We start from the raw sequence: 72,089 nt of genomic DNA, 5'->3' as shown, positions 1-72,089 counted from the left end.
TGGAAGGTAATGATGGAATTGCTTAGGTGAAATAAGCACCATGGTTTGATAACTATTATAAATTTCAAAGCTCCTGATACGTCCTTGAATTACCTTTAAAGATCAACTTCCATGGTGCAATGCATTGCAATTGATGAAGAGCATTTTGACATTTAGATGACAATTCCACAAAGGTCCTTTGTGGGAGCGTGATGAAAATATTGCCATTCCACTTTAACGCTCTTATTGCTTTAAGTCATTGTGGAATTCCAACACCCTCTCTCCCCCTCCTCAAAATGAAACATACTCAAGGAGTGGAGCTTCTGCCTTTAAAATGAATTACTTTTTTTTTGCATGAGTGCCACCAAGCCATTTTGGAGCAGAAATCCAGACGGGTTTTCCTTGAAGTAGCAGCAACTTTTTTTGGTCAAGAATATAAAGGCACTTAATGTTGCAGTGAGAAAAATAGGAAAGTGATCTTGGTCACAAAAATTGGTTTGCGAATCGCACACCTGCCAGGTTCAGGAAAACTTATTACCCTATAACCATCAGGCTCCTGAACAGGCATGGATAACTTCAATCAACACTACTCTGAGTTGGTTCTATGACCTACACACTCACATTCAAAGATCCGACAACTCATGTTCTTAGCACTTTTTTTATTTGCACAGTTTGTTTTTTTTTGAACATTGGTTGATTGTTAGTCTTTGCTAATGCAAACATTTTTGTCTATTGTATTTTTTCACTGTAAATACCTCTAAGAAAATGAATCCTAAGGTAGAATGTGGTAATATATACATATTTTGATAATAAATATACACTGAACGGCTTTAATTTCTCATGAACTATTTCATTTGAAGAGAGATAGAGCAGTAGGAACAGTACATGAACTATGGAACGGAATCGCCAAGGCTGTAAATTTTGCAAATGCATGAGTTATTAGAGCATTGTGCAAAAACCTAATCGAGGCTCTGCAAACTTGCAGAGCTTTAATTGCACTGAGGCACAAGTCGGTGTGCATCTCTTGAAAGGAGAATTCGCTTGAAGCTATTGGGTGCAGAGACATTCATTTTCAATCAATCCTTTCTTGTGGGTATGCGATGTTTGTAACTGACGTGCATTTCTGAAATGCATCATGTGTAGTTGCTATTCTTCATAGAAGTGTATGCCATTTTTAGTTCTAGTTCTACAGTTGTTAAATTAAATTAAAGCCTGACTCACTATCATTAATGATCTACCCACAAAGGCATTTCAACGCCTCAGTGTAACGTACTATTCATTCCTAAATTCAGATTGCAACACTAATTGGGACAAAATTTAAATTACCACAGGATAAACTGATTTAGATCTGTGCTTATGTTTAAAGGAAAAAGACCAAGTACTCTGAACTGACAACTGAAGCTGCCCAGAATGGCTGGAAGACCAAGATTTTCCCTGTAGAAGTGAGATGCAGTAGATTCGTTGCTACATCTACGACCAGGCTATTGAAGAAGATGGGGGTGAGGGGTCACTCCCTCCAACAAGCAATCAAGTCCTTATCAAATTCAGCAGAAGAAAGTAGCAATTGGATTTGGATTAAAAGGAAAGACAACAACTGGGCTGCAAAATGAAGACAGGAGGGTATAGAACTGAGGGGGGTGTATCTGGAATGCCAAGTAGCACCATTGAGCCCTCTGGAGACGTCGTGGGCTTATCAACGAAACATCAAAGAAGGAGGGTGCCCACCTAATGACCCCGATGATGTACCTACCCTCCCTCCTTGTCACCACTCCAAACCCACTGCCAACATCAAGAGTGCCAACTTACCATAGGGATTGAAACATCAAGTCCTAGTAGCTCTACTTTACTAAATGAGAGAAGGGATCATTGAAATATACAAAATACTTACAAGTCTTAAGACTCCTGCAGTATTAACATCCTGCTTGGGTTGGGTAACTAGAATTGTGGAGCTCCTCTCAATGACGACTCAGCCATTCAAAACGAATCAAGATATTTCTTTGTAAATTTATTGTCCAAAAGGTTGTCTGTGCTTAAATGGCAAGTGTATTTTAGATTGAGAGATTTTTGGATATTAATGGATATGAGATCAGTGCATCAAAACAATGCTTAGGTAAAATATCATCAATTATTTTTATTAAAACCCTATCCAAGACAAGGGGCCAAATTCTTACATAATGTATGTCCATAGTTTCCTGCCGACGTTTCTCGGATCATCTGGATCACCACTGTATTTCAAAATGTTTCGGGATTATATGAACAATGCCTTCCTTTGCCTATTTCCACATGCAACTGTGAATGAATACTCTTGGATAAAAGTTACCATTGTTAAACAATTGCTGTTAATTACAATTTGTTATTTACAGTTGCAAAACCTCTAGGGTTTGGAAAGCATTTATCAATCAAAGATGACCTTTTAATATCTCTTATAACTTTTCGATGTTACTAGTAAGACCAGCATTTTAATGCCTGACTTTTCTCTCCTTGGAAACGATGATGAGCCACCATTTGAATCCCTACACTTCTTCTAGTAAGGTACTCCCACAGTGCTGCTGTACAGGAAATCCCGGGATGCCTCTAAAGTTTTCCCACTATCAAAATTGTGTGAGACTTTGAGCTGAAGATGTTCCCCATACACCTGTTGACTGAGGTCATGGGTTTGAGAAGTGATTTTGGAGTAGTCTAGTAAGTAATGGCATTGCATATTTTAGTAGGTACACCACAAGCACAGTATGCATAATGAGGAGGAATGAAGTTTGAATTAGTGAATGGATTGCTAATAAACTGAGCTACCCTTTCCTATGTTTGTCTTGTTGGCACTGCACTCATCCAGGCGAATGGTTTGCTCCACTACATTATTACCATGCCTTGCAGACAGTGGAAAAGCTTTAGAGTTGGGAGCCAAAACAAGGAACAGCAGACTTTCATGAGGGTAACCCCAGTTTATTGACAATGGCAGATTAATGTCATGAGACAGCAGGAGCAAATTTTACTTGCTGCTAATTAACTCAGGGCCAAATGTTCAGATTTCACCTCATTATCAGAGGATCTACAAACTGAAGAGAACATTCTGTAATCACCAGTAAGCATTGATAATGCTGGTTGGGGCGGGTGAGGGGAGGGTGGTGTAAGTGAACTACTTCCTGAAGTTTAACGTGCAGTTATTTTAAGATTCTGGGAAAAACACTGAACATGCCACAGCCTTCATTCATTTATGTGAAGTTGTGGTTGTGGTAAAAGCTATCTGGGTCACTTCAAATTGTGTATATATTTAAGTGAATTGCTATAATAATTAAGTCCAGACTGAAGGTTCTAGACCAGGAGACTGCAAAACACAGGCATGATCAGATTCAAGTATTCAAGCTGGTGATGTCATTGTAGCTATTGAAATTATATTGAATCACCTGCTGTTAACTTTGATCTTCAAAGTATAAAAATCTGATGTACTTTGAAGTTGGGAGATGACTAAGAGAATGCCTTCTTGTCATGATGAACAAAGTCTTATCACCAGCTTCGATGCCTCTCTGGTGATCCAGATCACAGTCAGAAGTCATACGGCTTACTCTTTGCTCCCTTTCCTGATGGATCCATTCCCACGGGCAGTGGCAGAAAGGATGAATGAAAGACTATCATGGAGGCAATAAGGTAAATGTATAGTCTGGGACATGAACAGTGTTTGTGGCCACCTACTGCCCTAATTGAGTTCTATTGCATCCCCACACTATTTTACCCCTACCTTCTCAGCTGGTGTACAAACTATAACCCAACTCATGAAGAGGGATCGCCACCCATTCAGAAGATTCACTTAGGCAATATTACTATTTATCTTAAAAATAGCTCATGAACAAAGACCATGGAATTGTTTTTGAATTGTTAGAGATAGAGTCAGAAATATAACATAGATACAGGTCCTTTGGCTCAATAAGTACACGCTGATCTGTTGCCCACTCAGCTACTCGAGTTTCCTGCATTCACCACATATTGTTCAAATTTCTCCCCTTCATACACCTATGCAGATGCCTCCTGAATGATGCAATTGTATTTGCCTCAACCACTCTCTCGGGCAGCTCAATCTATATATTCACCACCCACTGCTTGAAACAGTTGTCCCTCAGGTCCCTTTTAAATTGTTTCACTCTCTCTCTGTATCTATCTCCCCTAGTTTTGGACTCCCCACCCTAGAGGGAAAAAATTACCATCTACCTTATCTATACCTCTCAATTTTTAAATACTCTTAAAAAGGTCACCCCTCATACCCCTACATTCCAAGAAATAAAGAGCAGCCTGGTTAACCACCACCTATAAATCAGGTCCTTTAGTCCTGGCAACATTGTCCTTTTGTTTTTCCCTGGATTTTTTCCAGTTTAGCCGTATCTTTCCTATAACAGGACAACCAAAACTGACAATACAACAAGTACACTCTCACTAACAAATCATACAAGTGCAACATAACATCCCAACTCCTATACTCAGTAGCCTGACTGATGAAGGCCCGTGTGCTAAATGTCTTTTGCCACTGTGGCACTACTTTTAACAAACTTTGCACTTGGTACTTCTAGGTCCCTGATTTGTTACAATTCTTAGAGCCCTACCATTTATATACAAGTCTTGCACTGGTTTGGCTTTCCAAGAATCTGTCACCTCACACTCAACTGCATTGGAAGCCATTTGTCACACATCAGCCCACTCTGCTAAATGATCTCTCCCCCTCCCCCACCTCCCATAATCTACCCAATATGAATCTACATTAACTTTCTTCACTATCATCACCCATTTCTAAAGATCAGAAATATTTAAACTGCATGAAGGCACCTTTGACACTACCAAGGTTGTTATAACTGTTCCTGGGACAGGGTCTCGGGATAGTCCCCCCCCCCCCCCACCCCCACACTTGAGACTTTGCTAGGAAGCAGGGTCTGTCCTTCTTTAGGAATAGGGGTGGTAAAGCATTGTTATTGGAAAATACAGAAGGCAGCTAATAAAAATCAAGCTCAATTAACTCTTTTGCAGTGTTTCTAATGTCAGGAATGTGTGTGCACTGATCTTTACAGGGATTTGCAGAGTTTAAGGCTATTTCTTGCACCCAAGTATTTGTGTGTTAACTCTATTAACATACTGAAGTGACAGCTGATATCTTATACACCATTCTGCTTAATTCTGTTAAGATTATTTCGATAGGCTCAGGGATTCCACACTATTTTAAATATTTAAGTGGACGAATGATTAACACTAATTGTGGGGTCCTGGTTTTGAGAATGTTACGTCTCGCGGCGTCGCTTGACCAAACCACCTATGTTCTCTTGGAACTCTTACGAATAAACTTTGGTCACTGTCTCTACATCGGGCCTGTCCTTTCTCCGCACTTGGGTTCCGACATTGCCAGCACACATCTTGACAGAAGGAGTAAGGAAACCAAAGGAAGGTGATGGGCAGGTGGAGAGAACAGAAGGAGTGAGAGGGTAACCAGAATGTAGAATGGAAAAAGAGATAAGGAGAGAAGGGAAGGAGAGGGGGAGGTGGGGGCGAGAAATTACCAGACGTCAGAGAAATCAATATTCATGCCATCAGGTTGGAGGCTATCCAAATTGAATATGTAGTGTTACTCCTCAAACCTGAGTTTGGCCTCATCATAGCAGTTGAAGAGGCAATGGACTGGCATGTCAGAATGGGAATGGGAAGTCAAATTGAACTAGGAGATCCTGCCTTTTGTAGCGGACGGAGTGAAGGCACTTGGAAATGCTCAGTGCTCATTATTCATAGTGCAGTGATCTATTAGAAACATTGACATACATTCAAACTGTGCATTTCATCTCATTGTTAGTGGAAAGAGGTTGTAATACATACCTTCTTTCAGGAACTGGGCATCAATGGTAAGGCCAGAATTTTCTTCCCCCTTCCTTGGAAGGTGATTGTGAAATGTCTTCTTGTGAAGGCACTCCACCCTACCACTGAGCAATTCATTCTGTGGTCTGGGCCCAGTGATGAAATAGTGGGACTATCTTTCCAAGTGAGATGATGCATAACTTGAAGGAAGATCTGCAGCTGATGTTACCTACCTTGTTCGCTTTCTTCACAACTTTCTAGTGGGGTCTCTGTATCCAATCTGCCACCCTATCAGCCTCCACTTTAAATAAACCCCATTACTAGGCCTCCACAGCCATGTATGGCAATGAATTCCAAAGATTCACCACCATCTAGCTAACGGCATCCTCCTCATCTCTGTTCTAAAGTGACACCCTTCTCTTCTGAAGCAGTGCCCTGTGGTCCTGGACTCCCCTACTATAGAAAGCATCCTCTCTGTGACTGTTAAATTGTAACTCCAATTTCAATTGCTAAAATCACCTTATCTCAATTGAAAAGCTGTAGTTGATTGTTTATTGTTATCTTTGCGTTGAAGTACAAAACGTCATGTCAGTAGAGTAAGATTCACTTGGGCTCTCTCTCCTGAAGGTTTGCTGTGTGAATAAAGACTTTCATATTTCCTGCTTACAGCTTCTCTGTTTTGTTCAGTCACACCATGTCCTCCCTGCAACCAGCTGATTTTCCTTGGAGTGCTCTGGTTTCATTGCAGATTATTTGATCACTGTAAAATACACCTGAGCTATAGAACCTGGGGAAGGGAAGTCAATTAAATGCTTAAACTTTGTTTATTGAACTGTAGGAAGCAATGTGGGCATTGGGAGAAATATTGCAGAAACTTTCCTCAGAAGGACATATTCACTTATTTATTTTATTTATGTATTGAGATACAGTGTGGAACAGGCCCTTCTGGCTCATTGAGCCATGCTGCCCAGGAACCCCAGCTTTAACCCTCACCTCATCACATGACAATTCACAATGACCAATTTGCCTACCAACCGTTCGTCTTTAGACTGTGGGAGGTAACCAGGGCACCTAAAGGAAGCCCCCGCTGTCACAGGGAAAATGCACAATCTCCTTACAAATCCTGCAAAGTATATTGTTAGTTCACTGGTCCAAACAAAAAACTGGAAACAGAGATTGGAGCCAGTAAATGAGGCTTTGGTGCCTGCTCTGCTGCAAAATTCCAATTTAGCAATATGTTAGTACAAAAGAACAACAGCACCACTGAACAACAACAAATTCCAGATCATTTGAAATGTAAAACAACCCATGATCTGACGTCAACTCCCTTTTCTAATTACTGGTCAGGGCAGAATGAAAATTGAACCTGCTGTTTATGGAGAGCATTTCCATGATGATTTGACAAGTATGACCTTTACTTTACAGGAAGTGGTTTCTGACATGGTCTGTATTTTAAATGGCTGTTACCAGAAGCAGAGACCAGCTCACTGGTTATGGTTAGCAGAATTATGCTTCTAGCTACACTCCCCAGAGCAGTTGTTGCTTCAGTGAGTTTCAGCATCTCCATTTGTGATTTTCTGGAAATGATTAATCAGATTATTATGAATATGGCTTTGTAAATGTCGCATTAGCTTTCGCCAATGCTTATTGTACGTTTGATCTACAGTCTTGAGATGACTCATCCAATGAATTTAAGTAAATTCAGCATTATGATTAACTGTGCATTTTGTTTTATTGCAGTGAAATAGAGCATTACTGTGCTTGGATGTTAACATTGAATATTATGTTCTGACAGAAACTTCTTTCTGTGTGGTTTATGTTATAAGAAAATGAAAAAGGAGGGCAACACGGTATTGTGGCAGTTAGTGTAATGCTTTACTGTGCCAACGACCTGGGTTCAATTCCCGCTGCTGTCTGTAAGGAGTTTGCAAGTTCTCTGCGTGAACATGTAGGTCTTCTCTAGATCCTCAATTTCTTCCTACATTCCAAAGGAGTAAAATTTAGTAGGTTAATGGGCATAACTGGGTGGTGCAGGCTCATTACCATGTTGTATCGCTAAATTTAAAAAACTGAAAAATCTAAGTCATCTAGGCTAGGAAATTTGAGGTTGTTAGGGATTCAGGAGTTATGGAATTTTGAAAATAGCAGATATTAAGTCAAACAAGAACCAGTCTTCAGTTCTTAATGTAAATTGCAAGCAGTAATCAGGTTGAAGGTAAAAGGATGGGTTTGCAAATGGCACTGTCTGCAGAGCACATAATGTTGGCGTGCAGTGTAAAACAGAGGGCATATTAATTGGTCTACATCAAAAAAGGCAACAATGGCCAACTTATTTTGCACCATAGCAACAGTTCAAGGAAGCTTGCACACCATACTGATATCATTTCACACATTAAATATGGTCAAAGGTCAAAGTAAAATTTATTATCGGGGTACATACATGTCACCACATACAACCGTGAGATTTTTTTTCCTCAACAAAAATCACAAGGTGCTCTAAACAATTAATGAGTGTCGTTAAACAAAAATTAACCAATTCATGTGCTCTTAAGAACCACGAGTCCTATGCTCTCAGCTCCCCACACAAGCCCAAAGAGCTCTTTACACCTCCTCTTTCTTCTATGGTCCTCTGCTGTCTCCTATCAGATTCCTTCTTTAGCCCTTTGACTCTCCCACCTATATGCTCATAGCTTCTTCCTTCATTCTCTCTCACCTGGTCCCATCTGTGATCTGTCAGCTTGTATTCTGTCCCATCCCACAACTTGCTTTTTTTGGCTTCTGCATCCCTCCTTTCCAGTCATGATGAAGAGTCTCAGCCTGAAAGGTTAACTGTTTATCCCCTTCCATCGACATTGCTTGATTTGCTGAATTCCTGCTGAATTTCATGTGTACTGCACTGAACCCATATTTAGTTTCCATCAAACACTGGTGCAGAGTTAGGCAATCTGGCCCATCAACTCTGCTCTGCTATTCCATCGTGGCTGATTTATTATCCCTCTCAACCCCATTCCCCTGCCTTCTCCCCATAACATTTGATGCCCTGCTAATTAAGGACCAGTCAACCTCCACTTTAAATATACCGAATGACTTGTCCTCCACGGCCAACAGTAACAATGAATTCCACAGATTCACCACCCACTGCCTAAAGAAATTCATCATCTCTGTTCGGCATGGATGTCCTTCTATTCTGGACTGTTTACAACAGAGATGAGGAGGAATTTCTTTAGCCAGAGAGTCCTGAGTCTGTGGAAGGTTGTGGTGCAGCTGGTGAAGCTGGTGAAGATTCTCCCACTATTCGAAACGCTCTCTTCATGTCCACTCTATCTAAGACTTTCAATATTTGATAAGTTTCAATAAGATCCCTACACGGTAATTTATTTGCCACTTCTTTGCCCATTCTCACAATCTGTCCAAGTCCTTCTGCTTCCTGCGTCTCCGCCTATCTTTCTGTCATTTGCAAACCTGGCCACAAAGCCATCAATACCACTGTCCAGATCATTGATGGAGGTACTAATCAGTTCTGTTACTACTAAGCATTGGGGAAACAAGTTCTTCTCTTGGAACAGGAATAATTGAAATTCTCAATTTTGGACTGTTGTAGAGGCTGAGTTATTGAACTTTTAGGTATCAGACAGAAACATGGAGATGAAGCCAAGAAGGAGTGTGGAGAGACTGTATAGGCTGGGTTTTGTTTTCCTTTGAGTGGAAGCAGTGACATGATAAATATAGGCATAGAAAGTTTAAAAACTGTCCATTATGATGGTGTCTAAAACAAAGGGCCATCGAGTTAAGCTGAGAAGTAAAGCATTTAAAGGGTATCTGAGGGGGAATTTGGTAAATAATTTTATATTAATGTATTTGTGCTAAGGACAGTGGAAGAAGTAGTGCAGGGGTAAACAATAACAAAATACAGAATAAATAGTTACAATTATAGAGGTAGTGCAAGCAGACAGTAAGGTGTAAGGTCATAACAAGGTAGACTGCAAGATCAAGAGTCACTCCTATTGTAATAGGAACTATTCAAGTCTTATAAACAGCAGGATAGCTGTCCTTGGGTTTCAAGGTACATGTTTACAGGTGTTGTATCTCTGTCTCAGAAAGAGATGATGTCCAGGGTGGGTGCCATCTTTGATTATGTTACCTGCTTTACTGAGGCAGTGAAAAACGTAGATAGAGTCCTTGTAGGGGAGGCTGGTTTTGTGACATGCTGAGCTGTACCAATTCTTTTTAGTTTCCTGCAGTCATGGGCAAAGCAGTTGCCACAAGAAGCCATAATGCATTTGAATATGATGCTGTCAATAGTGCTTCAGTTAAAAATTGGTGAGGGTCAGAGTGGTTATGCCAAATTTCTTTAGCTTGTTGACCTTCGTTGGCCGTGGCATCTATGTGGTTGGACCCGAGCATATTGGTAATGTTCACTCCTAGGAACTTGAAGCTTTCAATCCTCTCAACCTCAGTGCCACAGTTATAAGCAAGAGGTTGTGCACAACCCCTCCCCCTTCCTGAAGTCAATGACCAGCTCTTTCGCTTTGCTAACATGGAGGGACTTTTCCCCCATACAGTGTGCACTTCAAGTCTGAAATCCCACCGCCTCACTCTTTGTTCCCCTCCACAGAGGTGCTGGAGGCAGATACTCTTATGAAAATTAAGAAGCATCTATCTTAGTACCTGAATCACCAAGACATACTAGGCTATAGACCTAAAACAGGTAAGTGGGATTAGTGTAACAACATGGACAACATTGACATGATAGCAAAGCAAATTTGAGACTTAATAGATTCCTACTTTAATTTCTTAAGTTCTTGTGTTATTACCATTTCAGATATTAGAATTTCCCAAGACAGAATGACTACGCAACATAAAGTACTTATTCATCATGTTCTCATTGTATCTCTCAGCCAAGTGCTTTCCCTCATATTTAACCTTTCTAAATTTTTCAAGATCTTGTATACTTCGATCAAATCTTCCCTCAGCCTCCATTATTGCAATGATTTTCAGGAAAACTATATCAGTGAATGGCAAATGTTATGTATAGTAATTGTCAATTTCCTTTTGTGACCAATGTGTAGAATGTGATATGACTTTTAATACACTGTCGTAACAAGCACTGCACTCAATTAAGTGCTAAAATCGATTGATTGATTAAAAATAATCTTCGGTTGAAGCACCAACTTTGTTATTTTCCTTACTTAATGTCAATTTGAAAAATCAACATATGTTTTATTGCAAATGAATTTAACTTCAAGTTTAATTATCATTCAACAATATATGAATACTCATGAATACAGCCAAACAAAACAGTGTTCTTCCAGGGCCAAGGTGCAAAGCACAGTACCAACAGTGACACAGCAACACATTGCTCCATGATTGAAAGGTTGTCAAACATACTACAGCTGCCTCATGATAGAATACCAGCCATGATCTTAACCATGCTGCACAGTAGGCCTAAACAGTGCAAACAAATACGAATTAAGAGTGCATCCAAAACTTAATTTTTCTTATGACACCACAACTCACCCAAACTGCACAACCTGTGTCACCTGCGATCAAATCTGAGGACCTTACAGTGCCCTTATTAGCCACAGCAGACTTGGAGTCGAAGCAATTCTTCTCAACACAGAAGGACTATAATAATGACACAATGACCACTAAAACAGGTGGTCACCCTGTGAGGATAGTGGTGGACTTAAATGTTGATTAATTGTTGATGGACCTTATATATATATGTGCAATTCTTAGTAGAACTGTGCTTTGTAAACTGTAGCCTTATGCTCTGTGGAGCTCCTTCAGACTCTGATCAACTCTTGTCTGCAATAGAAACATAGAAAACCTACAGCACAATACAGGCCCTTCAGTCTGGAAAACTGTGCCAAACATGTCCTTACCTTAGAAACTACCTAGGTTTACACATAGCTCTCTATTGTTCTAAGCTCCATGTACCTATCCAGGAGTCTCCTAAAAGACCCTATAGTTTCCGCCTCCAGCACCACAGCCGGCAGCCCATTCCACAAACTCACAACTCTCTGTGTAAAAAACTTAACCCTGACATCTCCTCTGTACCTGCTTCCAAGCACCTTAAAACAATTCCCTCTCGTGCTAGCCATTTCAGCCCTGGGAAAAAGCCTCTGACTATCCACATGATCAATGCCTCTCATCATCTTGTACACCTCTATCAAGTCACCTCTCATCCTCCATCATTCCAAGGAGAAAAGGCCGAGTTCACTCAACTTATTCTCATAAGGCATGCTCCCCAATCCAGGCAATATCCTTGTAGACCTCCTCTGCGCCCTTTCTATGGTTTCCATGTCCTTCCTACAGTGAGGTGACCAGAACTGAGCACAGTACTCCAAGTGGGGTCTGACCAGGCTCCTAAATTCAATTCCATGATTGATGAAGGCCAATACACTGTACACCTTCTTAACCACAGAGTCAACCTGCGCAGCAGCTTTGAGTGTCCTATGGACTTGGACCCCAAGATCCCTCTGATCCTCCACACTGCCAAGAGTCTTACCATTAATGCTATATTCTGCCATCATATTTGACCTACCAAAATGAACCACCTCACACTTATCTGGGTTGAACTCCATCTGCCACTTCTCAGCCCAGTTTTGCGTCCTATCAATGCCCTGCTGTAACCTCTGACAACCTCCACACTATCCACAACACCCCCTACCTTTGCGTCATCAGCAAATTTACTAACTCATCCCTTCACTTCCTCATCCAGATCATTTATAAAATCACGAAGACTAGGGGCCCCAGATCAGATCCCTGAGGCACACCACTGGTCACCGACCTCCATGCAGAATATGACCCGTCTACAACCACTCTTTGCCTTCTGTGGGCAAGCCAGTTCTAGATCCACAAAGCAATGTCCCCTTGGATCCATCCCAATCAGGCTCACAAGGCATGACCTGCTTTTGATAAAGCCATGCTGTCTATTCCTAATCATATTATGCCTTCCTAAATGTTCATAAATCCTGCCTCTCAGGATCTTCTCCATCAGCTTACCAACCACTGAAGCAAGACTCACTGGTCTATAATTTCCTGGGCTATCTCTACACCCTTTCTTGAACAAGGGAACAGCATCCACAACCCTCCAATCCTCCGGAACCTCTCCCGTCCTCATTGATGATGCAAAGATCATTGCCAGAGGCTCAGCAATCTCCTCCCTCACTTCCCACAGTAGCCTGGGGTACATCCCGTCCAGTCCCAGTGACTTATCCATCTTGACGCTTTCCCAAAGCTTCAGCACATCCTCTTTCTTAATATTTATATGCTCAAGCTTTTCAGTCCACTGTAAGTCATCTCTACCATCGCCAAGATCCTTTTCCATAGTGAACACTGAAACAAAGTGTTCATTCAGTACCTCTACTATCTCCTCTGGTTCAATACACACTTTCTACTATCACACTTGATTGGTCCTATTCTCTCACATCTTATCCTCTGGAATAAAGGTCTGACACAGAACTGTGAATGATGGTGTGCTACACTAGATGGCCATGGTTGATGGAAAGAGATTTGCAAAGTATGCTACATGTTGTCCAGTTGGCAATATTTAGAGTGACATATAGGACCTGTATTTATATTAGTCAGCGATCCACAACACTTCATTTTAGATAATACCATTTCCCTACACCTTCTTAGATGGCTCCTGATGAAGGAGCTTTACAAGTTTTAAAGGATAAGGTTTTGGAGGACTAACTTGGTGACTAACCAACAAGATTGATGATGTACAAAGTGAGCAAGATGCTATGACTATGTAGTGACCCTGAACTGAGCTGTGTATGGTGACCAGGGGTTTACAGCAAAAAATAAGAAATACTATAGAATTTATGAAAAAGTATATATAAACATAAATTGACAAAAAGCCAGTATTCAAAAGAAGACAAACTGTGCAAATAAAAAAGAATACTGAGAGCATGAGTTGTACAAACCTTGAAAGTGAGTGTGTAAGTTACAGAATCAGTTCAGAGTTGAGGTGATTTAAGTTATCTTCATCAGTTCAGGCACCTTATGGTTGAAGGATAACAATGGTTTCTGAGGAAGGGTTTGGTCTCTTCTGTCCACCTGCAAAACCTTTGCAAACAAGACGGATGAGCTAATTTTTGTGGCACTTATACCCATACCTTACATACACTGTGTAGACCTATATATTATATACACAATAAACTTGAACTTGAAATCACGGTAATTAAGAAAACCTACACCTCAGGGACTGCAGCGGTTCAAGAAGGCAGCTCATCACCACCTTCTCAAGGACAACGAGGAATGGGCAATAAATGTCGACTTAGCTGGCGACGCCCACATCCCGTAAATGAATAAATGAAAAAAAAAGATCCGTTCAATTTACAGCTGATATGCATGTACTGTATTTAAGCTTATATTATGCAATAAACATAGTTAATTATTTACTAATATTTTAAGAGGTAGGCTGGTTAGGTTTGCATATATCTTTCAAGAACCGTGTCAAATGAGGTAGGACTTTGAATACATAGTTGTATCCACTGCAGTTAATTATGCTTGCTACTAATAAAGGATAACTGGTTAGAAGATCCAATTTTGTTGCTTTAAATAGCAATCCGGTGAACTTATAGATACTGTAGATGGGGAAAAACAGACCTTTTGTAAGATATTCTGTAGGACAATTATGATTGATTATTGAAAGAAGCCATTTGCTGAACTATAAGATAGCAGGTTATGATGTAGATATGGATGATTCCAGTTAATTGGGACACATCAAAATTAGTACATTTTGGCCCAATTAAGCAACTGGCCCAATTAGCTGATGTTTCATGGAAATAGTTAAAAAGGTATAAAAAAGACAAACTACAATTTAACTGAGTAGCAAATTATTATGAATTTAAATGAAAAAAGAACGAATTAGAATATTATCAATGCTACTACAGTACTATAAAACTGTGTATTAATTCCTAATAGTTCTTGATGGAAGAATTTGGCTATAAGCTGCCATGTATGCGGTGTCGAGGAAAGGGCAGCACCTCTGCTGAAGGGGCTTGTCATGGCTATTCTGGGACAGCTCACTCACCTTTGGTCCCCACTGGGCACTCAGCTCTCATCTGTTACTCCATGTAGTTTGCATGCAACAGTGTCCACACCCTGGTAAACCACTTTGACAGGCAGGCTAAACCAGGTGAGGGCAGCTAACAGGCCTCATATATTGGTGAAATAGGGTCATGCCTATCCTAGCATGTGAAATTAGCTCCTGTGGACTAGATGGATGAGATCAACAATGAGATCCAGTGGCCAACAAGGTAGTTTTGCAATGGTTCATGAAGAGTGAAGGGCATGACAAGGTACAATGAAGTTATGGTCATCCATTGTAGCCAAGGAAGACCCCAGTTTGTGACAACTACTCATACCACTGGACCCGGACTTCTGAGATCAAGGAAGTGGAACTGTTCCAGTTCAAAGGCTTTTCTTCTTTAAAAATTCTCCCACACAGGTTTCACTGTCATCTTCGGATATGATGAACAACCCACATGCTGCCGTGTTCTTTTGTTTGACCTGTAAATGAATAGAATTAGCACAGACAAATAGCACAGATAATGGGCTTACCATCCTTTCGATGTTTGCAACCTCCAAATCTTCATTTTCATTGTAATATTCAAGATGAGTGGTGATACCTTCAAATTTTTCATCGTTCTTAACTTAATGAAGTAGTGAAATCATTTCATTTTCACTCCCTGCTGTTTCCGGCATCTCCAAGTCTAAATGTTTGAAACTACAGTGAGCAAAATAATTCTATATTTTCTCACTGCTTATTTCTTGCCAACTATCAGTGACAAAAATTATTGCTATTTTAACACAAACACACAGAAATTATGCTATTTAAATCCATTCATTCTAAGTACAATGTAGTGTCTAAAGGCCACACAAGTTTATGTGACTGACAAGTAAATGGCATGGTGATCCAACTAAACAAAGGGAATTCTGGATATTTTCTTGATTAGATTTTGTTCTTTAGGTATTGTATCAAATAAGCAACTGCCCTGATTAACCGATGGACAAATGAATCAGAATCCGTTGTATTTCAGTAGATGCTGTTATTACATGGTCTTGTATTTAGAACTCTCATTGAGCCTGCACCATTGTTTCTGGTCATCAATTCAACCGTGCTCTGAATATTCCGATTTCATTTAGAGAATTGCAAAGGTGCTTTTCTTTTCCCATTGCCTTTCACTCAAAAAGTTACATTAAAGTGGAGTGACTTTGGGGTCAAGCGTAAATACAGTAATCATCTCCTAAGTAATTTTCCCTAAAATCAATTATGCTAAATCACTATTTGTTCTATATTTTAATTCAGAATATCTTAAACAGGGTTATTTGGTTTGAAAATATTCCTGTAGGATATTTAATATTTACTTGATCATAAACAAACTGAAATGATATTTGCAACAGAACGCTGAGGTATTCCCCAATCACGAGAACAGCATTTTTCTGTTCCACAGTCCTTTGCTAGGCTTGATTATGAAATACTTTGCGATGTGGAGACATTATCACTCTATTTCTAAAACACAGAATGTGGTCGCTGCCATAAGCTGGTGTGAAAAGGTGGAGTATGATGACCAACTGAAGAAAACTTCCGTGGGTCTTGGTAATTTTGTTGCTGTACAGCTATTACTGAATTAATTCAACAATGGTCTTTATTTCTTAAACTGAGAGCAATAAAAATAACCTCTTCTGCTTCTCTGACTCCTAGCAAAAGTGTCCTGTTTTAATGTAAAGGAACATCTGAAGACAGAAATGTGCTCTCCCAGCAACATCACAGAAGATGGATTTATAAAGGCATTCCAGTACGTGTTGCACATCCCTACTTTCAGCCTGGGACTGATCATCAATTCAGTGGCACTCTGGATACTCCGCTTCAGGTTGAAGAATTGGACAGAGAGTGTGATCTATATGACAAACCTGATATTTTCTGATATCCTGGTGCTTTTCTCTCTGCCTTTCAAAATGCACGCCTACCAGAAGGGAGAAGCCTGGCACCTCGGTGCACGCTTCTGTCAGTTTGTGGAATCCCTCTACTTTGTCAACATCTATGGGAGCATCCTATTAATCATGCTGATATCTCTGGATCGTTACATTGCTATCAAGCACCCCTTTCTGGCCAGAACCCTCAGATCCCCAAAGAAAGCAATGATTGCCTGCACTGTTCTGTGGCTCGGTGTCTGGTCTGCAAGTATTCCGAATTATTTGCAAACAGAAAATAGTCAACACTGCTTTAAGGATTTTGCAAAGTTTTGGTACCCTGGCATAATGCCTCTGAGTATGGTCATTGTATTTTTAGTTGCTGCATCTGTTGTGATTTTCTGCAGTGCTCAAATTATAAGAACACTGCAAAGAGTAGATGAAGAGCGGGATGACATCGACACCAAGACATCAAGGAAAGTAATCTCTTCCAATTTGGTCACCTTCCTTCTCTGCTTTACTCCGTATCATCTAGCTCTTTTCCTGTACCTTTTGGTAAGAAATTCCTTCATTAAAGAACATCACCTGATGTCACTGAGGGTGTTTCTCCAGATTTGCCAGTGCTTTGCAACAACAAACTGTTGTCTGGATGCAATGTATTTCTATTTGATCATTAAGAAGTTCTGGAAATCAAAAAATGAAGAGCTAAAATGAAATTTTTTCCATCATTTGTGGTTAGCTTTAAGAATTCAATTTATCTTTTACTCAGTTATTTGAAAACTTGTTGATTACCTGCTCGCATTAGTAGTATGAAGGAAAATATGTAGTAAAAGCTTCTTAATTTCTTCAATTCTATTATGAAATATACTCCATCGTACATGTCCGGATGACACCATGTCAATAAGATGGTTTTCAGATGGGGAGGAAATTGGATAATGATATTAGTGAGATCAAATAGCAGTTTCTTCATTTTTATTTCTGCCTGATGTATGTAAACTGGAGAACTGTATATATACAGTATTGTTTGATCTTTTCAAGGAAAGTTACACTGATTGTTAAGTGTAGGCATTCATTACCAATCATCTAAGGAGGTTTAAGAAAGCTCCTGGAATATTTAATATAAACCCCCAAAGTGGTTAGCACATAAACAATTCACTGGCTTAGATTTTGCAATATTGAAATAAATTGAGAATATTGAAGATTTTCAACTTCAAAAGAAAAGGAAATCAAAATGACACATTTTATTTCAAAGAAAATAGTTAGCCTGAAATTAGAGGGGTGCTGGGGATCTACCTGGCATCTGGAGAGGCCTGCCAATATTTGTCCCCTTATTATGTATAAATTATATTTTTTCAATTTGTTCCTGTGTTAGGTGAACATAATTAATTAGGTGCTAATTAAATGCAGCACATGATAAAATGTGCCAGATTGTACATTTGCCTGACAAATGTACCTAACTGCGAGAAATTCAAGCAACTCAAAGGTTCACTATATAGTTTCAAACAGTTCCGTTAACTTTAGTTTCATAACTCTTCCAGTTACACAACTCTGTCATTTACTTCCACAACTTACAAAACCTAAAGCTAGAGGATGGATCACAAGAATATTTACTTTTCTCTGTGTTGTGTCTAAACCATAAACATGACGGAGGAACAGAAATGAAGTAATGAGGAGCAAGAAAGGTAGTGAGAAATAAAAAAAAAATTGTTTGCTTATTGATAGAAAATTATTCTAATTCCTTTTCACAACTACTTTCATAATTTTGGATTAATTCAGATCTCATTTTAAAGTTCCTGCTATTGCCTAAGGCCCCTACCCTCTTTGAAGGTGTTGTCACATTGTGGATGGATCTCTCATGCAATTTCTACAACATTTATTTCGCAATGCAGTGTGAAGTAGGCCTTAGCATCCCCACATCCCCATTTAACCCTAACATAATCACGGGACAGTTTACAATGACCAATTAACTATCTTTGGACTGTGGGAAGAAACCAGAGGACCCAGACAAAACCCAGATATTCCATGGGGGAGGGGGCATACAGAGTCTCGGCACCAGAACTGAACTCTGAATTTTGGAACATCCAGAGGTATAATAGCATCATGCTAACTGTTACGCTGCCAAGGTGCTGGTGACTCTTGGTGTGCAAGAAAGTAGATGATTAATCAGAAGAGGAGAGGTTCTTCTTCTGTAACTTCTATTCTTAATTGAACAATCCAGAAAAGGAGATTGGTAAACTTAGATGTAGATTAGGAGTCATGTAGCTCAAAGTGAATGTTAACTATAGACACAGAAAATATAAACCAGCATTAATTGTCGGCGTGTTGAGAATTATGACAGCATTCTGCCCATGTACTAAGATACAGTGAAAACCTCTTGTTTACATTCCATCCAAATATATTACCACTAGCTCACTCTACACACTGCTCACTCCGAATACTGCCCATCCATTGCATTTTAAATCACTTTGCTGCAATCAGAATTGTCTTTGACCATTTGCCTACACAAATATCTCTCTTTATGGAACGCAAATTAGAAGCATCCTATCTGGATGCCTCACAGTTATGTATGGTGATTGCTCTGCCCAAGACTGCAAGAGATTGCAGAAAGTTGTGATCACAGCTGAGTACATTGTTCAAACCAACCTCCCTCCATTGCTTCTGTCCACACTTCCTGCAGCCTGGAAAAGCAGCCAACATAATCAAGGACACCTCTAACCCAGTCATTCTCTTTTCTTTCCTCCCTTGTCTGGCAGAAGACATCTGAATTGGAATTCGATTTATTATCAATAACATACAGCATGAAATGTATTGTTGGATAGCAACAGTACAATGCAAAGACATAAAATCGCTAATTAAATAATGTAGCAAAGGGGAATAATGAGGTATGTTCATGAGTTCATGGTTCATTTAGAAATCTGATGGCAGAGGGAAAGAAGCTATTCCTGAATCATTGAGTTTGGATATTCAGGCTCCCTGCTGGTAGTAACAAGAAGAGGACATGTCCCGAATGGTGAGAGTCCTTAATGATAGATGCCACCTTCTTGTTGCATTATGTCATGAAGATGTCTTCAATAGTGGGAATGGCTATGCCTGTGATGGAGCTGACTGTGTCTGCAGCCTCTTGTGACCCCTGTGCATTGGCGGTTCCACACCTGGTTGTGATGCAGCCAGTCAGGATGCTCTCCACTGTACATCCTAAGGAATTAGTAAAAGTCTCCTCAGGTTCCTAATGAAATGGAGCCACTGGCTCTAGATGTAAAAGCTTCAAAACACATACCACCAGACTCTAGGACAGCTTTTGTCACACTGTTATCAGGCTCACGTTCAACCCTCTCATATGCCAAAGATGAGTTCTTGATTTCCCAACCTACATCGTCGTGGCCTTTCTATTTTATTTGTTTACTTGTACTGCACTCACTGTAGCTGCTGCACTCTATTTTATATTCTGTATTCTGCTTTTTTTTACCACCTCTGGTCTGAATGGCATGTAAACAAAAGGTTTTCACTATACCTTGGTACATGGCAATAATAAAACCAACAAAAGAAATCTCCCAGCATCAGGTTACTCTCACATTTACATTTCTAGCCTTGACTATCATTCTATTTTACGTCTTATAGTTTGCGGAGCTTTTCTATATTCTGGAAGTCCTTGAGTATCTACTCCGCCAAATCAGACATTGTCTATTTTTCTTCAGCTCACAAGAACCAACAGAGCTGACACAGGTATTTGCTTGCATTACAGGGTCCCCTGAAGTTAGGATTCAGAAAGATCTAAAAGACCTCCTTGAAACTGTCACAGACAGGGGTCATTTTTAAGAAAGATTTTTTTGTCAGTTACTATGTTGTCTCTATTTGATGAATGTCAAATTGTGGATATGCGTTGTCCACAATTTCTCTAATTGTTTGTCTTTGCACTTGCTCTAGTTTTTCACTTTGTTTTGTAGCTGTCTCATTTGGGTCATGGGGATTGTTAAGTTCTTTGTATTTATCACTTTTTTTTAATTTGGCATCATTTAATTAGCACATTATTTTCAACATCTAGAATTTCTATGTGCTCCATGGTATATCTCAAGGGAATATCCCAACCTCTCTCTGTTGGGTCGTTGTGGTTTCCAGTCAGGTGAAACTCAGATCAAGTTCTCCTGTGTATCATCAGTAATTTCTGCTCATCAAAATTCTGTACAGCTTGTCTGATCTGAGCTCCTGTTAGCTTTTCAACTTAGCTTATGTAATAAATCTTTAGTTTTGTTTGAATTGCCGAAGTCTCTGTGATTCCTGCACTTGAGTTCACTTGTGATCCTCACAAAAACGCAGATCTCTGTCAGGATAGCCTCAGCTCCCAAAAGACAAAGATGGCTCAATCTATAATGAATACATGTCTCTCCATTACCCTGTTCCTTATAGTTGGAATACAATGTTGTCAATTTTAGCTTCTGTGGTCCCCAATGAACAGAGGACTTCCTTTCTATGATTGTGACTGCAAGTTTTTTAAAGATCCTGTTCAGTCAGTCAGACAGTGGGTGCCGTCCCGAATCTGGGGTTGGTGGCTATGCACCTCCATCTTCTTCAATCTTGCAACAGCACCAAGTACAGCCTCTCCTCTAGTTTGTTCTCGCTGGCCACCTTGCAACCGCCAGCCGCCGCCCCCACCAAACTCAATCCCAAGGCCGTGTTGGCCTCTAGCCGCGGCCGTTTCTGCAAGCTCGGCCCTTCCTTAGGCAGAGGCCTTGGGCAGGTCCAGGCACACGGTGCAACGCCCAAGTTCATCATGTCTCTTCTAAGTAAGTGCATAGCATACGATTCGTAGATATGTGGTGAGGCTTTAATCTCTTATACGGAAGATGGCCGTTGGCTCGCAAGGAGCTCATCCACCCCTTGTCAGGTCTTGTTAACTCCCCCTTAAAATCATAGGTCAAGTAGTGATGGCTGAGAGACTACTGTTGGTTTTGTTATCTGAAGTTGTAGAGTTCATGATCGGGTTCCATGAGCTGCAATCTACCAAGATGGAAGATAAGGTGTTCTTCCTTTGTAAGAGGCTGAAAAACAAGAAATTCAAGTAAGAACATGACAGGGAATGTAAGAGACGTTAACTGGAATGTCAGGGTCACTTCTGCAGACTGAGCAACGCATTCAACCAATCTGCATTCAATTTCTCTGATGTAGACTTTCTCTGATTGGCCTTCATCAATAGTGGAATTGAATTGAGGAGCCGAGAGGTAATGTTGCAGCTAAGTAGGACCCTGGTCAGACCCCACTTGGAGTATTGTGCTCAGTTCTGGTCGCCTCACTACAGGAAGGATGTAGAAACCATAGAAAAGGTGCAGAGCAGATTTACAAGGATGTTGTCTGGATTGGGGTGCATGCCTTATGAAAACGGGTTGAGTGAACTCGGCCTTTTCTCCTTGGAGCAACAGATGATGAGAGGCGATCCAATAGACATGTACAAGATAATGAGAGGCACTGATTGTGTGGATAGTGAGAGGCTATTTCCCAGGGCTGAAATGGCTGCCATGAGAGGGCACAGGTTTAAGGTGCTGGGGAGTAGGTACAGAGGAGATGTCAGGGGTAAGTTTTTTACACAGAGAGTGGTGAGTGCATGGAATGGGCTGCCGACAACAGTGGTGGAGGCAGGTACGATAGGGTCTTTTAAGAGAATTTTGGTTAGGTACATGGAGCTTAGAAAAATAGAGGGCTATGGGTAACCCTAGTAATATCTAAGGTAGGGACATGTTCAGCACAACTTTGAGCGCCGAAAGGCCTGTATTGTGCTGTAGGTTTTCTATGTTTTCTATGTAGTAAAGACCACAGTGCGAGTACTGTAGGAAAGTGGGAAAGGGTTAAGATGAAGAGCCAGGTTCTGTATCACCCATTGTTGCATGGGAGAAGAGTTGTGGTTGGAGGAGCTGGAAGTGTGATTCACAGAGACGCAAAAGGAGCATCATCATCATCATCATCATCATCATCAGGTGCCATGTGCAGATTGAACTTTGACTGCCATGGCCCACACACTCCTGTTTCGGGTCAAGTGGATCAATTCATTGGTATTCATTTCCAGTTCTCTGGCTGCTGCCTCCATCATCATTTGTCTTTGCCTTCCTCTTGCTTTCTTCCCTTCAATCTTTCTCATAATTACCGTGCATTCTAACTCCTCTTTCCTAATCATATGTCCAATGAAGTTACGTTGCCTTTTGATGATCTCATACATTATTTCTCTTTTTGTGTTTGCTCTGTTCATGACATCCTTGTTAGATATTCATTTCGTCCATGATATTCTTTGCATCCTCCTCAAAAACCACATCTCAGCTGCTTAATTCATTTCCTCATGTTTCTAGATATTGTCCAACATTCTGAGCCACATAACATAACTGGATAAACGTAACATTTCAGTACTCTGAGACGGGTTGACATGCCTAGTTTAGTAGTGGTCAGTATATTCCTCATTCTCGTAAAGGTGTTTTTGCCATCCCTATTCTTCTTTTGATGTCCATGAGTGCCACCTGCCATCTGATATCACCCGGCTTCCTAAGCAGCAAAAGATCTGTACTTGTTTTATGTCTTCCCCATTTATTCTCAGCCTGCAGATAGGATTCTCCTTCTTTTTGGATTTCACCATACATTCTTTCTTTTTGCAATTGATAGATAGACCCATTTTTGCACTTTCTTCAACAATTATATCAATTACATTTTGTAGCTCTTCCGCCATACTTGCAATTAACTCAGTGTCATCTGCATATCTGAAATTATTGATGTTTTCACCGCCAACTTTGATTCCCAAGATGTCTCTTATTTTTTGTAATATTATTTCACTGTACCCATCAAATAAATCAGGGGAGAAAACACACCCTTGTCTAACGCCTCTCTTGATTTTTGTAAACTGACTCACTACTCCATCTATTCTTACAGCGGCAGTTTGTTCCCAGTACAGATTTCTGATTAGATGGAGGTCTTTTGAATCTAGATCTGGAGTTTTCTGTGCTTCATTTTATCAAATGCTTTTGTGTAGTCGATAAAACAAACAAACAAATCTTTTTGCACTTGAATAGTTCATTCTGATAGTATCCTGAACATCAATATTGCATTTCTTGTACCTTTGTCTTTCACAAACCCACATTGTTCTTTGCCTATTTCAGCTTGTATCTTACTTTTAGCTCTTGTAATCAAAATTCTTAGAAGTACCTTGGTGATATGACTCATTAAACTTCTGGTCCTATGTAATTCACATTCTATTGCTCCAGGTTTCTCAGGAAGAGTGATAAATACTGATTTTTTTCATCTCTTCTGGTATTATTCCAGTCTCATAAATGTCATTGATTAAATCAGTAAGTTTTTCAACTCTATAATCTTCAAGGGCAATAATTTGTTCTATTACTAATTCATCAGGACCTGCTGCCTTTCCTTTCTTCATCATATTTATTGCATTATGAACTTCAGATTTTAAAATACTTGGACCTTCAATGTTTTTCTTAATTTCTGGTTTTTGCCTTGATCGTCTTCAAACAATTCCTGAATATACTCAGTCCATCTGTTCATAATCTCATCTTTTTCCATGATAATGGTACCGTCCTTTGCTTTTAAACATCCACCTGAAGAACAGAGGAACTTTCTACCAGTGATGTTCTTGATTTCTTGATTACCCTTTTTGGATCAGTAATAGGGATTCTTTCTATTTGTTCACATTCCTGGTTTAACCATTCTTCTTTGGCTTTTTGACATAAGCTTTTAACTTTTTAATCTAAGGACTAATATTCTATAGAATTTGCCTTCTTCCGTCTCCTTTCTTCCATTAGATTTTTTACTTCATCTGTCATCCATTTATTCTTTGTGCTTTTTTTATTTTATAGGAATCACTGACTTTGCTGGTTCTACCAAGGCATCCTTCAGAGAGTTAAATTTAATTTCTACATGATTGCTATCATCTTCAACAGATTCTATTTCTAGACTTTGAAATCTATTCCTTACTTCAATTGTAAATTTTTGTCTTAAGTTTTCTTCTTTAATTAATTGCAAGTAGTCAAGAGATTGTTCAGGTTTTTGATTCTTTAGTTCTTTAAGTTTTACTTTTACACAGCATACTACTGGGTTATGGTCACTATTACAGTCTGCACCTGGATATGTTTTGCATTGAGTCACTGAGTTTCTAAATCTTTGGTTTATAGTAATAAAGTCAATTTGGTTTCTGGTGCTCTCACCTGGACTTTTCTAGGTCCACAAGCTTCTTGGATGGTTTTTAAAGTAGGTATTCATAATGACCTGATTATTCACCTTGCACCATTCTACCCATTTCTCACCTCGTTCATTTCTTTCCCCTAGTCCAAATTTTCCAATGGTATTTCCATCAGCATCTTGTCCTACTTTAGCATTTAGATCTCCCATGACAATAACAGTATCTTGAGATTTGCATCCATTCTTTGCTTGTTCAAGCTCTTCATAGAATTTATCTATATCTTCATTTGTTCCATCTGTTGTTGGTGCATATACCTGTATGATTGCTAAATCAAATGGTTGTCCTCTGAATCTAACAAAGAGCACTCTTTCCAATATTGCCCAATGTCCTAAAACACTTTTTGCCATGTTTTCATCCATAAGAATTCCTATTCCATTAGTATGGGATGTTCCACAAGAATAAACTAGTGTCTTATTTTTAATCTGACATGCTCCAGCACCTATCCAACGAACTTCACTCATTCCCATGATGTTAATCTTTAGTCTTTCCATTTCATTTATCACATTGTCCAGTTTTCCTGCCTGATATAGGGTTCTTACATTCCAAGAGGCAATAATTTTCTTTTGTGTTACATGAATTTTATGAGCAGTAGCTTGATGACGGTCTGGGATTCCCTGCTGCCCAGAATCAACCCTACCAAGTAAAGCATCTTCAAAGTTGTCTTGAAGATCCTCTTGACGCCGTTGTTATGTGATACAATAGCAATGGTGCTTTGCTATTGCCTACCATTGGGTGAACTAAAGAAATCGCCATTTCTCTTTCCAAATGCTCATCCGCCTGTACTATAGCATTGACATTTGAGGTCCTAGCTCATCCGCCTTCTCCGTCATAAGTTCAGTTACTGAACCTGCTGGATCTGCCGCCGGCCTTCGCTCGTACCCTGAGCAGGAACCCTTGCAGGTGCTACCGTTCCGGGTCAGAGTGGTCCTGGGTGCAATGAATGACTAAGGGGTAACTCCACTTTCCCCAAAGCTCTGAAATCAGAGCCTCATCACTGGCTGCAGTTTAGAGTCATACCCAGGACTTACAAAAGGAGCAGTCCCTTTAAAATGCAGGAGAAGATGAGATGGAGAGGATGTCCACAGGTGGAAGCCTGCTGAAATAGAGAAAATTATGGGGAATGGTCTACTGTTGGGAAGGAAGTGAGGGAAACTAAAAACCAATCCTCCTTCTGCCTGAGAAGAGAAGTGGCCAGAGCAGAAGGGTGGGAAATTGGGCTCCCGGTTATAAATCCACTCTCAATTGTGGTAAAGAGGAAGCTGTGGTTAAGGAAAAAGAAAGCCATCTCAAAGGGTCAGATGTGTAAAGTCTTGTCATCTGTGCAGAAATGACATAAGATGGTGGTTGGGGTGTGGTTGTTTCAGGATTCTAGGTGGGAGGAGTTGACAGGCTTTTAGTGTGGGAGTAAGTAAACTTCTAATGAGCTGCACTTACCAGAAACAGAAGAGATTCTGTAGATCCAGAACAACACACAAAATGCTGGAGGAACTCAGCAGGTCAGGCAGCATCTACAAAAGGGGATTTGTTACAGAGCAGACTAAACAGTATTGGTGGATAACTGATCCCCTGAGTTGGAGATGTCAAAAAAAGAGATGGGTACAGCTGGATATGGTTCATGTGATGGTGTTAAGAGAATCAGAATTGGCTGAAAGTGGTAATGGAATTTTTAAGTTCCTTATGAGTGTGGGAAGTAGCATCAGTAAGTCTCAATGTTTCAGGAGAAAAGTTATCTAAACTAAAACAAGAGCTGTTACCACAGAGGCAGGCATAAAAATGAAAATCCAGTGCAACATCTGTCTTCTAACCTGTTCAGTCACCATTCAGAGAATTAAATAGTTCCTCCAGGTGAATCAGCAATACATTTCTACTACTTCCATTCTAGTGTGCTCTATTTGGTGTTCATAATTTGCTTTTCCCTCACATTAGAGAAACCAAATGCAGATCAGATGATTACCTTGCCAAATGTCTGTGTTCAGACCACCTGAGTAACTCAGTTTCCAGTTACCTGTCACTTTAGATCTCATATAAATATCGAAAATACAGTGCAGACTTGGCCCCTTTAATCCACCACAGTTGCACCAACTATTGCCCCAAATTAAACTAATCCCATCTGCCTGCTCATATCTGGTATTGCACTGTCTCCTTCCTGTTCCCTCTCTGACCTATCTATCTGTGCTCTCCTAAATGAAATAACAAAGCCCAACAGGCGCTTCAAAAATGCACTTTGCAGCCTTCTAAACTCTTTGGGGTGGATGGGGCATCAGGGAGGGGTAGCACCTCTGGTGGGGGAATATGTCGCGTCCTTTTCAGGGCGGTTTGTCCACCTTTGGTCCCCACCTGGCACTCAGCTCTCACCTGTGGCTCCCCGTAGCTGTTTGCATGCGACAGCAGCCACACCCCGGGCAACGGCTTTGACAAGCTGGCTAAACCAGGTGAGGGTAGCCAATGGGTCTCAAACCCTCGGTGTGATAGGGAGTTGCCTATCCCAGCATGTGAAGACAGACTCCGGTGGATTGAGCGGACAAGACCAATGGAAGGTCCAACGGTCAAGAAGGCGGTCTCTGCAAGCATTGTGGAATGTATAGAGCAGGACAAGATGTCCTAGTCATCCACTGCGCCTCGTCCCATCTCCAGCCGTCTCGACTCTTGTCTTGCCACTGGATCCAGATAGGAATTGGGAAGAGAGAGTGAGCCTGACGCTGCGCAACTCTCCCTCACTTAAATCCAAATCAAGCGCTAGTCTCGACACCATCAAGCCAGCTGGTGGCACAGTGAAGGTTCTGAATTCGAATCTAGTCGAGCTGCTTCCGGGCATGCTTTCCATCTGTGCCGGGTTGAGTGTCAAGCTAGCAACTCGACCTCATAAAAAGTACAAATGGTGTCGAGGTCTTCATCAATGACGATGGATGAACCTTAAACTCTACTGAACTATAAACCTCTGAATTTTCTTTCTCTGTGTCCAGAACTGTTGTGCAGCAGATCATTCATTTGTAATGTTAATTCAGATGGTCTCATCAGTACTTTGCTCCCATGCAGTCATGGCCTCTCCATATCAGTGCTATTCTCATTGTCCTTCCCATCCCTCTCCTGCCTTTTCTGCAATTTAATTTCACCTCTTTCCTAACTTGCACACCGAAAATACTGGAAGAGCTGTACTGCTCAAGATTTTATGTCACCTGCAGAATCTTGTTTCCTGCTTCCTTACTTTCTCTTTCTGACCATGGGTTTTCAATCTAATCTTCTCTTTTGACAGATATTGCTGGACCTGCTGAATTATTCCAGAAATTTCTTTATTAATTGAAGAAACAGCTATGCAAGTTCCCTTAGTTACATTTTTACTTTGGAGAAATGTTCAAATAATCCATTTTTTCTGTCATTGCCCAACCCTTTACGAAAGAAGATTCCAGCTCACATGAACTTTGAGTTGAGGTATTTCACTTTCCACAGTCTACCATATATTGCAACATTAACTCATATGCAGTCTATCTCGTTTCCTTCGTTAATATCCCTTAAGTTTTCTGACTCTTATAAGAGATAATAAATACATTTGTTTTACCCTGTAGTTGGAAGATATTACAATTCTTCCTAAACGTCTTATGTACTTTTAAAATTATTTTCTCTACTTCTTTGATTTTTGCTTAGCAGCCATTGCTCCTCATTCCTCACACTTGCCTACAATCATTATAAGATACTACTTTTGACATCTTTTTTTATCCACAGATGTACTGGTTTTCCAATTATTTATTTTTTATATTGCTGAATGTTAATCTGATATTCAAATGTATCTTGCTCAAGATGTTTCTCATTCCTACATAACTTAATTATTTCAGAGGTGTAGGTTATGACTAAGCTCTGCCTCTCTTGTGCCAAGTGCAAAATTGTTCTTTTCTGCTTATTGGCTCCAGAACTTCCTTGCTGTTCATCAAATTACAAGAAGTGCCATACGTCTCTAATACCCACCTGGCATCATATCCTGAGTTTACAATGGTACCACCTAACCCTTTTGCTGTTTTACTGGTGTGAAAACTTTGAGTAAGCTGAAGCAGCAGTCTGTGAGTCACAGCCCACCACAGACTCAAAGTTCATTCCCATGATATAAGAAAGGTCACATGAATTACCACTAAGATTAAAATGTCACACGTTTGCAAATCTAAATCAAGTATCAGCATGGGATGTACTTTTAAGGTCTAAAGTTCGCATTTTCCAGAAGGAACACTGGAACAAAGTACAAACTCCTATTAGTAGGCAATTACTTTGTCAAAGTCTTTTGCACCTGAACCAAAATATAGATCGGCATGCGGCACTGGCAGGACGGTGTCATGGTGGTTGGTCCTGCTGCTGGATCCTGACCTCTGGTTCTCTCCGTGTGGAGTTTGCATGTTCACCCATGTCCACGTGTAAATCCCCATATGTCCTGGTTTCTTTCCACATCTTTAGGAGCCTGAGGCACAAAGAAAGTTTGCATAGACTAGGACTTTATTCGCTGCGAGGTAGGAGGTTGAGTAGTGACCTGACAGATACAGTATATGAGATCATGAGGGGCATAGGGTGAAGGCACATAATCTTTTATCCCCAGGGAGATGAGGCTGAAAACAACTGAGCATAGGTTTAAGATGAAAGGCAAGAGATTTAATAGGGACATCAGGGCAGCTTCTTCACCTATGTGGAATGAGCTTCCAGAAATAGTAGCTGAAACAGATATACCCCTTTGGATACTGGGGAGGGGGATGACCTATCTGGGCAAGGCAGCAGCAAAGAGGCCAATAGCATTGTGTTTGGCTCTGAGCTTCAGAGGGTAGGATGAACTCAGGTGGAGAAATAGTCACAGGGGACAGGATAGTTAGGGGGACAGATAGGAGATTCTGCAGCAGCAAAAGGGACACCAGGATAGTGTGTTGCCTCTTGGGTGCTAGGGTCCAGTATGTCTCTGAGCGGTTGCAGAATATTCTTGAAGTGGAGGGTGAGCAGCCAGAGGTTGTGGAACATGTTGATACATGTTGAGAGAGTACAGAGAAGATTTACTAGAATATTACCTGGGTTTCATCTCCTATGTTACAGAGAAAGGTTGAACAAGTTGGGTCTTTATTCTTTGGAGCGTAGAAGGTTGAGGGGGGACTTGATATAGATATTTAAAATTATGAGGGGGATAGAGTTGACGTGGATAGGCTTTTTCCATTGAGAGTGGGGGAGATTCAAACAAGAGGACATGGGTTGAGAGTTAGGAGGCAAAAGTTTAGGGGTAACATGAGGGGGAACTTCTTTACTCAGAGAGTGGTAGCTGTGTGGAACGAGCTTCCAGCAGAAGTGGTTGAGGCAGGTTCGATGTTGTCGTTTAAAGTTAAATTGGATAGCTATATGGACAGGAAAGGAACGGAGTGCAGTCCGGTGGGACTAAGTGAGAGTAAGAGTTTGGCACTGACTAGAAGGGCCGAGATGGCCTTTTTCCGTGCTGTAATTGTTATATGGTTATGTGGTTATATGATACCAGTGACATAGGCAGGAGAGGGGCAGAGGCCCTGCGCAGTAAGTTTAGGGAGTCAGGAAGGTGATCGAAGAGCAGGACCTCCATGGTGGTAATCTCCGGATTACTCCTGATGCCACAAGCTGGGGAAGGTCAGAACAGGGAGATAGCACAGATGAATGAGCGGCTGAGGAGATGGTGCAGGGGGCAGGGTTTCAAGTTCTTGGATCATTGGAACCTTTTCTGGGGAAGGGGTGACCTGTACAAGTGAATGGGTTGCCTCTGAAATTGAGGTGAACCAATATCCTGTGGGGGGGGAGGTTTGTAATGCTATTGGGGAGGATTTAAACTAGATTTGCAGGGGGGCGGGAACCAAAGTAAAGAGGCAAAGGATGGGGTGGTTGGTGCACAGGTACTTACAGCTTGTAGGGAGTTTGTGAGAAAGGATAGGCAGATGATACAGCAAAGAAGCATTCAGCCAGATGGTTTGAGATGTGTCTATTTTAATGCAAGAAGTATCATGAGCAAGGCAGATGAACTTAGAATGTGGATCAATAGATGGGACTATGGTGTTGTGGCCATTACAGAGTCTTGGATGACTCAGGGGCAGGAATGACTGCTGAGTGTGTCGGGCTTTAGACGCTTCAAAAAAGGACAGGGAGGGAGGCAAAAGAGGTAACATAGAAACATAGGAAATAGGTGCAGGAGTAGGCCATTCGGCCCTTCGAGCCTGCACCGCCATTCAGTATGATCATGGCTGATCATCCAACTCAGAACCCTGTACCAGCCTTCCCTCCATACCCCTGATCCCTTTAGCCACAAGGGCCATATCTAACTCCCTCTTAAATATAGCCAATGAACTGGCCTCAACTGTTTCCTGTGGCAGAGAATTCCACAGATTCACCACTCTCTGTGTGAAGAAGTTTTTCGTCATCTCAGTCCGAAAAGGATTCCCCTTTGTCCTCAAACTGTGACCCCTCATTCTGGACTTCCCCAACATCGGGAACAATCTTCCTGCATCTAGCCTGTCCAATCCCTTTAGGATTTTATACGTTTCAATAAGATCTTCCCTCAATCTTCTAAATTCCAACGAGTATAAGCCTAGTTCATACAGTCTTTCTTCATATGAAAGTCCTGCCATCCCAGGAATCAATCTAGTGAACCTTCTTTGTACTCCCTCTATGGCAAGGATGTCTTTCCTTAGATTAGGGGACCAAAACTGCACACAATACTCCAGGTGTGGTCTCACCAAGGCCTTGTACAACTGTACAACTGCAGTAGTACCTCCCTGCTCCTGTGGAGGAGTGACACTGCTAATCAGGAATAGTGTCACATCTGCCGAAAAGGAGGGAGTCATGGAAGGATTGTCTACTGAGTCATTGTGGGTGGAAGTCAGAAACAGGATGGGGGCAATAACTCTACTGGGTGCTGTTTGGAGACACCCCCCACCAGCAATAGTAACAGAGACATTGAGGAGCAGATAAGAAGGCAGATTCTGGAACGGTGCAACAATAATAGGGCGGTTGTGATGGGTAATTTTAACTTTCCTCATATTGACTGGCATTTCCTTAGAGCCGGGGGTTTAGATGGGGTGGGGTTTGTTAGGTGTGTTCAGGAAGGTTTCCTGACACAATATGTAGATAAGCCAACTACAGGAGAGGCTGTACTTGATTTGGTATTGGGAAATGAACCTGGTCAGGTGTCAGATCTTTCAGTGGGAGAGCATTTTGGAGGTAGTGATTGCAACTTGATCTCCTTTACCATAGTGCTGGAGAGGGATAGGAGCAGAAAAATTCAGAAAACATTTAATTGGGGTGGGGGGAAATATGATGCTATTAGACAGGAACTAGGGAACATAAATTGGGAGCAGATGTTCTTAGGAAAATGCACAGCAGAGATATGGCAAATGTTCAGGGAACATTTGCATGGTGTTCTGCATAGGTATGTTCCATTGAGGCAGGGAAAGGATGGTAGGGGAAAAGAACTATGGTGTACAAAAATCTAGTTAAGAAGAAAAGAAAAACTTACTAAAGGTTCAAGAAAATATGTATGTTAGAGCTCTAGAAAATTACCAGTTTTCCTGGAAGGAGCTCAGGAATAAAATTAGGAGAGCTAGAGGGGGCCATAAAAAGGTCTTGGCAAGCAGGATTAAGGAAAACCCCAAGGCATTAGTAGGTGAAAAGCAAGAGGATGAGCTGTGTGAGAATAAGACCAATCAGATGTGAAAGTGGAAACATGTGCATGGAGCTTGAGAAGGTAGTGGAGGTACTTAATGAATAACTTGCTTCAGTATTCTCCAGTGAAATAGACCTTTGCAATTGTGGGGATGAGCTACAGCAGACTGAAGCACTTGAGCGTACAGATATTAAGACAGAGGAGGTGGTGGAGCTGTTGAAAGGTATTAAGTTAGGTAAGTCATGGAGACCAGACAAGATATACTCCAGGCTACTGTGGGAAGTGAGGGAGCCTCCGACAATAACATTCGCATCATCAATAGGGACAGGAGAAGTATCAGAGGATTGGAAGGTTACAAATGTTGTTCCCTTATTCAAGAAAGGGAGTAGAGATAAGCCAGGAAATTATAGACCAGTGAGTCTTAATTCAATGGTGGGCAAGTTGTTGGAGAAGATTCTGAGAGTCAGAACTAATGAGCATTTGGAGAAACATGATTTGATTTGGAATGGTCAGCATAGTTTTGTCAAGGACAGGTCACATCTTACAAACCTGAGTGAATTCTTTGAGGATGCAAGAAAACACATTGATGAAAGTAGAGCAGTGAATGTAGTGTATATGAATTTCAGTAAGGCATTTGATAAGGTGCCCCATGTGAGGCTCATTCAGAAAGTAATGAGGTATGGAATCCAAGGAGACCTTGCTTTGTGGATCTAGAACTGATTTGCCCACAGAATGCAAAGGGGGTTGTAGATGGTTCATATTTTGCATGGAGGTCAGTGACCAGTGATGTTCTGCAGGAATCTGTTCTGGGACCCATCCTCTTTGTGAATTTTATAAATGACCTGGATGAGGAAGTAGAAGGGTGGGTTAGTAAGTTTTCTGATTACACAAAAGTTGGGGGTGTTGTGGATAGTCTGGAAGCTTGTCAGAGATTACAGCAGGACATCAATAGAATGCAGAACTGAGCTGAGAAGTGGCAGATGGAGTTCAACCCAGATAAGCGTGAAGTGTTTCATTTTGGAAGGTCAAATTTGAAGACAGAATATAATATTAATGGTAAGACTCTTGGCAGTGTGGAGGATCAATGAGATCTTGGGGTCCATGTCAAGCTGCTGCGCAGGTTGACAGTGTTGTTAAGAAGGCGTATGGTGTGTTGGCATTCATCAACCATGTGGTTGAGTTCAAGAGCCATGAGATAATGTTATAGCTATATAAGACCTCAGTTAGACTCCACTTGGAGTACTGTGTTCCGTTCTGATCATCCCACTACAGGAAGAATGTGAATACTATACACAGAGTGTAGGGGAGATTTACAAGGATGTTGCCTGGATTGGAGAGCATGCATTATGAGAATAGGTTGAGTGAACTAGGCCTTTTCTTCTTGGAGCAACGGAGGATGAGAGCTGACCTGATAGAGGTGTATAAGATGATGAGAGGCATTGATTGTGTGGATAGTCAGAGGCTTTTTCCCAGGGCTGAAATGGTTTACACAAGGGGGCATAGTTTTAAGGTGCTTGGAAGTAAGTACAAGGGGGATGCCAGAGGTAAGTTTTTCACCCAAAGATTGATAGCTGTCTGGAATGCACTACCTGTGAAGGTGGTAGAGGTGGATGCAATAGGATCTGTTAAGAGACTCTTAGATAGGTATGTGGAGCTTAGAAAAATAGAGGGCTATGAGGTAGAGAATCCTAGACAGCTCCTAGAAGAGCCTGTAATGTGCTGTACATTTTCTATGTTTCCACGTTTCTATGAGACAGACACATAAGTAACATTCTTCATTAGTCAGGGCATGAAGGGATAGGGGGAGAAGGCAGGAGATTGGAGCTGGATCGGCCATGATGAAATAGCAGACAGACTCAATAGGCCAAATGGCCTAATTCCGTTCCTATATCTTGCCTTATGGTCTTATTTTAAAACCATTTTGGTAAATACATGGATGGGAGAGGACAATGAGAGAATTACGGACAGATAAGAGGAGCACCTTGGACAATACAGTCATCATGACCAATAGGGCTGCTCTCATGTTGTACGACTCCGACATTGGGATGGGCTGTCTAGTGAGTAATAGACCACTATAAATTACCTTGTCTAAGTGTGTGCAAACAAAATCAACCAGGAACTGAAGCGCTTGAGGGGGTAAATGTAATTGCGGTTTTAGAGGAATAAAGGGAATGAATGGGATAGATAGGGTTGCTTGCTGGGGCTGACGTGGACTTCTGTCTCTTCCAAATAAGGTGGAGCCTGGTGCTTGTTCAAGCTTTTGACCTCCAACCACACTACATTGACTCATTCTAAAGCTCCTTGACTGGAACTGTCATTGCCATGTTCGTGAATATTTGAAATTCTAAAGAAAGAAAAGTTTCCCTCTTACCCCCGCCACACGCCATTTCAGAGAGAAAAAATTGTGCTGAGATACGGTAGCTTCTCCTAATGTAGCTGGTATGCATGTCACCATGGAAGTGTCAGATAAACACGCAGCGAGAATCAAGACCGTGTGAATGCATGTTGGCGGAAGGAACCCTACGATTACTGCTTCTGATTACATCGAATGTGAAAGTAACAGAAAAGAACAGCGTTTAGGACGACTACTACGACTGATTTTTTTGTCCGGTTACTCACCGAACAACATGTGCAATTCGAGCAACACAACGGAGTTTGAAGTTGTGAGGACATTCCGGTACGTGGTGCATATCCCGACGTTCATCTTGGGACTGGTTGTCAATTCAGCGGCACTCGGGATGATATGCTTCAGGTTAAAGAATTGGACAGAGACTGTGATCTACATGACCAATTTGATATTTTCTGACATCCTGTTGCTTTTCTCTCTGCCTTTCAAAATGTACGCCTACAAGAAAAAAAACACCTGGCATCTCGGTGCACGCTTCTGTCAGTTTGTGGAATCCCTCTACTTTGTCAACACCTACGGGACCATCCTATTAATCATGCTGATATCTGTGGATCGTTACATTGCTATCAAGCACCCCTTTAACGCGAGAACCCTCAGATCTCCAAAGAAAGCAGCTATTGCCTGCACTGTTCTGTGGCTCGGTATCTGGTCTGCAAGTATTCCGAATTACTTGCAAAAGACTTCAGAGGAAGATAAAACTTGTTTCTCGAATTTTTCTACATTTTGGGAAAAACGCGCAATTCCTCTGAGTATGCTCGCTATATTTGTCAGTTCTGCAGCTGTTGTGATTTTCTGCAGTGTTCATATTAGAAGAACATTGCAGAGTGGAGATGAAGTGAGAGATGACCTTGACACTAAGGTGTCCAGGAGAATAATCTCTTCCAATCTGGTTATCTTCCTTGTGTGCTTCACTCCGTGTCATGTAGCCTTGTTTCTGTACTTCTTGGCAAAAAATTGTTACATTGCGGAGGATTACCAGGTACCTTTGCGCGTATTTCTCCAGATCAGTCAGTGTTTGGCGACAACAAACTGTTTCCTGGATGCTATGTATTACATTTTAATGATCAAAGAGTTCTGGAAGTCGAAAAGGAAGAGAACAGAGGAAACACTTTCGACCAATATTAGTTAACCCGAAAAATTCAATCTGTTGTCTTTACCTTGGGTACATAAATATAACTTATTGATTGCCTACTTACATTGGTTACGTGAAAAAATAAATCATAGTGAACGATGCTTAATTTATTTGATCGATTTTGAAGTATATTAACTCTTTGGTATTATGTCAACGGGACAGTGGCTGAAACTCCGGGGGGGATAGTATAATTAATATTAATGATATTAGTCGAAAACCAGCTCGTTAATTTTTATGTTCCTACTTAATGCACATAAACTGGATGAGTGGTCAATGATTTTACAGAAATAATTGAAAATGGTTAGTTATGCATGGGGGTGAACCTCTTTGTTTGTCTTTATGATGTTTTAAATGATTATAAAAATGAACATGTTGCTTTGTTTTAAGTGCAGTCAACGACTACCAATGGTTTAAAAAGGTCTCAGAAAGCTGCTGGTATATTTAATATAAACTCAAAGCGGTTAGCATGCAAACATTTCATGGGCCTCAATTTAGCAATATTGAAACAAATCGAGAGCATTGAAGGTTATCAACTTTAACAAGAACAGGAAATCAAACTGACGCGATATTAGAAATTGCAATTTATTTCAAAAAAGCCTGAAACGTGAAATTAGAGGAATGCTCTTGGATTTTCTTGTCATCTGGAGGGACCTTACCCGACTATTGTATAAATTGTGAACTTGTACCAAATAGTTTCTTGTGAACGTAGATAATGTTAATTTTAAATTGCTTTCATATGTACTATATGTGGCTGGTTGTCTGGTGTGACAAGCTATGATGACATTATGTACTATTCATCGTATACTGCCGAAATACAGTATAAACAAGAGAAAATATGCAGGTGCTGGAAATCTAAGCAACACACACACAAAATGCTGGAGGAACTCAGCAGGCCAGGCAGCATCTATGGAAAAAAAACAGTCGACGTTTCGGGCCAAAAGGCGAATGGTATGCTGGCATTTATAGCGAGAGGATTTGAGTACAGGAGCAGGGAGGTACTACTGCAGTTGTACAAGGCCTTGGTGAGACCACACCTGGAGTACTGTGTGCAGTTTTGGTCCCCTAATCTGAGGAAAGATATCCTTGCCATAGAGGGAGTACAACGAAGGTTCACCAGATTGATTCCTGGGATGGCAGGACTTTCATATGAAGAAAGACTGGATGAACTGGGCTTGTACTCGTTGGAATTTAGAAGATTGAGGGGGGGGATCTGATTGAAACGTATAAGATCCTAAAGGGATTGGACAGGCTAGATGCAGGAAGATTGTTCCCGATGTTGGGGAAGTCCAGAACGAGGGGCCACAGTTTGAGGATAGAGGGGAAGCCTTTTAGGACCGAGATTAGGAAAAAGTTCTTCACACAAAGAGTGGTGAATCTGTGGAATTCTCTGCCACAGGAAACAGTTGAGGCCAGTTCATTGGCTATATTTAAGAAGGAGTTAGATATGGCCCTTGTGGCTACGGGGGTCAGGGGGTATGGAGGGAAGGCTGGGGCGGTGTTCTGAGTTGGATGATCAGCCATGATCATAATAAATGGCGGTGCAGGCTCGAAGGGCCGAATGGCCTACTCCTGCACCTATTTTCTATGAAACCCTTCGGCAGGACTGGAGAAACAAAGCTGAGGAGTAGATTTGTAAGGTGGGGAGGTGGGTGGAGGGAGAGAGAAACTCCAGGCGATAGGTGAAACTTGGGATGGGGGGGGAATGAAGCAAAGAGCTAGGAAGTTGATTGGTGAAAGAGACAGAAAGCCATGGAAGAAAGAAAAAGCGGGGAGTGGGGGGATCACTGGGGGAGTTGATGGGTGAGCAAGGAGAGATGGCCAAGGGGATGGGAAATGGTGAAGGGGGGAAGCATTACTGGAAGTTTGAGAAATCGATGTTCATGCCTTGAAATTGGAGGCTACCCAAACGTGATATAAGGTGTTGTTGCTCCAACCTAAGTGTGGCCTTATCCCGACAGTGAAGGAGGTCATGGATGAACATCACGGAATAGGACTGGGAAGTGGAATTAATATAGATGGCCACTGGGAGATCCCGCTTGTTCTGGTGGATTTAGCGTAGATGCTCGGCGAAGCGGTCTCCCGATCTACTTCGGGTCTCACCGATATACAAGTGGCCACACTGAGAGCACCGAACACAGTATATGAACCCAATAGACTCAAAGGTGAAGTGTCGCCTCACCTGGAAGGACTGTTTGGGGTCCTGAATGGCGGTAAGGGAGGAGGTATAGGGATGCAGTCTATCTGTCTTTACTGAAGCCGGTCCTGACGGGCTTTTTCCCAGTGCCGGAATGGCTAACACGAGGAGGCGCAGTTTTAAGGTGCTTGGAAGTAGGTACAAGGGGGATGTCAGAGGTAAGTTTTTCACACAGAGAGTGGTGGGTGCATGGAGTGCACTGCCAGCAAAGGTGGTAGAAATGGATACAATAGGGTCTTTTAAGAGACTCTTAGATAGGTTCATGGAGCTTTGAAAAATAGAGGGCTATGCAGTAGGGAAATTCTAGGCAGTTTCTAGAGGAGGACACATAGCCGGCACAGCACTGTGGGCCTGTAATGTGCTGTAGATTTATATGTTTCTATGTTTCCAGCAGTTCATGAAGTTGATTGCCGAATGTCTGTCATCCGACAGGTCCTTCCTCCCCTGCGAAACGGTACTGTACGTTTGCGTTCCTATCTGATCCTTGTGTGGACTGATTATAAACTCCTCGTCTCGCTGTAACTCTGAAACACTGGCTATTACCCCTCAATGACCTGCTTCATCTTCCTAAGCAATCAGTAGATCATCCACATATTGCAAACTGGTTGACCAGTAGATCGAGTTTTTCCAAAGTCTGCGCCATGACCTTATGGGAAATGGCTGGGTTATTATGGAATCCCTAGAGAAGTCCGGTCCACGTACAGTATACTGCTGCTCACCCAGAGTGAAGGTAAATCTGTCCTGGGACTCAAGTGCCCCCAAATCCATTAGCAATATCCAGGACTGAAATAAAACTTTATGTTTTGGAGACAGGCCATTCTGGATTGTTGCAATGCTCGCCACAATGGGATGGAGTCTCGGCATGATTTTATTAAGGGTGGTATAATATATTGTTAACCGATATGATCCATTGGGATTCTTTACTGGCCATATAGGCGAGTTAATAGTTTACGCAGTCACTCTGAGTATTCCCTGGTGTACTAGAGTAAGGGAATTTATTCTGAACAGTCGTCAGTGCGACTATACTGGCCATGTTGTGTTCGCTGTTGGTTGTATGTGTTCGCTGCTCCATATTATTTCTCCCTTTCCTGAACCTTTAACGGCCCCTACTTCCCTTAGGATATGACCCTCATTATTTGGACATACCCAGAAATACACTGGAAGCTGCACCTCATCGATTTCGAGTATCTGCGACTCGTTTCCTTCTGTTTTCACCGTTTTCCCTCCTACACCCATAATATAAATATCTTGTCTGGTTGTTGGCAAGGGTAGGTCAATTGTCGATAGCAATGGCCCTGTGTCCACTGATATACTATACCGCATTGTTGGCCCCCTAACAATTCTGTTGTTTACATCCGTGGGTCTCCACGGGGGGGGGTGGCGCCGTCACATCTTTTTCTGCCTCAGAAGCCGTCTGCACCTTCTCGAAGATCTGATCGACAGTCAAACTGGCGTTGATGAAGTGAGAGATTGCGTGTCTGCTGTGACATCCACCTGTTTTTCTTTCCTCTTTTTTTTGCCACCAACCCTATCCCTATAGGCCACAGCTGTAGTATATCAACTCCTTTACCTTCCCACGTCTATTCCAGCAGTTCCTTACCATGTGCACCAACCCCTCCCCCTCTCCTCGCCCCCTCCCCCTTCCCCCCTCCCCCTCCTTGGTGTCATTCAGCACAACATTGTGGAAGAAGAACCTGTCATGAGTGTACTGTTCAATGTTCTTACGATAGTTCTGTTTTCATATGGTAAATGTATGCAAATGAAGTAAAATCAGAGACACATTTCCTAAACGTTGGCACAAATATTAAGAAATTGTGTTAGTGCAGAATTGGCAATGCAGCATGTAATTAAAGACTACTTTTGTGGCACAAAATGTGATCTTTATAATGCAGACAGAAGTGTTTCAAGCTCCAGTTGTTGCCAGTGAGTGTATGAGAAGGGAAAACCTTTAATCCTATGTCAAATGAAGAAAGCTTTGGAAATAGAAGGCAAATGTAATTCCAGAAGTTATTTACATGTTAATATTTCTGTTAAATTGTAAATTCACTGCTATCCAGCTGTGCCCTTAGCAGTAAATAAAGTTGAGCATGAAATTGAGTTCTTTGCCTTCATTTCAACACTATGGTGTCTTATTAGCTGGGATTTCTTTGCACAGTACACATCCATTCTGAAGGATGGTAACTTATGTGTGGTTTACTCACTGGTAGCATGAAAGTAGAAAAAGAAGTTGCCCTCCTACCTGCCCCATACAGCATTAGAAATAGCTTTAGCTCCTACACATGTTAAGATCACGTCGGGGCTGTGAAACGTGTAGCCATCTTGAATGTGGCTCACCTGTGTGGTGTTAGATAAACACGCAGAATAAATCAATAAAAATGTTGGTGTAGCCTTGGGAAAACAAGACCCATCGGACATTACTACTTATAATACAACTGGATATGAAAGTAATGAGAAAAACAATACTTAAGTCAGGTAATATGACTGATTCTGTCTATCTGGCTGCACCCCTAACAACATGTGCACTTTGAACAACAAAACAGAACTTGAGTTTGTGAAAACTTTCCAGTACATGGTGCACATCACTACATTCACGCTGTGATGGTCATCATTTCATCAGCGCTCTGGATAAAATGCTTCAAATGAAAGAATCAGATGGAGTCTGTGATCTACATGACAATCATAACGTTTTCCGATGTGCTTCTGCCTCTCTCTCTGTCTTTCAAAATGCACAAGGGAGTTCATGCTTCCATCATTTTGTGCAGTCCCTTTTGCACTGTCAACATCTACGTGACCACCCTGTTAGTCATGCTGATCTCTTTAGGTCGGTACATTGCTATCAAGCGCCCCTTTCTGGTGGAACACCTAGGATCTCTAAAGAAAGCTGGCAATGCTTGCATTGATTGTGATACATTCTGGAGTTAGACCATTAGATCATAAGATATGGGAGCAGAAGTAGGTCATTCGGCCCATCAAGTCTACTCTGCCATTCAATCATTGGCTGATCCAATTCTTTCAGTCATCCTCACTCCCCTGACTTCTCCCCATACCCTTTGATGTCTTGGCTAATCAAGAATCTAGTTCTTGTACAATTACTCTGATCGTGCTCACTGTATCTTTAATTGCTGCATTTGCTGTGTTTTTTTCTGCCGTATCTAAATTAGAAGAACATGCAGAGAAGTTGTTGTGAGTTAGAAAAAATGGATGCAATCTATGAAATTAATCTCTTCCAATCATTAGCTTTCCTTCTCTGCTTTACTCCATATCATATAGCCTTATTTTTGTGCTTTTTGAAGGTAGTGGATTACCTGACACTGTGGGCATTTCTCCTAATTTCTGTTTGGCAAGGACAAACTATTGCCTGGATTGGATGTATTTCTATATTATCATGAAGGATTTTAAGAGGATAAAAATACATTATTTCAATCTGTATAAACTGATTTCTAAAATTTAGTGACATTTCTTGGACTAGGATCAGATGATTTTTCTGCCCTGTACTCTAAGATAATGGCCTGAAAAAATAATGGATATTGGTGATGGAAGTGAACTGATTGTAATGAGCTCTTCTGACCTGTGTGGGCATCAGACAGCATTCAGGGAAACCAAGTTTTCTCAAGTCAAGTCAAGTCACTTTTTATTTCATTTCGAACATAACTGCTGGTACAGTACACAGTAAAAATGAGACAGCATTTTTCAGGAACATGGTGTTACATGAAATATAACAAAAACTACACTGAACTATGTAAGACAACACAAAAACTACACTAGACTACAGACCTACCCAGGACTGCATAAACTGCACAAAACAGTGCAGGCATTACAATAAATAATAAACAAGACAATAGGCACAGTAGAGGGCAGTAGGTTGGTGTCAGTCCAGGCTCTGGGTATTGAGGAGTCCGATGGCTTGGGGGAAGAAACTGTTACATAGTCTGGTCGTGAGAGCCCGAATGCTTCGGTGCCTTTTGTCTCAGCACCTGAAATGGATAATTGTTGTTTAATGAGAGTTGTCAATCATTTAGAGTTCCCTATGTTTTTCTTGAGCGACTCACTCTTTGTAATGCGGGCTCCTGGTACTTTCTGTTTAAGCTTGTTAAGTTTACTTTGATTCAACAGATCAACATTCAAGACAATGGTGTAAATTTTAGAACTTGCCATTTACTGATATGGTTCTTTGCAACAATGGTATGTCCTTGTTAATGTCAATTCAATGTTTGAAAGGACACTATCAAGAATAATTGAAATAAGCTTACATATTAACAACTGCAGTGGGTTGGACTAACCTCTTACAATACATAATTCCCGTCTGTCTGTACTGATGAATAATGCTAATGTTCCAATGTACAAGTGTCTCCTGAAACAGTAATTTGAGTTTGCAACCCCAAAGAGCCCTGCTCTAAAAGCTGATCCCGGGCTGGAGTGTTCAAGCACACAAGTAAAGTAACCCTTAATTCATTCATATGTGCCATGTCTTATGATGTGGGCGATCATTGTTTTGGCCATTGTTTTGTTTTTGGCAAATTCTTCTACGGAACTGGTTTGCTATTGCCTTCTTCTGGGAAGTGTCTTTACAAGACAGGTGACCCAGCCATTATCAATACCCTTCAGAGATTGTCGTCTGGCATCAGTAGTTGCATAACCACAATGTGATATATACCAGCTGCTCATACGACCATCCACCACCTGCTCCCATTTCTTCATGTGACCCTGATCGGGTGGTGGGCAGCTAAGGGAGATCTGCAGGCTATTGGAGGGAACATAGAACATAGAATAGTACAGCACAGCATAGGCCCTTCGGCCCACAATGTTGTGCTGACCCTCAAACCCTGCCTCCCATATAAGCCCCCACCTTAAATTCCTCCATATACCTGAATAGTAGTCTCTTAAACTTCACTAGTGTATCTGCCTCCACCACTGACTCAGGCAGTGCATTCCACGCACCAACCACTCTCTGAGTAAAAAACCTTCCTCTAATATCCCCCTTGAACTTCCCACCCCTTACAGGATGCTCTTTATCGATTACAGCTCAGCATTCAATATAGGTGTCCCCCGCTTTTCGAACGTTCGCTTTACGAAACCTCACTGTTACAAAAGACCTACATTAGTACCCTGTTTTCGCTTCCAGAAGGTGCTTTCACTGTTACGAAAAAAATTCAGCGCGCGATAAAAAGCAGCGCGTGAAAAAAATCAGTGCGCGCCCCCTCTTGTATTGAGCAGTGGTGCCCTAGGGAAGAGGCGCTGGCTATCCACTCTATCTATTCCTCTTATTATCTTGTATACCTCTATCATGTCTCCTCTCATCCTCCTTCTCTCCAAAGAGTAAAGCCCTAGCTCCCTTAATCTCTGATCATAATCAATTCTTTCTAAACCAGGCAGCGTCCTAGTAAATCTCCTCTGTACCCTTTCCAATGCTTTAGGGGTACCTTTACACCTCTTTGGTGGAAACGTATCTCCACCCCGCCACCCTATACCAAGAGTAAGCTACCTTATATTTAACGTCTTGAAGAAAATTCTGACTGAAAAAATTGAACTTTCAGATAACAAATGAAAGAGATCTACTGAGAGCCAGTTAGCTCTGTGATAAGAAGAGCCTGTCTATGCTGTCTCAAGTTATAAAGTGAGAGTATAGCCTTCTGTAACCTAATTGCCTTTGGTAAAATAGTGAAGAGTTAAACACTGTGAGGAAGGTCCTTCCTGGATCCTGCCCTAGGTTTCAAGTTTCATGTTTTCAAGGACTCAAGCTCCCAGGTCTAAGAGTTCCAGTCTATTCATCCTGGTGAAAGCATCTTGGTCTAAGTGTTCAAAGTTCTCAACATTCTCAAAGTTCTCAAGGTTCCCCATGGCACTTACAATGTTTCCAAGACTTTTTCAATATTCTCGCCATCTCAAGGATTCCCAAGTCTGATCGCCTCTCGGAGTCCCCAGGTTTATCTGCCTCTTGAGGTCCCCGGGTCTCTCGAGTATTACCCGGATCTTGCATTTTCAGGTCTCCCTGGGACTTCAGGTGCCAGCCATAGGGAGGGGGTACTATAATGAGCTGCTCAGGCCTGTGCCTGTGCCAGTGAGCTTTGGACTCCAATGTTTTTAGAGCAGCTGAATTTGATCATTGTTGTTTAAAGAGAGTTATCAATTGTTTAGAGTTCCTTATGTTTTTCTCAAGCAACTCACTCTTTCCAATGTGGTTTCCTGGTGCTTTCTGTTTAAGCTTGTTAAGTTTATCGTGATAGGCTCAGGGATTCCATATCACTTATATCATTTAAGCAGATGCCTGATTATTGCTAATTGCGAGGTCATAGTTTAAAACAGTTTCTTCTCATGATGTCACTTGGCCGAGCCACCCATGTTATTTTGGAATTATTATGGATAAACTCTCGTCGCCGCCTCTACATCAGAGTCTGTCTTTCCTCTGCACTTGAGTTCTGATATTGCCAGCGCACATCGTGACACTGATGATATTGCTTGAATACAAACTGAGGCACTGCTATGTTCTCTCGCTGAAACGTGGCTTAGACCTGCTTCATCTGACTGCACCTTGCAACCTGAGGGCTTCTCCATTCACCTGGTAGCTGTCCTCTGGAAAAGCAAAAGTCAAAGGAGTCTGCCTCCTAATGGGACTAATGGCCCTTGTGGCTAAGGGGATCAGGGGGTATGGAGGGAAGGCTGGGGCGGGGTTCTGAGTAGGATGATCAGTCATGATAATAAATGGCGGTGCAGGCTCGAAGGGCCGAATGGCCTACTATTTTCTATGTTCTATGTTCTATGTTCTAATCACCTCCTCTTACTGCTCAGACATCATGGTCCTGACAAGTTCCTGCTCACTTGAGTTAGAATATCTAAAGATGAAGTTCCATCCATTCTACCTGCCACGGGTGTTTATTTCAGTTATGCTGACGGCAGTCTACATCCCACTTCGGGTGGGTATGAAGCCTGCACTTAATGAACTGTACTCTGATTAACAGACTTGGAATTTGATACCCTGGCACCCTCTTCATCAGTGCAGGTGACTTCAACCAGGCCAAATTCCAGACCGTGCTTCAAAACAATACCAACTGGTCTCCTGTCCCATCGGCATCCCAACACTTGACCATTGCTACCCAACCATCAAGCCCCTGCTTTCACTTCAGTAAATCAGACCACAAAGCTGTGCTCCCTGCATTCAAACAGAAGCTGAAACAGCAGAATCGAGTACAGAAAGTCATAGCTACAGGAAAGATGTAAATAAGGTTGAAAGAGTACTGAGAAATTTACAAGGATGTTGTTGGGTCTGGAGGACCTGAGTTATAAGGAAAAATTGAGTAGGTTAGGACATTATTCCTTAGAATGTAGAAGAGTGAAAGGAGATTTGATAGAGGTATACAAAATTTTGAGGAGTATAGATAGGGTAAATGCATAAAAGCTTTTTCCACTGAGGTTTGGTGAGACTGCAACTAGAGGTCATGGATTAAGAGTGAAAGGTGAAAAGATTAAGGGGAATATGAAGGGAAACTTCTTCACTAAGAGAGTCTTAAGAGTGTTGAAAGAGCTGCCAGTGCAACTGGTACATGCGAGCTTGATTTCATTGTTTAAGAGAAGTTTGGATAAATACATGGATTGTAGGGGTATAGAAAGCTATGGTCCTGGTGCAGGTCAATGGGAGTAGGCAGCTTAAGTAGTTTGTCACAAACCATATGGGCCAGATGGCCGCTGTGCTGTAGTTTTTCTATGATTCTATGGACCCTAAAGCCATATAGAACTAGTCTGAAGAAATAGATAAGCTTCTATGTGATTGCTTTCAATCAATGGACTCAACCATATTCAAAGACTCAGCAGCCAACCTAGTTGAGTATATCACCACCACCATAGACTTTATCAGCTATATAAAGGACTGTGTACCAAACAGATAAGTCCAAGACTTTCCAAACCAGAAGTCATGGATGAGCCAAGACATCCATTCCCTGCTGAAATATGGGACGTTGGAGATGCCAAGAGACAGCGCCAGTCCAAAACCAAGTACTAAACCAGTTGTCAGTTGTGGCAAGGCTTGCACGCTATCACAGGCTACAGAACTAAGTCAATCCTCATTGCTATTAACAGCACATCATTTCCTGATGAGCTTTACACATTCTATGTATGTCTTAAATAGAAGGGAAACAGAATGGCACAATCCACCTCAATAGTCTTCAATGCACCTGTACCCACAGTCAATGCTGGAGACATCAGATCAGTCTTCCAGAGAGTTTCCCATGGGAAACGTCTGGTGCAGATAATGTCCCTGCCTATACCCTTAGTGTCAGTGCTCATCAGCTGGCAGGTATATTTGCAGACAGTTTCAGCTTCTTGTTGTTTCAGTCTGAGATCCCATCTTTTTTAAGAAAGCTACTAACTTCCTGATACATAAGAAAAACAAGGTATCATACCTAAATAACTCCTGCCTAGTTGGCCTGACATTCATGATCATGAAGTACTTCAAGAGGCTGGTTACAGCACCCAATAAATCCAAGAAATCTCAACCCACTGCAATCTGCCTACTGCCAAAACAGGTACAGTGGATGCTCAGCACTCATCCCAGCAGCACCTGGACAGTACACACCTTTGTTGGATTATAGTTTACTGACTACATTCACACTTCCAATACTATACTTCCAAGTCTGTTCATATCCAAATTCCTGGATCTAGGAATCAATATCTCCTTTTGCAACTGGATCACTGACCAAGAGATCACAATCAGTAAGATTAGGCATCGATGCCTCAGTCACAATTATCTTCAACAATGGTCTCTCGCAATGCTGTGTCCTCAGCCCCCTACTCCCTATACACATGACAGGGTGACCAGATTCTGTTCTAACTCCATCTAGGTTTGCTGTTTGCAAATGCAACACTGTAGTGGAAGGAATCACAAAAAACAAGTTGGATTATAGGAAAGCAATAGAGAGCCAAATGGCATGCTGTATAACAGCAACTTTCCCTCAATGTCAGCAAAATGAACGAACTGGTCATTGACTTCAGAAAGAGGGTTGTGCGCATGCTTCTATCTACATCAACAGCATTGAAGTTAAGTGCAAAAAGCTTCAAGTTGCTAGGAGTGAACATTGCCAAGAATCTGTCCTGCAAGTCACATAGGCACTATGGCCAAGAAAGTGCACTGACATCTCTACTTTTTCAGGAAATTAAAGAAATTTAGCATACCCCATTTGACCCTCCCCAATTTTAATTAATGCACCATATAAAGAGTCCTATCTAGATGCATCACGGCTTGGTATAGCAACTGCTCAGCACACAAAGCTGCAGAGAGCTCTCGCTCAGCTCAGCACATCACAGGAACCAGCCACTTCTTTACGCACTCTACCTATACATCTTGCTGCTTCAGTAAAGCAGCCAGTATAATTAAAGAACCTACTTACCCTGGACATTCTCTCTTATCACTGTAGCAGAAGCAATATTTATTTGCAGTTTTGGTATGAAACTAAATACTCTTCTGCTTTTGTATAGATGTACAGTGGACAGCATTCTGACACTTTGGATCATAGCCTGCTATAGAAGCTCTAATGCACAGATTGTAAAAGGCTGCAGAGGGCTGTAGACTCAACCAGATCCATCATAGGCACAGTCCTTTGCATCGTCAAGGAAATCTTCAAGGTGCAGTTCCTCATGAAGGCAGTATTAATTATTAAAGACCCTCACCAGCTGGAACATGCCTCTTCTCATTACTCCAATCAGGGAGGAGATACAAAAGCCTGAAGAGCCTCACTTAATTATTCATGAAAAGCTTCTTTTCTACCGTCAGATTTCTGAATGACCCATGAACCTGTAACACTACCTCATTGCTTCTTTTTCACACAGTTTATTTTATAATTTATAGCAATTTTGTCTTTGTCCTGAACTGCTGCCACAAAGCATTGCATTTCATGTCATATAACACAGTGATAATAAAATTGATTCTGATTCTGACAAAAGCCTGAAAGCATGTGATCCTGGTCTCAAGGAAAATACTCAGGAAAATCTATCATGTAGTATTCTGCTTGGTGTAAAATTGCTCTAACTTTTGCTTGAGTTAGTTGATCCAAGAACCCAGAGAGGTGACTTCTGTGCTTCATGGAAAGTGTTAAGTTAAGAAATCATGAAGAAACTAAATATTCTTTGCACAAAGTCTCATCTTGGCTGAAACTCATAAAGCACCATTTCTCATCTGGAACCACCATTGGAGGTATTGATGGATCATATTTGGAGTTGAACTGATCTAGAAGTGCTGGGATGAGCACAGGTGGGTGGGTACCTATTTTCTAACGCTGGACTCGAATATGTGGCAGGAAAGGAAGACACTGAGGGAGACAATCAAGTAATCAGGTCCACGGTCCCCACAAAATGCAGAAGGCCTCAATCGAGCAAACCACATAAAAGTTGCTGCTGAGTGCAGCAGGCCAGGCAGCATCTAGCAACTTTCATGTGTGTTGCTTGAATTACCAGCATCTGCAGATTTCCTCGTGATTGAGGCCTCAATCGAACAATGATAAGTTTGGTCTATTGTAACAGTGATGCAAGCAAAGTCTGTTCCTATAAAATTGTGTTGTAAATCAACCTCACCCCAGCAGTATAGTCTGATCTACGGACACAGAGGGGTGACTGTTTTGTGTGGATTACTTATGAATAAAGTTGCCCAAAATTTCAAAATGGCCGGAGCCCTGAAAGCCCCAGTTCTAATCTGGAACTACTGTTGGATGTACTGAGGTAGAAAGTTTGAAATGAACTGTCCTAGGAGATCTGGAATGAACACAGGTGTGGGTACCTGCTTCCTCAGTGCTGGACTGGAAATAGTGCAGAAGAGGACAGCACCTGGGGAGAGAATATGAGTAACCAGAGATCTTCTCCCTACAAATGGTAGAATATCTCACCTGAACAGTGTGAGAAATCCAGTCCATTTATGGCATGGAAGCCGATCTTTGAATGTGCTTGTAACAGGCTTCTCAATAATGATGCAAGACTCTTCCCATAAGTCACACACTAGGGGGCTTACTTCATCTGCTGGAGCCTGCAATTCCAATCATTACTGAGAAGATTTCTTCTTTACAGTACAACTGCGCAATTCAGTAATGCAACAGTATTTGCTTGTGAGAATTCTAGCATTGTTTAATTAATAGAACATTGAACATTGCAGCACAGTACAGGCCCTTCAGCCCATAATACTGCACTGCCCTTTTATCCTATACGATCAATCTAACCCTTCCATCCTACATAGCCCTCCATTTTCAGGAGTTTCTTAAATGCTCCTAATGTATCTGCCTCTACCACCATCCCTGGCAGGGATTTCCATGCACTCACCACTTTCTGTGTAAAAAAAAACTGACCTCTGACATTCCCTCCCACCCCTAACATACCTTAAAATTGCATCCAATCACCTTAAATTTATACCCCCCCCCGTATTAACTATTTCCACCCTGGAGAAAAACCTCTGTCTATTGACTCGTTCCATGCATCTTGTACACCTCTATCAAGTCACCTCCTTTCCCCTTGTGCTTGACAGAGAAAAGCCCTGGCTCACCCGACCTATCCTCATAAGACATGCTCTCTGATCCAAGCATCATTCCGGTAAATCTGCTCTGCACCATCTCTAAAGCTTCCACATCCATCCTAGGATGAGACAATCAGAACTGAACACAGAGTGGTATAACCAGGATTTTATAGAGATGCATCATTACCTCACAGCTCTTGAACTCAATCCCCCGACTAATGAAGACCAATACACCATACACCTTATCAATATGATTAATTTGCATAGCAGCTTTGAGGGATCTTTAGACATGGACCCCAAGATCTTTCTGATCCTCCACTCTGCTAAGTATCCTACTATTCACCTTTCATTCTGCCTTCAAATTCAACCTTCCAAAGTGAATCACTTCACACTTCTTTTTTTGATTGAACTCCATCTGCCTCGTCTCAGCCCAGCTCGGCAGCTTGTCAGTGTCCTGTTGTAACCCACAACAACCCTTGCATCATCTGCAGCCTTACTAACCCACCCTTGCACTTCCTCATCCAAGTCATTTATAAAGATAACAAAGAGCAAGGGTCCCAGAACAGATCCCTGTGGAACAGCAGAGGTCTTGCTTTTCAGCTTCCTACCCAGATCCCTATATTCTCTCCTCAGGATTTGACAGCACAATAATGAACTTGCAGGCACAGCAGAAGCAAAATGTCTTGGAGAAAAGGCAGTAGCAGTATCAGCCCATATCCATTAATATGGAAGCCTGAAAACAGATATCAGCTTGCTCATTGTCTTCATAATAAGGATTCCAGAAATTTAGTCCATGCTGATAAAAGGTTTCTTGACAGGTATATCCCACGGTTTCTGAGGCACCTGCATTACAGAGTAATCAATGCCGGTACCATCAAGGAACCGTGCAGACAATGGCACCCAGATGAATATATGGATGTACAAATTTTTCACATTTTAAAGGACTTGCTAAAAGTAGGGTTGGTTAGGCCAAGAATAAAGGAACAAATCTAATAGAGAACGATGAAAAGATGTGGAGAGGTCAATTCTAAAACTAATACTGAGAAAGAAAATATATGTCCCCATGAAAGACAGCAGAAGCTGAAAGCATTGAGCTATAGAACTAGAATCTATCATAATTAACTAACTGGGCTGTACTGATACGCATTCTGGTCCGTTGAAGTAAATTGGCAAGGCCTTTGGCCACATGATTTTGAATATGTGTTAAATATGCAAATTGTGTAGTAGGACTGCAGAGTAGCATAAAAGATAAAGCAGAGAACAGGTTCTTCGAATATTACTTTCAGCTGACCCTGAGAATCCATTATTCAAGACAAAATGGGAAAGAATTTGAAAATTCACAAGTTTAATTATGTTTATTGTATGAATTCATTGCTTTTGGAAACAGTCCAAAATATACCTTACCCTATAAAGCACTATAATTGTAGAAAATAATTGTTGACAATGTCAGAATGAATGCACTTTCCAAGGGGAAATAAATATCTGTCAATGTAATAACATTCGTATTTCTTCTAACATTCACCAAAACTCTTGAAGCTTTATGATGCAAATTTACCATTTGCCTATACCAAAAGCATAGCAGCTTTTTAACTCAAACTGAAAATAATATCCAAGATATTGCACCTTTCTGTACCACACCAATGGAAGAAGGGGTTCAGTGGAGATATGAATAACTCAGATATACTGTACGTAGCTTCAAAGATATCTGTTGTCTTGGTTCAAACCCTTAGATGTGTCCACAGCATTCAACAATTCGTAATGTTGTGTGGAATTAAATTCCTACAAAATTAGTATCTTTGATCCAAGAAGATTGGAAGGAAAGAAATCAAGGTTATCCACTCAAAAGCCAAACCGATTTCACAAAGAATCACTGTATAGGTAAGTGTATGATGTATGGGTAGGTGTGTGCGTATGAAAATTGGCACGGCAGGGAAATGGTTAACAATTAGGAATTTGTGGGCCTGTTATGTTGTTGGGAAGATTGACCCTTGATATTAGATGAGAGGAGAACAATATCTGACTCTGGTCTACCAGATAACAAGCCTGAGAGCAATCTAAAAGTGCTGATTTGTGTAAAAGTAGTTAATCACCGTGTCTCCAAAGAATGTTTTTTTACATTGTTTGGTTGTAAGGTTAATAGGATGGATTGTCCCTGAGGGGGCAAAGGCCGATTGTTACAGGTCGTGGTACTTGCAGGTATGGAGGATGTATGTTGGCTTAATATGTGGCCAGGACTTGGATTGGCCCACGTTAGGATTGTGTAAGCGTCGGATTGGATGCCTAGCCCTTTCCAGCTGGACTGGGAGCTGGTGATAGTGCTGTAAAGGTGGGAAAGTTCTTTCTTGGGCCGACCACTCGCCTGGGTCCCACCTTCGGGCCGAGCAGCTGAACTGGGGCCAAGGACCTCCACCTTAGCCAGTCCACAGTCGATCGCCTGCTTCAGGGACCACGCAGACGTGGCTAAGTATACTCGGTGGTGTAGACTACTAGGGGTTGCTTAAGTTAGCCCCACCTACTAGCGGTGTAGGTAGTGTACAATATAAAGCATTTCTCGCAACTCTCTATTTTCTTCTCTGTATTAACAATAAAGTGAATCTCGGAGGAACTACCGAGCCTGGGTCCATTTGTTCAAGCGAAACCAAATAGTTGCAGCATCCACCTGTCACGGTTATTCTTATTGGGTATCAGTTTGGTGGAACAATCACCAAACAAGATGATGAGTTTACAGCTGTTGTAGAACCTTTTTGACCAGGATACAAGAACAAAAGCTTAAGAGGTATAAAATGACAATGCAAAAGGCAACACAGTAACGTAGGAGAACTGCTGCTTTACCGCTCCAGAGAAACTAGTTCAAAGCTGATCTGCTGTCTATGTGGAGTTGGGCGTAACTGAATGGGTGGAAACAACGTGCTCTGATTTCCTCCCACATATCAAAGACATATGGATCGAGAGGTTAAGTGGTCACTCCACTTCCTCCTGAGGCTGTCTACAAGAAGGGTCAGAGCTGTCTCTATTTCCTGAGGAGATTGAGGTCCTTTACCATCTGCCGGACAATGCTGTGGATGTTCTACGAGTCTGTGGTGGCCAGTGCTATCATGTTTGCTGTTGTGTGCTGGGGCAGCAGGCAGACACCAACAGAATCAACAAACTCATTCGTAAGGCCAGTGATGTTGTGGGGATGGAACTGGACTCTCTGACGGTGGTGTCTGAAAAGAAGATGCTGTCCAAGTTGCATGCCATCTTGGACAATGTCTCCCATCCACTACATAATGTACTGGTTGGGCACAGGAGTACATTCAGCCAGAGACTCATTCCACCGAGATGCAACACAGAGCGTCATAAGAAGTCATTCCTGCCTGTGGCCATCAAACTTTACAACTCCTCCCTTGGAGAGTCAGACACCCTGAGACAATAGGCTGGTCCTGGACTTATTTCCTAGCATAATTTACATATTACTATTTAACTATTTATGGTGTTATTACTATTTATTATTTATGGTGCAACTGTAATGAAAACCAATTTCCCCCGGGATCAATAAATTATGACTATGATTATGACTATGTTGGTGAGTGGTAGAATCTGTGATGCTGATAAGAATGTGGAAAGATTAACTGAGAGTGATGGTTCAAGGACGTGTTTCATGCTAAATGACCATGTTTCTAAAAGGGGTTTGCAGTGATTTGGAAGCGAACTGGCTGTGAAGTCAGTATTTCCAGTCTCCATACTGTTGACATCAGTGCGCACACTTTGCATTGTTGGGAGTTCAGAATATGCTGCGGATTCGGCATCCTTGCTGGAGCTGGCACTGATCCTAGCAAAGAGAATGCTTCATATCCAGACCTCAGCGCTGCACCACCTATCAAGGTGTTCCAGATTGAGACCAAGTCCCTGCTTCCAAACTACTTTGCCTCACTGTACAGATGTGATAATGTCCTGCAGGATTGCAAAAGGTTAATGCTGCCACAGCAACACATGGGAATGATCGTGATCCAATGCTTCATGTATTAGACTGTAATTGTATTGTACAAAAGTTAATTGTATTGCCTGTTGATATATTAAGTGAGTAAAGCTAGTGATTTTTGGATCAGAAATTTTCTCAGTTATGTAGTTACAAATATCCCCAACCATTTATTTATATCAATTGCATATTATCTACTTCCACACATTTACATCTTTGTTTTCCAAGAATAAAATGGATACAAGAAGATTAATTCTGATGGAAATTTATTATTAATTCTCTTACTATACGTATTTTCCAAAAACAAATTCATCTGTAAAGTATTTAAGTTATACATTGAAATGTTCCATGATAATGTTTATTTCGAGATGCCTACTGGTTGCTGATGGAGTAACAGTTTGTTGGAGCTGCTCTTATATTACCTACTTTGCTGATTCCAACTTCTTTTGAAATCTTACTTTTAATCATAATATTGTTATTATGAGGGGTACTAAAGCTACTAAAACAGAAGAGGACCCTCCTGCAACTTTGGAATCTATTATGGAGATGGTTCAGAAACTTAAAAAAAGAATTTTCTGAGGAGTTTCAGCAGAAGTTCCGGCAACTAAGCGCTGAGATTAAACAAATTGATGTAAACTTGGATTCTATTCAAAAAACCTTATTTGAACATGATAGATGATTACAAGAGAATGAAGATACCTTGACGATTTTGGACACGAAAATTGAAGACCTGCAAAAGCTTTGTGAAAATCAGTCAAAGTCTAATAAAAAATTAAGACGGAAGATTATTGACTTAGAAAACAGAAGTAGAAGAAACAATCTACGAATTCTGGGTCTTGAAGAGTTAATGGAAGGTAAGCAACCTATGGAAGTCTTTGCAAACTTCTTGGCAAAATTATTTCCTACAATTTTAAAATCTCCACCTAAGATCAATTGAGCCCATAGATCACTCATGCCCAGACATACCGTAGGAGAGAGAACCCAATCAGTGATAACCTGTCTTCATGATTTTCAAATAAAGGAACTTTTAATTCGTGAATCCCATCGAAGAGGTATGATTGATTACACCGTTCAGAAGATCAGAATTATCAAGGATTTTTCACCTGAGGTGATGAACGAGCGCTCCAAGTTTAAAAAGGTTATGTCAGAACTGTAAAACAAAGCTTTTAAATCATCTCTCGGTTATCCTGCTCAGCTCAGAATTATTTTGAGAAGTGGCTTCGTTCGATACAGAACGCTCAAGAATTTTTAGAATCAAGTGTCTAACTGTTTAATATCTTCCTACATGATTAATTGCTTCTTTTACTTTTGATGTACCTTTGCAGCTCACTCTCTTTGTGAACTCTTTAACGCTTTATTTAGATAATAAGATTTTAATGAGTTCATACTCTGTGTGTTAATATGTTTTGAAACTCGATAGGTCTTTTTCAATATTTTATATTATACTTTTCTGAGGTATTTTTTTCAATACTGTTTTGCCTTGATTGGAGTCTAGTTAACCTTGAAAATTTATTTGGAGCTATGCCAGTAGGTTTTTTTGGGTGGGTAACGTCTTTAGGCTTAGCTATCAACTGTCTATTGGTCGACTTTCTTTGGGTGGGAGGTGGGGGGTTGGTGGACTTCTTTTCTGTAAACTGTTCTGGTCTCTTAGCCACATTTGTTGCCTGGTTACCCTATCTCAAAGTTTATTGTTTGGATTTAATATACATTCCAGTGCTTACTATTCTAACCTTTTTAAGTGATATTAAAAATGGATCGTACTATTAATTTACTTAGTTTTAACGTGAAAAGGATTGAGTCACCCTGTGAAATGTAATAAGATATTTACCTATATTAAAAAAACGTAAGGTCCCAATTATCTTTTTTACAAGAAACTCATGTTCGTAAATGTGACAATTTATGCCTCTTCAGTCATTGGAAAGGACTTCAATTTGGAATTTCGATTTTTATAGATAATACAGTTTATTTTGTTCAACATAAAGTAAAGTCTGATGCCAATGGGTGTTTTGTTATAGTACCAGGAAAATTAGATAATAAATTAATGCTATTTGCTAACTTGTGTGCACCGAATATAGATGATCCAGGGTTCTTTGCAAGTTTTTTTTTCACTTTTGCCAGATTTAAGTCTTTACTCACTGGTTTTGGGCAGAGATTTTAACTGTTGCTTAGACCCAGTTTTAGATCAGTCATCTGCTAAACCCGCGACACTTGGTAAATCAGCCTTGTTTATTCAAAAACGTAAACACAAGGAATTCTGCAGATGTTGGAAATTCTAGCAACACACATCAAAGTAGCTGGTGAATGCAGCAGGCCAGGCAGCATCTCTAGGAAGAGGTACAGTCGACGTTTCTTGTTTATTCAATCTTTTCTAATGAAATGTGATATTGTTGATGTCTGGCGTTTCTTACATCCAATAGATAAGGATTACTCATTTTTCCCATGTTCATCATACGTATTCCAGGATTTTTTTTTATTGATAGCCAAATGATTCCATTAGTTCGATCCTGTGAATATAAAGAGATTGCTGTCTCAGATCATGCTCCTGTGTTTTTATCTTTAAATCTTTCCGGTCTTCCTCAGATAAACAGATTTTGACATTTTAATCCAACTTTGCTATCAGATAAGGATTTCTAAAAATTTTTGGAGAGACAAATTACTCTTTTTTTTGAAGCGAATACGCAGGAAGAGACTTCTAGTCTTATGATATGGGGTGCCTTTAAGGCTTATGTCAGTGGACAAATTATTTATTATACTGCAAATGTTAAGAAAAAAGCTAATAAAGAGAGAATTGAACTAGCTAATCAGTTGAAACAATTAGATCAAAAATATGCCTTGGTTCCAAAACCTGCTTTACATAAAAGGCGCGTTGAAATTAAAACTAAATATGATCTTCTTTTAACATATCCAATTGAAGCTCAACTTCTAAAAGATAAAAGTCAATTTTATATTCATGGAGACAAAACAGGTAAGTTACTGGCTAACCAATTAAAAACCTTTATAGTTAAAAGGCAAATTAAAGAAATTTGTAAAGCTAATGGTGATAGGACACTGACCACTTAGACATAAATGATACCTTTAGGGAATTTTATTCTAAACTTTATAGTTCGGACCCTCCTAAAGATAATGCAATAATGAATAATTTCTCAGACCAATTAAACATCCCTACACTTTCTGATGATAACCGAAAACAGCTGGATCAACCTATTTCTTATAGAAACATAGAAACATAGAAAATAGGTGCAGGAGTAGGCCATTCGGCCCTTCGAGCCTGCACCGCCATTTATTATGATCATGGCTGATCATCCAACTCAGAACACCGCCCCAGCCTTCCCTCTATACTCCCTGACCCCCGTAGCCACAAGGGCCATATCTAACTCCCTCTTAAATATAGCCAATGAACACGCCTCAACTGTTTCCTGTGGCAGAGAATTCCACAGATTCACCACTCTCTGTGTGAAGAAGTTTTTCCTAATCTCAGTCCTAAAAGGCTTCCCCTCTATCCTCAAACTGTGACCCCTCGTTCTGGACTTCCCCAACATCGGGAACAATCTTCCTGCATCTAGCCTGTCCAATCCCTTTAGGATCTTATACATTATGAGGAAATTGCCAAGGCTGTAGGTTCATTTCACTCGGGGAAGGCTCCGAGTCCTGATGGATTTTCTGGAGAATTTTATAAGGCTTTTTCCTCATTGCTTATACCTCATTTATACTCAGTCCTTTTGGACTCCTTTAAGTTGGGGAGGTTGCCACAATCTTTTTACGAAGCTTCTATTTCACTTATTCTTAAAAAGAATAAGAATCCAACTGAACGTCTTCATATAGACTTATCTCCTTACTTAATGTTGACAGTAAACCCCTATTTAAAGTTCTGGCTCGTAAGATTGAAAATATTTTACCTTCTATCATTTCTGACGATCAGACTGGATTTATTAAAAATCAATATTCCCATTTTAATATTCGTCATTTATTAAATGTTATTTATTCTCCTTCTAAAGAGATATCGGAACGTGTGATATCCTTAGACGCTGAGAAAGCTTTTGATTGGGTTGAATGGAATTATTTATTTAAAACTTCAGAAAAGTTTAATTCTGGGCCCGATTATATTCAATGGATTAATTTACTTTATTTATCTCCTTCTGCTCGGGTTCTTACTAACTCTCAGAATCCCAAACCATTTAAACTTCAACGTGGAACTAGACAAGGTTGTCCTTTGAGCCCTTTGCTCTTTGACCTAGCCTTAGAACCCTTAGCTATTGCTTTCCAAGAATCTAATGATGTCACTGGTATTTTAAGGAGAGGTATTATTCACAAAGTTTCACTTTATGCTGATGACCTATTGCTTTATATTTCTAATGTTGAGACTTCAGTACCTTTTGTACTTTCCTTACTCTCCTGTTCTTGTCTGTTTTCAGGATATAAATTAAATTTTCATAAGAGTGAACTTTTTCCTTTGAATAATTTGGTATCAATTAATACTAACCTTCCTTTTGAAATTGTAAGTAATCAATTTACTTATTTGGAATTATAAACACTTACTTAAAGAAAATTTTTTACCCTATTGAGTTATGTAAAAAGGGCACTATCAAAATGGTCACCCCTTTCATTATTGTTGATTAGCCAAATTAATTCTATTAAAATCAATATCTTGCCTAAATTTTTATACCTTTTTCAGACCCTACCCATTTTTATTCCTAAATCGTTTTTTGATTCTCTTGATTCGATCATATCTTCATATATATGGAAACATAAACTTACTCGGCTGAATAAAATTCATCTTCAAAAACCTAAAAAGAATGGAGGTTTAGCTTTACCAAATTTTAGGTTTTATTACTGGGCAGTCAATATACAGAACCTCATGTTTTGGTTACATTGTATTAACCGAGAGGACTGTCCGGTTTGGGTTTCTTTGGAAGCTAACTCTGTTAATAAATTTTCTATTATCTCTCTGCTCAGATCCTCAGTTCCTTTATTTTTAAGTAAACTAACTGATAGTGTTGTAGTTAAACATACTTTGAGGATTTGGGTATAATTTAGAAAATATTTTGGTTTATTAAGATTTTCTCTTTTATGTCCCATTTTTTCTAACTATTTTTTTGAACCTTCTATGACTGATGTAGTTTCTAAAGATTAGGATAGACTGGGTATTAAATGCTTCCAGGATTTATTTGTTGGAGGAAGTCTCTTTTCATTTGAGCAGATGTCAGCCAAATATAGCTTACCAAAAACTCACTTTTTTGATATTTACATATTAGAGACTTTCTGCGATCTCAATTACATACATTTCCTAAAAGTCCCAAGAAGAATTTATTAGATGTAATTTTTAATTTGAAACCTTTTCATAATGGATCAAGATCTAATATTTATGCTATGCTGTTGGGAATGATAAATGTTCCTTCAGACAAAATTAAAAATGTCCAGGAACAAGACTTTTAGACTTCAATTTCTGAGGAAACCTGGAATGAAATTTTTGAATTGGTTAATACCTTATTGTTATGTGCCCTCCTACAATTTAAAATGGTCCATAGGGCCTACATCAGCGGTCCCCAACCACCGGGCCGCAGAGCATACGCTACCGGGCCGCAAGGAAGCGATATGATTTGGTCAGCTGCACCTTTCCTCATTCCCTGTCACAGCCACTGATCAGCCATCACGCATGCGAGGTCATGACCCGCGCATCATCCGTGTCAGGGCGGGAAGGCAATCAACTCCTCAAGCTTGCAAATGACGACGGGCTGGAAAGTGTGTTTGACATAACATCTCTGCCAGCATTTTGGATCAAAGTCAAGGCTAAATATCCTGAGATAGCCACGAAAGCACTGAAAACGTTGCTTTCATTTCCAACATTTTTCTGCGAAGCGGAGTTTTCTGCAATGAATGCAATGAAAACTAAATTGCGGAATAGACTGGACATAAGGAACCCCCTTCGAGTATCGCTGTCTCCCATCACCCCTCAATAGGACCGTCTTGTTGCAGGGAAAGAAGCCCAGGACTCCCACTGATTCAGCGATATTGGTGTGTTGCAATGATTTTATATGTTCATACGGGGAAAATATGTGCTGTGTGTTTAATATCCAAATATTACTTAAAATGTTATGATGCTATTGATTTATAAGTGAACTATATAACCATATAACAATTACAGCACGGAAACAGGCCATCTCGGCCCTTCTAGTCTGTGCCCAACGCTACTCTCACCTAGTCACACCGACCTGCACTCAGTCCATAATCCTCCATTCCTTTCCTGTCCATATACCTATCCAATTTTTCTTTAAATGATCATATCGAACCTGCTTCTGCCACTTCTACTGGAAGTTCGTTCAACACTTACTTCAAGCTCCCCTGATAATTGACTTATCATTATATCCCTGCGAGGAAAATATGTGCTGTGTGTTTAATATTAAATTCGTTAGATAAACCCTTTTAGAAACAGAATTGAGGGTATTACCCACTTATCACCTATATTCCGGTAGTGATTAACACCCACCCCATGAAAACAGAATCGCCAAAAAGGATTTGCTTGGGAGTGGGGGGAGGGAGAGGAAGCGGCAGGTCACGACGCTCATGTGCATTGGTGCCCGCGCAAGGCTTCATGGTCATTGTAGTCTTTTGGGTAAACAACACATTTGACTGCTACTCTTGTTCATTGGCAATGCTACCCCCCCCCCCCCCCCGGTCGGCCAGTCCGCAGGAATATTGTCAATATTAAACCGGTCCGCAGTGCAAAAAAGGTTGGGGATCCCTGGCCTACATGACTAAAGGTAAGCTGTCTCATTTTTATACAGATATATCTCCTTATTGTGACAGATGTAACAATGGAGAAGCTTCACTGATTCATATGTTTTGGACATGCCCGAGTCTTGAAAAATATTGGAAGGAAGTATTCCAAACTTTTTCTGTACTTTTTAAGGTAAATTTTAAACCTAACCCTTTGACTGCCTTATTTGGTATTGTTGGAGGAAAAGATATTATTTTGGAGACACCTGGTTTGCACATTTTGACTTTTATTTCTCTTATAGCCAGGAGGGCATCTTTGTTTAGGTGGAAGGATGTTGCTCCGCCTACTCATGCTCAATGCTTAAATGATGTTATATCATGCTTAAATTTAGAGAAGATTCATTGTTCAATTTCTGAATCTAGACAAGACTTCCTAACATTGTGGGGACCATTTTTGAATTATTTTCAAAATCTTTGATTTGTTATTAAGTACGGATTTTGGCTAATAATATGTTTTATTATATGATAAGGATTTTTTTTTCTTTTTTCTTTCTTTACCAAACAGCTTTTTTTGGTAGTGGGCTTAAATTTTTTTTGTATAATAAAATTGTTATTTTTCAATATTGCGATTCAAATTAATTTACATGAATATGGAGTTTTGAGACTATAAGTGTGATTCTAATATATTGTATTCTGTACTCTGTATTCTTTTTTTATGTAAGAAATTGATAAAAATATTGAAAAAGAAAGAAAATGCTTATTTCATATTCTATTAGCCTTTTTAATGAAACAAAATATTTTGGAATCTATTTCAAAGGTTTCAAAGGTACATTTAATGTCAGAGAAATGTATACAATATACATCCTGAAATGCTTTTCTTCGCAACTATCCACGAAAACAGAGGAGTGCCCCCAAAGAATGAACAACAGAAAATGTTAGAACCCTGAAGTCCCCCCCCAGCTTCTCTCCCTCCCACGCATAAGTGGAAGCAAGCAACAATCCCCCTCCCTCACTAGCAAAAAAAAAGCATCAGCATCCACCACCAAGGACTCAAGAGTAAACAAACCAACAGCAAAGACACAGACTTTAAGTACCCCAAAGACGACTTGTTCACCCAGTATTCAACATACCACAGACTCTCTCTCTCTCCCTAATAAGGGAGAAAGAGGTGTCACTGTTTCACAGCGAGAGGGGAGACATAACAAACAACTCGCTGGTTTACAATGTTAAAAGTCCATGTATTGCTTACTCTGAGCTCTGTGCCCAAAGAACTCAGGTCTCTCAGCACACAGCCTTAGATCTTTGTCTCCAACGACACACCAATCTCCTGCAGAGGCACCGACCTCCGATCCCCCCATCTCCAGAGCCACAAAATCTCGGTCCTCCGAAGGCGAGCAAAGCCCCTTGGCTGAACCCTTGGCGTGCCGAACAACTGCCAATCATGAAAGCTCGAGAGAGGGTCCCATTCCAGCAAAGAACCATGATCAGCGTGTAACTCCAGGTCAGGGTCTTCAAAACAACCCTGAAAGGGAAAAATGGAGACATTAAAGATGGAAATAAAGCTGTTTCCAAAGGAGTCGCCATTTCTTGCATGTATTAAATAAAGTCTAGATTTTTCTATTCCAAATGGTAAACATTTTGGAATACATCTTAGGTCAATAGAATCCCATTGTAAATCATGACAGGATACAAATTTTTAAATCATCATATATTCTCAGAACACGTATATCACTCTGGTGCAAAAAGATCATTTAATCAGTCGTCTGCCTTATATGAGTTAGTTTCTGAGTTTTTGCAGCACTTGAAGGATGTGCATGGTGCCTAGTCCATGTTTCTCTATTTGATTAAATTAACCTAAACTCCACTTTCCAAGTTGATGCTCTTTTTATTCATTTTTATAACCTAGACATTTTTGCAAGGGCTTATTTCTCTTTGAAGTTTTTTAAAGAGGTATTGACTTGAGCCTTAAATAGACTCAAGTGATTCATCTATTGCACTTAGATAAATCAAACGCCTCAAAAAAAAATAGCTTTATAGAAACATAGAAAAACATAGAAAATAGGTGCAGGAGTAGGCCATTTGGCCCTTCGAGCCTGCACCGCCATTTATTATGATCATGGCTGATCATCCAACTCAGAACACCGCCCCAGCCTTCCCTCCATACCCCCTGACCCCCGTAGCCACAAGGGCCATATCTAACTCCCTCTTAAATATAGCCAATGAACTGGCCTCAACTGTTTCCTGTGGCAGAGAATTCCACAGATTCACCACTCTCTGTGTGAAGAAGTTTTTCCTAATCTCAGTCCTAAAAGGCTTCCCCTCTATCCTCAAACTGTGACCCCTCGTTCTGGACTTCCCTAACATCGGGAACAATCTTCCTGCATCTAGCCTGTCCAATCCCTTTAGGATCTTATACGTTTCAATCAGATCCCCCCTCAATCTTCTAAATTCCAACGAGTACAAACCCAGTTCATCCAGTCTTTCTTCATATGAAAGTCCTGCCATCCCAGGAATCAATCTGGTGAACCTTCTCTGTACTCCCTCTATGGCAAGGATGTCTTTCCTCAGATTAGGGGACCAAAACTGCACACAATACTCCAGGTGCGGTCTCACCAAGGCCTTGTGCAACTGCAGTAGTACCTCCCTGCTCCTGTACTCGAATCCTCTCGCTATAAATGCCAGCATACCATTCGCCTTTTTCACCGCCTGCTGTACCTGCATGCCCACTTTCAATGACTGGTGTATAATGACACCCAGGTCACGTTGCACCTCCCCTTTTCCTAATCAGCTACCATTCAGATAATAATCTGTTTTCCTATTTTTGCCACCAAAGTGGATAACTTCACATTTATCCACATTAAATTGCATCTGCCATGAATTTGCCCACTCACCCAACCTATCCAAGTCACCCTGCATCTACTTAGCATCCTCCTCACAGCTAACATTGCCACCCAGCTTCGTGTCATCCGTAAACTTGGAGATGCTGCATTTAATTCCCTCATCCAAGTCATTAATATATATTGTAAACAACTGGGGTCCCAGCACTGAGCCTTGCGGTACTCCACTAGTCACCGCCTGTCATTCTGAAAAGGTCCCGTTTATTCCCACTCTTTGCCTCCTGTCTGCTAACCAACTCTCCACCCACACCAATACCTTACCCCCAATACCGTGTGCTTTAAGTTTGCACACTAATCTCCTGTGTGGTACCTTGTCAAAAGCCTTCTGAAAATCCAAATATACCACATCCACTGGTTCTCCCCTATCCACTTTACTAGTTACATCCTCAAAAAATTCTATGAGATTCGTCAGACATGATTTTCCTTTCACAAAACCATGCTGACTTTGTCCGATCATTTCACCACTTTCCAAATGTGCTGTTATCACATCCTTGATAACTGACTCCAGCAGTTTCCCCACCACCGACGTTAGGCTAACCGGTCTATAATTCCCCGGTTTCTCTCTCCCTCCTTTTTTAAAAAGTGGAGTTTATCACAGTTCTAAATAGGTAAATCCATCTCCTCAGACATGTTCCCTAGCTCTGGCATCTCTGTTGAGGAAAATTGTATCATGAAACATAGACGAAAGGATCTTGAGGTGCCAAAAACATCAGGAAAGGGAAATATTGATGCATGTATATATGGCAAAGATGAGGGCATTGACACTTGGGCAATCATCAAGACAGGAGTATGGAGCTGACTAAACTGTATCTAACTATTGGATATAAAGGAGAGCCAACTGAATAATATTCATTCTGATGGTGTGAAACGTTATAGTGTCAGCTGAATTTGGCAACTTCCATATCCATAATTTTGCAGCGGTTTAATGATAAGTCCCAACATAGATTGTGATGAAGAAGTCTGCAAAGTTCGTTGAAATTTCCTCACTTAAACATAGAAACATAGAAAACCTACAGTACAATACAGGCCCTTCAGCCCACAATGCTGTGCTGAACATGTACTTACTTTAGAAATTACCTAGGGTTACCCATAGCCCTCTATTTTTCTAAATTCTGTGTACCTATCCAGGAGTCTCTTAAAAGATCCTATCGTATCTGCCTCCACCACCGTCACCGACAGCCCATTCCACACAATTTCCACTCTCTGCGTAAAAAAACTTTCCCCTGACATCTCCTCTGTACCTACTTCCAAGCACCTTAAAACTATGGCCTCTTGTGTTAGCAATTTTCTGCCCTGGGAAAAAGCCTCTGACTATCCACACAATCAATGCCTCTCATCGTCTTATACACCTCTATCAGGTCACCTCTCATCCTCCGTCACTCCAAGGAGAAAAGGCCGAGTTCACTCAACCTACTCTCATAAGGCATGCTCCCCAATCCAGGCAACATACTTGTAAATCTCCTCTGCACCCTTTCTATGGTTTCCACATCTTTCCTGTAGTGAGGTGACCAGATCTTTGCTATTAATATAACTGTAGAAACCCTTTGGATTTATTTTCACCTTACTTGCCAAAGCAGCCTCATATCTTCTCTTAGCTTTTCTAATTTCTTTCTTAAGATTCTTTTTACATTCTTTATATTCCTCAAGCACCTCATTCACTCCAAGCTGCCTATATTTATTGTAGATCTGTCTCTTTTTCCAAACCAAGTTTCCAATATCCCTTGAAAACCATGGCTTTTTCGTTTTCAACCTAACAGGAACAAAGATTCTGTACCCTCAAAATTTCACCTTTAAATGACCTCCATTTCTCTATTACATCTTTCCTATAAAACAAATTGTCCCAATCCACTCCTTCTAAATCCTTTTGCATCTCCTCAAAGTTGGCCTTTCTCCAATCAAAAATCTCAACCCTGGGTCCAGACCTATCTTTCTCCATAATTATATTGAAACTAATGGCATTGTGATCACTGGACCCGAAGTGCTCCCCAACACATACCTCCGTCACCTGACCTCTCTCATTCCCTAACAGGAGATCCAACACTGCCCCTTCTCTAGTTGGTACCTCTATGTATTGCCGCAAAGAACTATCTTGCACACATTTTACAAACTCCAAACCATCCAGCCCTTTTACAGAATGGGCTTCCCAGTCAATGTGCGGAAAATTAAAACCCCGCACAATCACAGCCTTGTGCTTACTACAAATATCTGCTATCTCCTTACAAATTTGCTCCTCTAATTCTCGGTCCCCATTAGGTGGTCTATAATCCACCCCTATAGGTCCTGAAAGGAGAATATAGGGAGCTAGGAAGGGAGTTGAGAAAAAGGACCGCAAAGGTAGTAATCTCGGGATTACTGCCTGTGCCACGTGACAGTGAGAGTAGGAGAGTAGGACAGTGAGATGTGATGAGATGGAGGATAAATGCGTGGCTGAGGGATTAGAGCAGGAGGCAGGGATTCAAGTTTTTGGATCATTGGGACCTCTTTTGGCGCAGGCGTGACCTGTACAAAAAGGACAGGTTAGACTTGAATCCTAGGGGGACCAATATCCTGGCAGGGAGATTAGCGAGGGCTACTGAGGTGACTTTAAACTAGAATGGTTGGGGGGGTGGGAATCAAATTAAAGAGGCTAGGCGAGAGGAGGTTATTTCACAACAGGGGGATGGGAACCAGTGCAGAGAGACAGAGGGGTGTAAAGTGAGGGTAGAAGCAAAAAGTAGTAAGGAGAAAAGTAAAAGTGGCAAGCCGACAAATCCAGGGCAAGCATCAAAAAGGGCCACTTTTCAACATAATTGTATAAGGGCTAAGAGAGTTGTAAAAGAGCGCCTGAAGGCTTTGTGTGTCAATGCAAGGAGCATTTGTAACAAGGTGGATGAATTGAAAGTGCAGATTGTTATTAATGATTATGATATAGTTGGGATCACAGAGACATGGCTCCAGGGTGACCAAGGATGGGAGCTCAACGTTCAGGGATATTCAATATTCAGGAGGGATAGACATGAAGGAAGGGGAGGTGGGGTGGCGTTGCTGGTTAAAGATGAGATTAACGCAATAGAAGGGAAGGACATAAGCCGGGAAGATGTGGAATCGATATGGGTAGAGCTGCATAACACTAAGGGGTAGAAAACGCTGGTGGGAGTTGTGTACAGGCCACCTAGCAGTAGTAGTGAGGTCGGAGATGGTATTAAACAGGAAATTAGAAATGTGTACAATAAAGGAACAGCAGTTATAATGGGTGACTTCAATCTACATGTAGATTGGGTGAACCAAATTGGTAAAGGTGCTGAGGAAGAGGATTTCTTAGAATGTATGCGGGATGGTTTTTTGAACCAACATGTCGAGGAACCAACTAGCAAGCAGGCTATTCTAGACTGGGTTTTGAGCAATGAGGAAGGGTTAATTAGCAATCTTGTAGTGAGAGGCCCCTTGGGTAAGAGTGACCATAATATGGTGGAATTCTTCATTAAGATGGAGAGTGACATAGTTAATTCAGAAACAAAGGTTCTGAACTTAAAGAGGGGTAACTTTGAAGGTATGAGATGTGAATTAGCTAAGATAGACTGGCAAATGACACTTAAAGGATTGACGGTGGATATGCAATGGCAAGCATTTAAGGATTGCATGAATGAACTACAACAATTGTTCATCCCAGTTTGGCAAAAGAATAAATCAAGGAAGGTAGTGCACATGTGGCTGACAAGAGAAATTAGGGATAGTATCAATTCCAAAGAAGAAGCATACAAATTAGCCAGAAAAAGTGGCTCACCTGAGGACTGGGAGAAATTCAGAGTTCAGCAGAGGAGGACAAAGGGCTTAATTAGGAAGGGGAGAAAAGATTATGAGAGAAAACTGGCAGGGAACACAAAAACTGACTGTAAAAGCTTTTATATGTAAAAAGGAAAAGACTGGTAAAGACAAATGTAGGTCCCCTGCAGACAGAAACAGGTGAATTGATTTTGGGGAGCAAGGACATGGCAGACCAATTGAGTAATTACTTTGGTTCTGTCTTCACTAAGGAGGACATAAATAATCTTCCAGAAATAGTAGGGGACAGAGGGTCCAGTGAGATGGAGGAACTGAGCGAAATACATGTTAGTAGGGAAATGGTGTTGGGTAAATTGAAGGGATTAAAGGCATATAAATCCCCAGGGCCAGATGGTCTGCATCCCAGAGTGCTTAAGGAAGCAGCCCAAGAAATAGTGGATGCATTAGTGATAATTTTTCAAAACTCGTTAGATTCTGGACTAGTTCCTGAGGATTGGAGGGTGGCTAATGTAACCCCACTTTTTAAAAAAGGAGGGAGAGAGAAACCAGGGAATTATAGACCGGTTAGCCTAACGTCGGTGATGGGGAAACTGCTGGAGTCAGTTATCAAAGATGTGATAACAGCACATTTGGAAAGCAGTGAAATCATCGGACAAAGTCAGCATGGATTTGTGAAAGGAAAATCATGTCTGACGAATCTCATAGAATTTTTTGAGGATGTAACTAGTAGAGTGGATAGGGGAGAACCAGTGGATGTGGTATATTTGGATTTTCAAAAGGCTTTTGACAAGGTCCCACACAGGAGATTAGTGTGCAAACTTAAAGCACACGGTATTGGGGGTAAGGTATTGATGTGGATAGAGAATTGGTTAGCAGACAGGAAGCAAAGAGTGGGAATAAACGGGACCTTTTCAGAATGGCAGGTAGTGACTAGTGGGGTACTGCAAGGCTCAGTGCTGGGACCCTAGTTGTTTATAATATATATTAATGACTTGGATGAGGGAATTAAATGCAGCATCTCCAAGTTTGCAGATGACACGAAGCTGGGAGGCAGTGTTAGCTGTGAGGAGGATGCTAAGAGGATGTAGGGTGACTTGGATAGGTTGGGTGAGTGGGCAAATTCATGGCAGATGCAATATGAAGGAAGACTGGATGAACTGGGCTTGTACTCGTTGGAATTTAGAAGATTGAGGGGGGATCTGATTGAAACGTATAAAATCCTAAAGGGATTGGACAGGCTAGATGCAGGAAGATTGTTCCCGATGTTGGGGAAGTCCAGAACGAGGGGTCACAGTCACAGTTTGAGGATAAAAGGGAAGCCTTTTAGGACCGAGATTAGGAAAAACTTCTTCACACAGAGAGTGGTGAATCTGTGGAATTCTCTGCCACAGGAAACAGTTGAGGCCAGCTCATTGGCTATATTTAAGAGGGAGTTAGATATGGCCCTTGTGGCTACGGGGGTTAGGGGGTATGGAGGGAAGGCTGGTGCAGGGTTTTGAGTTGGATGATCAGCCATGATCATAATAAATGGCGGTGCAGGCTCAAAGGGCCGAATGGCCTACTCCTGCACCTATTTTCTATGTTTCTATGTTTCTAAATGGGATTTACATATATAGGCACCTTGGTCATGCTGGACGAGTTGGGTGAAAGATCGCTTTCTGCTCTGTATATGAATCCATGCCATAGGGTAATATAGCACAGAAATGTCCCTTCCACCCTCATATCCATGTTGACTTCTACCCATATATACTATTTCCATTTGCCACATTGGGAATGTTTCCTTCTCTATCTTGCCTATTTAAGTGTCTGTCTTAAATGTGGTGATTTTACCTAATTCCAACAACTCTTCGGGCAGCAAGTTCCAGGCATCATCCGCGCTGTGTGTAATAAATATAAAAACACTGATAAATGCCATTCAAAATTCTTACCTCTTGTAGTAACTGTGATCTGAGTCGCTGGAGAGACACTGAAGCTAGTGATATAAAGGTCTCTATTCATCGCAACAAGCAGTCATTTTCCTGGAGACTCCAATACTCAAATTAATCTCATTTTTTTATGCCCTTAAGATTACTGCAGGTGATTTAATGCAATTTCAATAGGCACAATATCTAGTTCAGTATTTTAAGTTTGACAATGCTTCCTTCGACTTACATACCTGCGGTGGGAAATACCTCTGAAAGTTTAAACACCTTTGTTTAAATGTGTTTAAACCACAGGTGCTCCAAAAGGTCCTGAAGACAGAGAACCCATTCAACCAAAGTTAGAGTTGTGAGGTTGACTCTCTGAGTACACAAATACAGATTTCCCCCACTATCCGAAAGTAGAGCATTCCTATGAAACCTTTTGTAAGCCGAAATGGCATAAAGCGAAGAAGCACTTACCATTAATTTATATTTCTGAGTTTTCCCAGACCCAAAAAATAACCTACCAAATCATACCAAATAACACATAAAACCTAAAATAACACTAACATATAGTAAAAGCAGGAGTGATATGACAAATACACAGCCTATATAAAGTAGAAATAATGTATGTACAGTGTAGTTTCACTTATCAGAATTGGGAAGGTTTAGCCAAAACCGATTTGTAGAGAAAAAAATCAGCACATACACGCATGCGCACACACCTGCCCGCGCAAGTCTTCATGGTCATGGTAGTCTTTCTCAGGGTAAACACAAGCTTAAAGTGGGCGCCTTTTCTCATAAAAGCGAAAATCCTCTTCGGATTTCTTTCGGTTAGCGAAAACAGGTACTAATGTAGGTCTTTCGTAAAAGCAAAGTGATGTAAAGTGAACTTTCATAAAACAAAGGAAACCTGTATCACTATAGATCAAATATGCCTGGTATTATTGGAAAACATTTTAACTCTGTTTTCTACGTGTTTATTGCTTTTATTGCGTATCAGGTGTTTATTCAGATGTTGACCATGCCTTTACTATGCATTAAGTGTCTGCTACTGAGTGCGTGGGATTACTATGGTATTTGGGATGTAACCATTGAATGAAACCTGTGTACTTTTAACCCCTCGAGAAAAACGAATGTAGCCAAGTAAGAGAGAGAAGAGTAATTGATTTATTAGCTAAAGTGTAACTTCCCGCATTTGCTAATGCTGTTAACGCAGAAGGGGGCTATAAAGAATGCTGTGTGAAAACATACACAGCCTAGTCCACTGTCTGTCTCAGCTTTACTTTGCAAATTAAAGTTTAAACATTTCTTGATGAATCTTCGGCGCTTCCTTGTCATTTGTGAAACCACGACAAAACTGGCGTAGTCGGGCAGGATCGGGAAGAGACCTGTGGAAGAAGGAAACGGCAAATTGAGGGCGCTTCCCGGTCCCTGGGGGACCTCCACAGAGCTAACAGAATTCAGGGTGCACCCAAGCAAAGGTAAGCGCTTTTTAGCGACAATTTGGACTAAGAATTCTGTTGGTTTTTGGGGAGATCTCGGGGACTCAGAAGTGTGAAACAATTGCCGAAGGGTCTCCGATTCAAAGAATCTGGCAGAATTGAGGGTTAAAAGGAGGCTCGGAGGATTAATCAAGAACACTGCAGTGAGGGGGAGGGGTGAGTATGAATAAAGTAATAAGAAGTTAAGTGAGAAAAATTCCACGTGGTGTTGGTAAGTCCCTGTGGATACCGCTTTGTACGAGACAAAGGTCTGAACGGACAGGGAAAGAAAGAAAAGAGAAAATCCTCGTGAATACCACCTTAAGAAAAGTTAAGGGTCTGAATAGGCGAGGTGCAAAAAGAAGGTTCTGCGGATACTGCCCGAGAAAGGGGTCTGCACGGGCAGAACAGAATAGAAGATAAGGATAGCTTAAGTAGATAATTTAGACGCGGGTGAGAAGAAACCATAAGGCTAGATAGAAAATAGGTTACAGAAAATTGTATTATTTTGGTGTGAGACGCCAAGAATACCTTAAAAAGGGGAAGAACAATATGACAGGGAAAGGAACAGCAGTAGAAATATTGAGTAGAATATTCCCGGTGTGTGAAGGTAAAATCGCGGAAATTTCAGAATATTGGGAAAAAAGAACCAAAAATCTGGTCACGAAGTGGCCGAAGGAAGGAACATTTGAAATAAGTTTATGTGAGGAAATGGAGGCGCTGATTAAAAAATTATAAACCAAGAGATAAATCTAAAAAAAGGGAGAAAAAAAAGGAAACAGGAGATAGAAGTGTTAAAACTCTTTAGGATGGAGGCAGAAAGATTGAGAAAGAAAGGACGAATATCAGTAGCAAGTAAAGAAGACACTGAGAAACAAGAAAAGCAGTCTGGTAAACCACAGGAGAAACAATAAGGAGCCGACTCTATACCTAGAGCTGAGAAATGTAGAAACCCCTCCCCCTTATTACGAGAAGGAGAGTCTGAAACAGTGCCCTGTATTATCAGGAGAACTAGAACTGGGGGAAAAGTTTAAAGTCTGGGATACCGAGGAGGAAAGAAGGAAATATGAGGAGGAGAGAGGGGCACTCTGGAAGGAGATGCAGGAAGATAAGAAAAAAGTAGAACGAGAAAGTAAGATAATAAGAGAACGTATCAAAGAGTTGCAGGAATTGAGGCTGAGGAAAAATCAGGAGGAATTCCTGTTACAGGAACATGACACTGAACAGGCTGAAAAAGAAGATGATTTATCAGAAGAGCAAGAGTCAAGTAATGAGTATGAGGGTATAAGAGAGTGTAGACAGGGGATAGAAGAGGAGTTCCTTGAAGGGGAAAAAGAGAGAGTGGAAAGGGAGATAAGAGAAGCGGAGAAAAAGTATAGGAGATTACAGCGGAAATTGGGTTTCCCACTGGGTTTCCAACAACACTTTGAGGAATTCGCGAGGACCCGAGCAAATGCTAGCCTGAATCAGAAAGAGAGGACTCTAAGGAGAAGTCAAGAGAAAATAGGAAAACAAGGGAGAGAGCGAACCCCAGAGAGATTTGTGTGGCAGCCAGTAAGGACGAGGTCAG

At 41.0% G+C, this 72,089-nt stretch overlaps 2 protein-coding genes across 2 annotated transcripts; both read left to right on the top strand.

Annotated features, from left to right (window-relative positions):
• The first annotated feature begins 16,340 nt into the window (after positions 1–16,340).
• On the top strand, positions 16,341–20,992 carry LOC140196393 (G-protein coupled receptor 55-like). Its single transcript, XM_072255517.1, has 2 exons — positions 16,341–16,414; positions 16,520–20,992. The coding sequence occupies exon 2, from the start codon at positions 16,564–16,566 to the stop codon at positions 17,440–17,442; it is 879 nt and encodes a 292-aa protein (XP_072111618.1). The 5' UTR covers positions 16,341–16,414; positions 16,520–16,563; the 3' UTR covers positions 17,443–20,992.
• Positions 20,993–34,871: 13,879 nt separating this feature from the next.
• LOC140196392 (G-protein coupled receptor 55-like) lies at positions 34,872–37,756 on the top strand. The gene has a single exon (XM_072255516.1). The coding sequence runs from the start codon at positions 35,087–35,089 to the stop codon at positions 36,122–36,124; it is 1,038 nt and encodes a 345-aa protein (XP_072111617.1). The 5' UTR covers positions 34,872–35,086; the 3' UTR covers positions 36,125–37,756.
• Positions 37,757–72,089: the final 34,333 nt, after the last annotated feature.

The sequence above is a fragment of the Mobula birostris genome, chromosome 4 (assembly GCF_030028105.1).
Source record: "Mobula birostris isolate sMobBir1 chromosome 4, sMobBir1.hap1, whole genome shotgun sequence".
In the NCBI taxonomy this organism is placed as follows: Eukaryota; Metazoa; Chordata; class Chondrichthyes; order Myliobatiformes; family Myliobatidae; genus Mobula; species Mobula birostris.
Note: the sequence above shows the minus strand (reverse complement) of the source record. Positions and strands in the feature narration are given on the sequence as shown.

What these genes read in the sequence shown, in the direction of transcription:
- LOC140196393 (XM_072255517.1), top strand. Translation starts at nt 16,564, where the DNA reads ATGTGCTCTCCCAGCAACATCACAGAAGATGGATTTATAAAGGCATTC.
- LOC140196392 (XM_072255516.1), top strand. Translation starts at nt 35,087, where the DNA reads ATGCATGTTGGCGGAAGGAACCCTACGATTACTGCTTCTGATTACATC.